The following is a 52,835-nucleotide window of genomic DNA, read 5'->3' as shown; positions in this document are numbered from 1 at the left end:
TCCATTAAATGTTCCTCGGAAAAATTTGACATGAGGCTATTATTGAAAGTTTGTATTATATTTTTTATGAGACCAATATTTTACATTTGTTTAAAATTTGTGTGTACTTTATATAGTTGAAAGTCTCTCATGCATGATACAATAGTTTCTGCTATCTCAACACATTATACCACTCAACGTATGAGTATTAAAATCCGCTCCATAAAGCTGCCTGAAACGATATTCACGCAATTCTGAGACCAATGAAGTTATTCGCAAATTCATGTTTTCAACTTGAAAAGTGGTCAGATTTGAACGACACAAAAATAGGTAAACTTAAAAGTTTCTAGATAAAATTGTACTTATATTGAAGCGTTAAATGTTAATTGTTGATACACTGAAAAAAAATTAATATAATGACAACTTCATCCCGAAGTTGGCCGTTTCATATTGAAATAAAGTAAAATTGCAGCTAAATATTTGTATATACAATAGAATGGGATTGAATTTAAAATATGAATTCATTGATACAAAATCACTGAAGTTAAATAAACAAAATCATTACTTCTATGAAAGAGATTGATTTTAGTTTAATGTCAAGCATTTTATTGATAGAAAATAAAATTGTACTTAGTTGGAAAATACAATCGTGTAAATAAAGCGAACCGATGAATTAAAAGAAAATTTCTTCGCGTTTGCTTTTAATAGAAGATTTGGTTATGATGCTCGCATATCTATCATCTCTAGTCCATATGTGATTGAGCCAACTACATGAAGATTGTTGTTACTAACTTAGAGAAAGTTTGAAATAAACTTATTGATCATTTTTATAATATAAACCATGTTTTGGTGTATATACATCAAGAATTGATAGCGCAGTTGGCTAAGCTGTAGATTAAGGACACTAAAATCAATAGAAATCCATATGTCGCTGTTTTAAATCTGACTCTGATTTTAATTTTTTTTAAATAAACCTATAAGCAGGTATAAACGATTTATTTTTTTTAGCTGCTCAAGTAGTTGTGACAATCACATAAGTATTATGTTATAATATTTAGTGGTAGAGCCAATCAAAAAAAGACCTTTGTAGCCACATTTAATTCGAAAGATTAAACTGCTTAAAATTACCAAGCAAAAGTATTTTTCCAAGTTTTCTTTTAACTACAGTAACAGAAATGACATACATAATTTTCTAGATCGTTCAAGAAATCTTGCAGAGAAATTTGGGTGCATAACTTTCCACACTTGTTTGCTGCTTTATACTACATTCATATATGCAGCTTGTTAATCAATCATCAAGTTCTTTAAAATTTAAATACTTTCTTCAAGAAACCTTAACTCTTTAAATTTCGTAGAAATATTATACGAGATATAATTTTGTTTAAAGAAGAGATCATTATTTCAATTAAAATACAATTAAAAATTTGAATACGTTTAAAAAAAAAAAAAGGTTGAATGAACTGATTCTTCATCTTAAGTGTGTGAGTCCCCAAAGCATTTTTTTTAAACAAAATGGTAATTTCCGGTTCAATTTGTATTATGCTACGAGAAAAAAAATTCTCTGTAATATAAATTAGAGTAAAAATTTAGTAGTTAATATTTATTATTTATGAAATTGATCCTCTTTCTAAGGATTCCAAAATTAAGGCTTTTATCAACACAATTACAGTTGTTAAGTAGTCAAGTTTCTATTACCTTCCTACTTGAAAATATTTGAAATCCAGAAATTTTTCAGTCATACTTTTAAATAAATATTTGAAATACAAAATTCCAGTTAAAACACCTTTTAAAGGCAATCTTTTGGAGCTAAATAGAAAATTGATGTTTGACAATGTCATCTACATGTGAATATTTCACGATATGTAAAATCTCAAAAGATTTCACAAATTGTAGGCACTGCTCCTCCTCCAGTTAATGTATCGATACTATCGACACTTTTTTCGAATTTCTATATCTTATGACTTAAAAATTGGAGGGGTGCATAATTTTCTGCGCCATGTTGATTTTAACAAAAAAGTTATAATAAATAGTTGGATAAATCTAACGAATTTTAATGATAAATTCGAAAAATTTTTGCAAATGGCAAATTTTTTTTAATAGGCTGCTTTAGTAAAAATACAGAAAAGTAGTTTTCCGGTTCCGCAACGTTTTTCTCGAAAATTGAGGTTATGAATCAGACTCAAATTTACCACCTTTTTTTATATTCATTAATTACATCTTTTTCTAGAATTGCAACTAAATTCCTTCTTTTTTTGGAAAAGTTATCAGAGAACTTGTAAATATGATGTTACAGCGGTTTTCTTGAGATTTTGAGGTTGTTTTGCTGTGTTCATGATTCGATAGCATTTCGATATTGAAATTCCTAACAGACAAGCAGAGATATTGAAGAAAACGTCACCAAAGAAAACAATGTAGAGATAAAAAAGCGTGCAGAAGGTCGCGAAAAACTCCTTTTTACAACAAAAGAATCCCATAAAAATAAAATAAGTCATTTGCAAAATTTTTTCGAATTCATGATCAAAATACGCTAGATTTATACCTACAACTAAAAAATTTTATTCTTTTTTGAACGAGCATTTCGACGATATGATATTTATGAAAATTAAACCACAAATGGCAAAGTTACAAGTGTTTTCAAAGTTACAGAAGTTTGTCACAGACATGCATGACGAAACTATAAGCATTATTTTTTCATCATCGATAACGGATCCCTTTAAAAAACAAGTATAACTACAAAATACCATCATATAAAGCTTTGTAACATATTTTCGTGTGAACTTATTCGTCTTTTTTTAGCAAATATTGTTAATTACACAAGAATATCTAGCATTTTTAGAAATTTAAAATCAATATATAAAAATATATAATTTATTGATCGTCTAAATGTCTAGAGCAGCAGATTCTAAAATAAATAAATATTTTTTATATTATATATGTTTTGATTTTAATCAATTTATTTATAAATTTTTTATTTATTTATTTTATATGCATATTATTATACACAGTTGTAAAATATTACTGTATAGCGGTCTTTAGACATAAACAGACAAGCGAACAAACATATTATAGCTAAGCTGGCTGTATAGCCAAAGTCAGCCACAACATACATAAAAGTATGGCCTAAACCCCCAAGGCTGATATATATTATTTATTATATGATTATAATAATAATAAGAATATTTTTATATAAAACACATGTATAAATTAATGTTATACATATCAGTCATATCATATTCGTATTATTAGTCTAAAAGCTGTCAGGCCAAAAACCCTAGAGGGTCTTTATTTACGAACAACTATGAGTTTTTCAGCGTGAAGCAAAGATAGGATGCTCATAAATCATCCGTCATATCTAAGATGAACCATTAAAAGAAATTAACCTATATAGTTCTGAAAGAACTATTAAACCATTTTGTAATTATGCAAAAATTTGTCTTAAAATATGCTTCTATGCCTCAAAAAACTTAATTATAGTTGAACCGATATTTTGTCGTATCTGCAATATCACCGTTGTATTTCCCTCTTCTGTATGTTAAAAGTTTAATTTCATTTAAGTAAAGGGTGTTCTTTTGTTTTTCGAGATTTACAACTTTAAATTAGAATAAAAAAATAAAAAATATATAAAAATTTTAATAAATACTTGTAATATCAGGGAAACTGGATTTATCGGAAAAATTATTTCAGTCATGTGAGCACATAGATGGAGCAATCTGGATGTCCAATTTTCCCACATTTTTCGCAGCAATTGCGGCCGTATTTCGTCAATATAACTTGCCGAATGTTGTATTCCAAGTGTTCAACGGCCTCTGGTTTATCAGCGTAGATAAGCCACTTTACATATTCCCAAACAAGATAATCTAATCATGTTAGATGTCATAAATTTTCATAGAAAAAATCCTTAAAAATAAAAAACTTCAACTATTTGCCTTCGTTTCTTTGGTGTGAGTCTATTCATTATGAAATAGCAAACGAAACTAAACACAAAGCAAATGCCTCACCCATTGTAATTATTTAATTTATTGAGACATATTTTTCAATTCTATTAATCAAAAGGTTTTTAATATAAATTAAGTTTTTTTTCCAAGTTGTGTATTCGAAGTGTTCAAAAGCAGGTACAACAAAATATGTTGTTTTTGAAAAAAATTGTAAGAACCGTTTTTGAGATATGTAGCAAAGTATCTATTTTTTTATTTTGCAGCTACACCTACCTATATTAATTTAGAATTTCCGTAGCTATATTAAAATAGAATTCGATACCTCCCACGTCTCTGTATTGGTGAATTATTTTTTTGTTTTCTTTATAAATAACGACAGCAAAATATTTTTTTGGTATTCTCTACCCAATTAAATCAATTATTGTTTTACGATATTCTCCTCTATATTATAAAATGACACCTACTAATTTGATGAATTTGATAGTTCTGTGAATTCATAAATTTTTCTATTCCACATCTCCCGAATCAGGCCTCAGATTGAAATTTGGTAAAGAGCTTTTCTATTTGTCTTGTTAAGTTTTATTTACTGGAATCATTTTCTGTTATCAATAAGAGAACACCCTGTATACTTGGTTTCAAATAAAAAATTAATATTATTTTCCTTTCGTTCAGTGAGTGTTGTCCAATCGCAAAATCCATTGAATGTAAGGTATTTCTTTAATTTTTATTTGTCGTATAATTTTAGCCTGTTGCTTCTAGACTATACACACAAAATTTGTATCACAAAACAAACATTACCAAAAAAAAAAAAAAAAAAAAACATATGTAAAACAAATTTGTTAATTTCATGTTTCATTTTTAATTCCATTCAGTCAATAAAAATGAAGGAACGCGAATTATATATACATACATCAAGTTTGATCAATTTATCAATACATTTCATCTTGCACTCAAAGAATTTGATGTTTTTTTAATTTGTAAGTTTTTAATTAAAGACAGTGCGTTTATTCTGTAGATATTTCAAATTGGTCTCATTTCACTTCTTTGAAACACGTGGATCACAATTATATGTGTTATTATTCTTAGGTTGTGTTTTGTAACTTTTAATGAAAATTGGTACATGATGTCAAAATGCAAGATTTTTGTGCTAAATGAGATTTGATTAGTCACAAAAGAAAAACTTGCATTCAAAATATTCATTGAAACTTTTCCCTATTTTATCGTTTGATTAAGTTGATGAAAATTCAAAACTTTAATATTCTATCTAACGGTTTAATGTTATTAAGATGGGAAATGAAGAATTTGATTCAGGAAAAAACACGGGGTGAGTAGATTTTTATGGGAAACGTTGGAAAATGTTTGTCTGAGTGTACTCAACAACATCATATTTATGCGGACTTGTGCATTTTCGAATTACGTCCATACGATAGGGCAGAAGTTCTTTACTTCCGGAAACCATATTCTCTTTATTAAACATTTAAATAAACAATTGAATTTTACATTTTGGATGATTCTAAGCATTTTTTAAATAAACTCACCGTTTTCGAGATATAATCATTACCTGGACATTTTTTTAACGCTTGTATATCGAAAACGGTGAAGTTTGGTGAAAATTGTCAAAAGTCAAAAAATAATTATCCAAAATATAATATCTAATGGTTTTCAAATTAAATTTTTGATCGAAACCACAAAATAATCTTTAGTTTCGTTAATAATAAGTTTTAGAAAAAGTTTCTGCAATATTTTTTTCAAATGCTTATATCTCCAAAACGGTGTGTTTAAGTAAAAAATGTTGGCTATCAAAAGAATTGTAGAATCGTCCAAAATATAAAATCGAATTGTTTCTTTTAAATGTTAAATAAAAGAATGTGATGTACGGAAATAGGAAACTTCTGCCCTAACGCATGGGCGTAATTCAAAAATGCACAAGCCTGCATGAATATGATTATATTGAGGACTCTCAGGCACAAATTTTTTCTCTGGGCTAGACTTTTTTTTGGTTTCGTTTCCTATATTAAAACCACAATTTGTTGTGGAAACGCTGTGAAGATGATTTTTCAGTGCGTTTAAAAAATTAGTTCATTTTTTTTAGAAGTATCTCTTTGAAAACATATTATATTCAGAAGTACTACCAGCGAGACTTGACTAAATTAATTAATACAATTGATGAACATAATCGTTAGGGATTCGAAAAATTCTCAAATATTCTTGAAATAGCTTCCATTAATTACATGAATCATAAATCAGTTTTTATTTGCTGGAGGTACAATGAACTATTCAGTCGATCCATATTTGTATTTTCCAAGGATACATGAATAAAAATTCTATTTAAATGATTAAGTAAGACTCATTGTGGATAAAAGAGCTATCATATATTTGCTAAAACACTTACCAAACAATTTATTAATATTCCAGTTACATTTCATATAAAAAATTAATAATCAGAAACCACATTGATTGAACTTCAATCATAATTTACATATTTAAAGTGCAATTAAAAAGTTTATTTGAATGACAATATCAACAACAACAAAAATGGAATTTGTTTAATAATTTAATTGTGGATATTCTTTTGTCTGTTTTTGTAGTTTTAAATTCTATTGTTTTTCATATTTTTATTATGTACAAAAAATAAAAAATAAATAATTAAAAACTTTCATTTTCTATTAAATAGTTTTAAGTAATTGCAAAAATTGCTATTATTTTAAATAAGTATTTAATTTTGTTTGTATTTAATAAAAATACTATTTTATTGGTGAAAAATATTTATACAAATAAATAATTTATACATTTGTTTGATATACTTTTATCACCAAATTTTACTCCACCAAATACTCAAAACTAAGAAAGGAAAATTGATTGCTTGGCGACAATGTGTGTTCTCATTAAAAACGGTAGAGTATATCTTAGCTGGAAACCCCAATACTAATATCAAATTAGTAGTAAAATATTATCACAGGGCATTTAAAGTAACTTCTACAGTTTTTTTTAGCATCGTAATTACTTTTTATGTGGTTTATAAGGAGAAGCGTAAACTACTTCAGATAACATGAGATTCGGATTACTAGTTGTTTTAAAAATGCATTTTTTAACATTTATGCAAGTGCAACTAATCGAGGTATGAAAGAATCATCGTTTATTAACTATAAACTTAAATATTTTTCAATACTTACATAATACTTTTTTTTTTTTTAAATCGATCAATTACCAACGGATATTTGTGGTGCACCTTCGTGGAAGAGGTAATTATTCTGTGATAGGAAACACTAGATTCCTAAAAAAATGGACTAAGATTGGTTAATAAAAGGTGTTCCCGCATAAGAAAATTTATTATTAACCATGAAACATATAAATATTTGTTTGTAAATAAATGGTATTGTCCATTTGTCGATAACATTTTTATACCATGCGTATATCAAATATTTCAAGATATACTAAGTTTTGTCTCAAGTTTGTACGAACAAACTTTTGCTATAGGCGTTCATAAAATCATTTAATTAGTCCATTTCCGGTTGTCTGTCCATCCGCCTGTCTATCGGCCAGTCCTCATGAAAACTAAAAATCGAAAAGAGATATCAAGCTGAAATTTTTATCCGTAAAAGTGAGTCGTAAAAAGTGATAGACCAGTAGGATCCATCATATAAACCGTTAGTGATAGAATAAAAGTAAATATTTGAAAAATGTTCCTTCTAAAAGAAATATAATACAACTTTTGTTTGAAACATTTTTTCGTAAATATCTCTGTTCAAACGTGAGAGTGCAAATAAGGTTTGAACATTATATAGTTTGTAGGTATACAGTTATTGTTTATATTTTAAATTTATACGTTACATATATTATGTATGTTTTTGTTTTTTTATAGCACAAATTCCACTGCCAGAAAGTGACAAGAAAGATACTCTTATTACTTTGTGGCAAAGACGTAAAAAAACAACGTAATCAACACTGTCTATACATTGTATTTCAACAATTAACCCAGTCAATTGTTTGTTTTTATTTGTTTGAATATAAAGTTTTTGAGAGAAATATTTACATAATTTATTTTCTTAAATTTTAATCAAAAAAATTGTCACCAAGTTTTTATGTTTCCCCGGAAATTAATGGATTATCGTTTCGATTTTCCTGTTAACCAATTTGAGTCTTTCGTAAAAGGTGAAGAGAGGAGTTACGTGAACGAGAAACACCTTTCTTTATTCTCGAAAGCAGATCTTCATTCTTGTTTTTTATTTAGAAAAATTTTACCTGCAGTGGATATTGTAAATATTTTCTAAATACTTGCATAACACTTTCTACACTAAATATTTATCACTTTAAATCATGCTATAAAAGTTCGGTAAAAAGTTTTACAGCCAATACAACCAATATATCTTACATCTTATGATTCTAAAAAGACAGGTTTTTATTTTATAATCATTTTTTATCAGATCCAAAATAAAATCAATTAATATTTGACATTGATTAAATCACATATTTTTGTTAATTAGTAATTATCTACGAAAAAAATCAACACAACATTAAAAAAAAACCACTAAACCATATTTTATTTTTTGTTAAAAAAGAATTTCTTTCTAAAAATTATATGGACAATTAAATTCTGTAGCTATTCTATGGCCAAAAAAACATACCTAAGTAACGTATTTAAATATAAAACACATAAGTTTACTTTTAAGTGTGAAATGTTTACTAATTTACTCAACATATACGGAATGGCCCACAAAATATGTCAAAAATAATAATATCATTTAAAAAATTTGATATGAACGTCACACAATTTCTATATAAGGACGTACCTATTCTCGCCTCCAAGAAACTGTGGGTGGCATTTTGGCATGACGGCTGAAGAGGTTAAACATTTTCATAATATAAATAAACAAAAAACCACAGCATATATAATCTAATATCTTTTCTTCTAGTGAGAAAATTAGCAGAAATTCCCTTTTGTATGTCATTTTATACAATTTTTGAAAATAAGGATTACACCCTCCTTTCCACTTCATATTTAAATCAGGTCTTCATCGTATTTACAGTCAATTTCTTGGATAATGTAGTTAAAATTGGTACATTGTGTAAAGTTAATCAAACATTTTAAAAATATGAACCGAATTTCGTAGCCTTATATACGTATAGGCTTTTAGAAACTTGATTAATTTGGGACAGAAAAGTCGATGTTTTAGAAATCAGAACCTTAAAAAAAATCAAAATTAGCATAATTCAAAACAATGTCCCCTGGTAGTTCAGTTGGTTCAGGCGTAACCAATTCCGTCCGCGGTATGCCCAGAGTAGCGGGTTCGATTCCCACCGTCACAACAAAAATTAATTTAATTAATAGTTGTAATGGGCTGGTGTAGTGAATGTATATGCATGATAGAGCACTCAGCCTCTGAAAATGAGGAGCTGATAAATGAAATTATCAGCGGAAAAGGTAGTTAAACCCATATATGGTATCACAATGGGCTATAGCCTAAGTGTGTCCTTCGTGGGCAGCCAATATAATCTAACCTAATGTAACTTAATTTGATCCATTTGAAAAAATAATAGTAAAATTATTACAAACCTGTTTTGCTATAAATTAAAAAATCGAGGCTTTAATTGATCCGCTGCACTGTGGAAGTCGCTATGTAAGCTACTAAAATTGTTTCTTTCCTTTTAGATTTTATTTTACGCCGTCATTTTGATTTTTTAACTATTTTATATTTTGTTAGTACCCCCTTTAGTATATAATATATACCCTTCTATATATATTTGTAATCCCCGTTAAATTTCCTATATTTTGATCCCCCACTCGAAAGGCTTAGATAATTGTTTTTAATACCTATTTTTCCACAAAAATCCATCATTTTGTTTTTTCTTTCAAATACTCAAGCTTAGATCACTTGGGTTTGTTAGACAAATATAACGAAATTTACGTGTCAAAAACCATTACCCCGTTTGAAAGAAAAAAGGTAATAAAGAAATTTACAAACACACAAACATATATACATACATACCTACAAGATATAGCCACTTCTTGGCAGTCGTGTAAATATTCACTAAAGTTTAAGTGTGTTAAAAAAAAATATTGGATTTTATTACACAAAATTAATTGTTTTGATAATATCATATGAACCAAATTAAGCAGAACTACGTAATCTGATTTTATAATACTGACTAAATCATGGGATAGAGAAATTTAGATCTTAATGACGTCATAATGGCATAAATGAATTTTTTCAATAAATTGAATATGTTAAACTTATACAAAAATTTAAAAATTTGCCTATAGTTTAGTAGAAACACAAACCTAATCGAACTGTTAATTAGTTAGAGTTTCAATGGAGTACACATGTTGTTTTTTTTTTAGGATATGTAAAAGTACTGAAAATACTTCAAAACTTGTCATTTTTTTGTTAAGGACGTTTTTCATATTAAACCCCACGCAATGGAGCGAAAATTTCTTCCCTTGAAGGAAATGAAAATCGAGAAATAAAAATTTCTACGTATTTAAATGATTTCTTGGATTTTTCTATTGAATTTTAATTTAGTGGAACACATTAGGAGCTCACATGATAATTGCCTTTCTTTCTGATGGACCACCCTGTTTTGGTAATATGTAAAAAAAACTAATATTAAAAATAAAATATTTCTTAAAAAACAGAAATGAACAGTTATATTTAATGTGTTTGCTTTTTTAGTTATTATTAATAATAATTAACAATATAACCTATCAAATAATAATCTTAATGTTTAAATAATGTTAAAATACTCACCAAAATTTATATTTAATTATAAATAAATAAATAAATACTGAAAAAATACAAAATAAAAAAATCATTTTGTTTATTTTATATACATTTTTTATATTTAATTTAAATAATTTGATGTAAAATAGAAAAAAAAAAACATTTTGTTAAATAATTAATTAATAAAAAATTATAAAATCATTAGATCAATATAAAAAAATAATTAGGTGTTAAAATAATGAGCATCTTCGCGTGGGTTGCACATTACATTTTACTGTATTTAAGATAAGAGTTATTGTCCAATGTTAATTTTTAATATCGAAATATGTAAATTTTGAATTAGTAATGGGTTTTTACGAATGATTCAACTGTCATTATATTCAAATATTAAGATTGAGAATTATTGACAAACAGATAAGGATTAAATTATTTGTTTTAAATTAATATACTCGGAGTATAACTTTTATATAAAACTTTTTTAACAAATTATACTCAAAGAAATATATAATTTTGAATTTGCTTTTGAGGAAGTTGTAAGAAACTTAAACTTAAAAATTGTTAACAAATTGTCTATTTCATTTTGACAATCTAAAGCATGTCAAATCGGATAACAATTTGAACCTATTTGTACTTTTTACCCGATTGAGCAACACAAAGGAGTGGTAATGTGTTTATCAGTCTATGTCTGTTTTTATGTGGCGCACTAGAGGCCAAACACGTAGGTCGATTTTAATGATTCTTGCGGCAATCGATTTGACTTAACCTTACAAAATCTACTGAAGATATGGCAGTAATGAAAATTCAATATGGCGACTACCAGACGCCATATTGTGAAAAAAGGATGTATGTGTGTCTCTCTATGTTTTGATTTGATTTTGTTGATTTTGACATCAAGCGATTTGTCTTAACTTAACAAATGCTACTGAAGATATGGCAAAAATGAAAATTTAATATGGCTGCCACCAGACGCCATATTCTGAAAATGTAATTCTGTTCCTATGTGGTACACTAGAGGTCAAACGCGTCGGCCGATTTCGATGATTATGATGTCAATCGATTTGCCTTATGAGGTATCATTGAATTGGTATTTGAAAATCTAAAATAATGTTTCTTTCTTTTCAGTTTATATTTAACTTTTCGGATTTTTTGAGCTATTAAATAATTTTTTTTTAATTTGTTTTTTGACGAGTAGGGCTAAAAACAATTTACAATGTAATTTTCCCTAATTTCTCAAGAAAATTTACTCATACATTTACATAAAATATTCAATTCATAATAATTATCATTCATAAAAATTAAATACATTAAGCAAAGAAAACAAGTTTTTTTATAGTAAAATCTATTCAAAGAAAAAAAAACCAAAGATTATTATTTAAAAACTGTTATAATTTTACAAAAATATCAAAACCAATAAAGAAGCATGTTTAGAAGACAGAACAGTTAACAAAATATTATATAAATAAAAAAAAAAAAAGTATAATAAAAATAATTGTTTTATAAATATTTTTATATAATATATGGAAAAATAAATTATTTTATAAATAATATATAATATTTGGTTATGTGTTTTACAGTTCAGTGGATATCTAACACTAAAACATTATTTGTATTTATGTAAATACCTATTTATTATAAAAAAATATTTTATTGTTATATCATTCTTACATGTCTAGAACCAGGAATAGAATTTGGCAATTATTTCAGAATATCATTAAGCAAAATCAATTATTTTCATGGGCGAGAAATTTTTTTTCCTGGGAACCTGAGAAATTTTCAATTGGGTGGCAAGATTAAAAATATTGTGTCGGGAAACAAACAGATCGTTCCTTCGAGTGTTTGATAAAATGATTCTGCATTTTTTATTAAATTATCACTGGGCAGAAAATTTGATGCTTTTTTTGTTTCCCACGTTATTTCTTTAACCTCGAATCTTAGCTCAGAATTCATTCAACGGTTCATGCTTCAAAAAAATCCACCCTAAATTTAGAAAATGTCCTGTGTTTGGCTTCGCTGTTTTATTGAGAAGTACATTATTCATATTCATATTATGGGATTTCTTGAAGACTTAAAAAGATACAGGAAAAATTCAAAATTGCTGAAAAAAAAGGGGGATGAATAGAACTTTTTGATGTAAACTGTTTTCTGGGAAATTATTAATACCAGATGTAACATGCCTTAAAATAGGTATTTTTTGGATATTTAGGGTGGAATTTCAAGATAACTCGAACTGTATAAAAATTTTGAGCTCAGATTCGGATTCTGCACATCGAAAACTTTTGAAAAAGTAAACAAATTTCTAAAGAAAAAAATTAATGTTATTCTCTGACATAAATATCGAATTAAATGTGTATTAATTAATTTAGGCTTAAAAACGTTATTACAAACTTTTCAGGCCTCCTGAAAGAAAAGTTTCCGACCACGAAAATTGTGGATATTTGGCACGACTTTGACAACAATTCCTCTTGTCAAGACTTTGAAATTACTGTCAAATGCTACGCCCGGCGCTAGACTTATACATTGTTCATAATTGTTATGACTTTGCTGATTTGTGTAGCTTCATTTACTGTGTCATGTTTTATAAAAGTGATAGTAAAAACATGAAATGTCAGTAATTACGTACAATTATTATCTGCTTTAAATTTAACTAAGATTGTTTGGAAAAGTTAAGAGTCATGAAGTTTAACAAACTTAAAAGCCTCTCAATATTTATTATTTTTGAAATGAAGTAGAGGTGGATGAACCATATTTCCATTCGAACACCTCTCAAAAACCGATGCCAAAAGGTATTGGCTACAAAATTTATCTACCATACAATGAAATCCCAAACAAATTTTAAAAATATTTTCATATTTAATGTTCCAGTAAAGGTACTCAATTAGTATTCACTAGAAAAGCTACCGGGAATACGTCCCACGCAAAAACTGTAAATATAATACTTCAAATATATTGTCTATAAATTTTAAATTTTACACTAGTGAGAAGACTAATATCTTGCGAACAATTGGAAACGAATTTAGGCTGGTGGACATGATATACACCAGGTTCAAAATAGCCAAAAACGAAATTAATAAAGTTCTATTCCCAAAACGAAGTAGATGTAGATAGATACTAATTTTTAGCTTTAATAATAAATGAAATATGATCTGATTAACTCCATGATAACCAGCTACTTAGTTCATTTTTACATCACTTGTTAACTTTTGTCCCAAATATGGGACATTCATTTATAATTTCAAATCACGAAAAATCACAAACTATGATATTTTATATGCCATGTACGGAAAATTTTGAAAACTATTTATAAGTTAACTTTATTTTTAAACTTTCAAATTATCGGTTAGTTATAATATTCAACTGAAAGTTTAAGAAAAACAAAATTTTTTCCATCTGTCAATTGTGATCAACGATTGTAAAATATTTTGTCCCATTTATGGGACAAAAGTTATCATGAGGTTAAGATCAGTAGTAAACAATAAGAATCGTTATCTACAAGTTTTAATTTAAGGTGCGTAGGAGAATAAATCACTTATTGTATTTCGTAAATCATTACAGTTAGGAATTTATAGAAAGCATAAATTTAATCGAACGATAGACCTGATAAAATTTATGTAAAGATTAATATTATTTAAACAAACAATTTTCTTATCAGCTAGTTTGACCTATTTTAATTTTTATTATTTTGATCTAGTTTTTGAAAATAAAAAAAACTAAACAATTTCAAGGTAATTTAAACGAAATTTTATTACGTCTATAATTTAGGTAATTTATATATACCTAAGTTTGATTACTAAATGCATACTGATAATAAAAACACAATTGCATCATACCCCTATGATTTATTAGTTTAAAACAATTTCAAAAGTAGGTAAACGACAATTTGGGTCAAGGTAAAACGGTTTCAAATATTTAATTATTAGTAATTTTGATAATGAACATGTGACTTCTGAAAAAGAGGATAATTGCCGATTTGGCTACAAACCGACTAGTGGAAAATTTGCAATTAGTATTTTAAACAATAAGCTTGGAAGTCAATAAAACTGTCTTCGTATAGACAGAATTTGGCTGATCTCTGAGCCAGTAAGCTCCTAAAAAACATTAAGCAAGCGTTCTAACTCACCACAGTAAAATTTCTTTGTTCCTTCCAGTGCCTTACTACAACAGGCCATTTGAATTAGGAAAGCATTGTTACAATTACTTACTTTAAGTAGTAATCTAACGTCAAACAAATAGTGGTTTATTTATTTTTTTAAAATAATGTTAATTTTTTTAGCTATATTATCATCGAAAACGGCTTGGATTGGTTGAATTTTTTGATGAAGTAATAAATTAGTAAATATTGCAGTTTTTTATTTGGTTGAAAATAGCTGTTTTTTCTTAGCTCTTCTTTTCGATAACTTTCTTTAGCTCTTCTTAGCTCCTTTTTTTGTCAAATTGATGCGATAGAACATTTCTTATAGTTTTTGGGGTGGTGAATTCCAATTGCGGCTTCAGAATTTCTCTAATACATAAGACTTTCAAAATATTTTTTACCTAAAAATTAGTAATTCTTTTCTCATGTGGAAAATAGGAACCTTCTTTTTCTTTCCCTCTTCCTTAAAAATACTTTTGGAAACCTTCCGGTATCCTTCCGGTATCTTCAAGAAATCATGTGATATTATCTATAGTTAAAATTTCACCTAATGTAAATATTTAGGTATAATTAATTAATTCTACAATGTTTATTTAATTATTACCTATTTATTCAATTTCCAGTAAAAAAATTTTGGAAAAATTCAAAATGGCTTTTGAAGGGGATTGAATGGTATTTTCTGATGGCGTAAATTTTTTATGAGAAAAAAATATTCATCTGTGTAACATGACTCCTGAATTTAAGGGGAAAAGCAAATTTTTTCAATTTGAGGGGCAAATTTCTCGAAAATGTGCCTTGCTGAAATAATTTTGAGTTACGATTCGTATTCAGCACGTAAAAAACCTTTCGAAAAGCAAACTCTTGCTTCTGGGACAAAATTTGTGTTGCCCAGTGTAATTTTAAATAGTTACCAGAAATCAGTCATATACCCTCTTATGTCACTGCAATCATATCGGGTTGCTGGAAATTCATAGCCTTGTCTAATACTAAACCAGCAAAATGAATCTTGCTAGTACGATGTAATACTGACTTATTGTGCTTGTTTTAAACACTGGCTTGGTCTAAAGCTAACCGGGGTCTATTACCACTCGAACGTAATAATACTGATATTTACATATAATTGATAATATAAGAACCCATTTCTTGTCACTCATATTTATTTTATAGGACAGATCGTGTGATTAATACAACACACATAAATAATATTTTAACTCGAACAATTCGATTGTTTGATATTCTCATAAATAATAATAAATAATATTTTATAATTGTAATTATTGTCAATAATGATCTCTCTTTCACAATTCAAAATCATTTAAATCATATTATAAGAAATGATAATCACTCCAATTCAATTGTTCACAAAAATTCAATTATTGATTTGAGTTTATAAAAAAAAAAAACTTTCTAAAAATTATCTTCAAAAATTATCGTTAAATCATTTCTTGTCTTAATGTTTATTTCACAATTGAAGTAAGTTATTTTTACATTTAGTAGGTACTTCTGACATGTTGTATAAAGGATGATTTCTTCAGTGAGAAATAATTATAGTTTGTATGAAGTCGGAAGTAGACTACAGTTACAGCATCCATAAAATCTTAGCATTTAATAATCTTTTGTACTATAGCAGCATCATATTTTAATTCGATGGATCAAATTTTCATGGAAATGAACTCAAAACTTTATCTGAACACAAAACTTCGATAACCGGCTTATATATTAAAAAACCATAATAATTTAGAACAATACTGTTCCAAAGTATGAATGAACTGACTAACCAAATTTTTAAAATTAAGGCCTATTCTAACCGTCATATTGACTGCATGATTAGTGACCTTCCCAATACTCAAAATATTAAATAGGTTTCACTATAAGATTTTCAAAAAATATTTGATCGTAGAAATTCGTAACGACTTGTGTTATTGTAGTTGTAGATATATTTTTTAATTTTCGGATGAAATATTTATTTTCGAAGAAAAACAATATTACAATTCTTCGTTGAGGATTATTCTTAGATAGTATCCGAAAGATTTATCCCTGTCGATTTCAAGACATATTCCATAGTTTCATATTTTCACAACGTATTACGTTCAGTTATATTCCGTGTTTTGGTAGCTGGCATTAAAAATGTTATTTGATGGCCAGAGAATGAGGGAAAGGCAAATGAATGAATTATTGGCCCTTAAACATCGTCCTTCAACTAAGTTACACGCATTGAAGTCTCCAAAAATAAAAATTCAATTGACTTAAAATAACTATAAATATCATATTTCTCGCCAAAAATTCACACTCAGCTTAGGTTAGGTTATATTGGCTGATCACGAAGGACACACTTAGGCTATACAGCCCATTGTGATACCATATATGTTTTACCACCTTTCCGCTGATAATTTCATTTATCAGCTCCTCAATTTCAGAGGCTGAGTGCACCTACTTCATGCATATACCATGCACTACACCAGCCCATCACAACTATTAATTAAATGAATTTTGTTGCGACGGCGCGAATCGAACCCGCTACCTTATGCATACCGCGGACGGAATTGGTTACGTCTTAAACAACTTTTCTATATTCTTAAACATGCTTTGTGCAAGCATTGAAAAATTGCAGGTGTGAATGCGAGTTATAGGTTAAAAAATCATAATTCATTAGTCGATTAGGCCTCTTGCTTCTACTGTGTACTCTAGACAAGTGTCACGGGCTCTCCAATACACCCTCAAAAAACAATATGTGCAGTCTTTGTTCTATTCTACGCATTAGGTACACGATTCAGTAATGGTTCGAAATTTCTACTCCCAAACTTATGAAGTATTAGTATGTGTTTTTTTAGTTAATTTTATAAATTAGTTCGGTTCAATAGAAAATTGAAAGAAATTAAGTCGAAAAACTTATCTGGGATATACTAAATGATAATATTTTGTATTTCTTGTCAGCATAATGACACATTTTTGAACACAACAATTTGTTTAGATACTCTGACCCACAGAGTGAGCGTGTCTCTTTCCAGGTCTGATTTCTCGATCTCGAAAATAAGCCCAGAACCTCTAGATGGTTAAATACAGCCCTTAGCCTACTGAAATAAAACCGACGAATAAAAATAAATTCTTTATAAGCAAAAATATTCCCAACTTCTCTTAATTTCCGATCTAGATAAAATCAAAAACATTTCAAAGAAATCCAAATTCCAAAAACTCATCTGATATAGACCATGCATGTGCAAGTACTTATATAAAGCGGAGATTACACTCTTATTATATTTAGTCCATATAATAATCGTTAAAACATTTGATAATTGATTAAGAGGAATTCGTAATTAAGAGAGTACTCTACTCTTAATAATCATAAAAAGTAGTTTATTATATTATCAATCACTTGAGTACCTTATGAGAGTGTACAAGATTTATTCTTTTTAACTATCAGTGTAGTACACTGCGTTGTTAGTAGAAAAGGATGATGCCATTAAAGTGTAATAAGATTATCACTGTCAACTTACACTAAATGTATATAGTGTATACACTATTGTATAAAAAGAATATGAATTCAGTAGGTAATATGTTAGCGAAATAAAAATACAAACCCATATTCATTTCATGGTAAAACCACTGATGTAATTCAAGCATCGTTGAACAACGCACAAGTATGATATGGTACACATTTTTTTATATTTAAAAAATGTGTGTGTATATTACCTAAACCAGAAATACCATTTTTGTACCATACGATTTATAAACTGAATGGAATCTATATTAGAACATTAAAAGACTCTAATAGTTAGGAGGATGAAGAAAATATGGAAAATCTTTTTCATTCCTTTTGGCATATTCTCCCATAATGGCAAACATAATGATGTCTTTAGAAGTTGTCGAATGTCATTAATTTTCTCCGTGATTTTATCACAAATAATTTTCATTAGTTACATACAGCAAAAGATACGCCTGAATATCTTATAAAAGGTAAACTGCAGCATTTATAATGTCCTAGAAAGGTTTAGATTCAAGTTCAAAAACAACGACAACTCATGCAAAAAAGAGTAACATTTTCCTCTTGTAAAAGACTGACATTTTCCTTCTGTAACATTGTATTGCCTTACCCTGAAAAACGAATGTTAGTAGGCACATCCGTAATTGGACATTTTGTTTTCAAATTTAACTTTGGCTAAAGTCTTGTTCATTCATATTATTCACGGTTGCTTTGCGACCCTCGTTATCTTGTAGTAAACCTGCTACCGTTTACTACTCGGTACCTTGGAGTAAACAACAGTCTTTTGGTATTAAAACCAGGTAAGTCTGACTAAAACCATAAATTTGTTTGAATATTCTTTATATCACTCTGTTTACTTTATATATTTCTAAAACATTGTCTTTCGACTAAGCCCCAAGTTCATTCTTTTCAAGAGGCATCAAAGTTTTATTAGCTCCTGTTCAACGCCACATTAAGTTCTACGTTTAACCATTTTGTTTTGTAGAAACGCGTTTTAAAACAAAACTAACCTTAACCTTAGAAAATGCTATGAAGCTTTGTTTAATGGTATGAAAAAAGAGAGTAAAGACTGCAAGCGGTTTTGTTTTTGACAAGTTGTTCCCTGAAAATCTGATAAGATGTTTAAAAATAATCACACCTTACCTGTCATATAGAAGAGAGAACCTGATGATAACGCAAGATCCTTAAAAAAAGTGTAACAAAAACTCAATAAACCCTCTATTTTCAAAGTAATAACATACATATATAATTTTTACCCGACTGTCAAGGAACTTTATAACCTCATATCTTCCAAACGGCTCAATGGATTTCAACATTTCATGTACCAATATATTTGTCTTAAATACTAACGTGTTCTTAGATTCAACAAATCAAAATGGCGTATTTTTGGAGCGAAATAGTAATAAAATAAGAAAAACCTATCGAGTATATCCAAATAAAGGATATTTAATGGGTTTTACAAAAATATATATAACTTATATGTTTAAATATAATAAGAAATAATAAATTGGCCGTTAAGTTTTAATTTAGCGTAAAATAAAATCTGAAAAGAAAATATCAAGTCCAGTAGTTTACATAGCGACTTTAGCCGTGGAGTCCATTAAAATCCAAACCGACTCAAATCCTTTCAATAATGAGAGCAGACGGTTAAGGTCGCTGTGTAAACTACTTGACTTGTCTCTTTTTTATAAGATTTTAAAAAGAAAAATTTCTAAAACATAAAAATTTCCCTTGAGACTTGTAACTTTCGCGAATTAAATGAAATTCAACAAATTAGAGTGTTAAATGAAGAGTCTTGTTCTTCAATCAATTGTTATATTAATCATTATTTAAGTTGCACATCCAATCAGTGTACGTATTTAGTATGACGTACAAAACATACATGAATTCAAAAACAAATTATAAGAACACACGTAATAAATAAAATAATATTATAAAAAAATAAAAAATAATCCCGTTTTTTGATTTTGTTGAAGTTTAATAAAATAATTAAGGTGTATTATTATAATGTTTTTTGATATCATCATTTAAGGTGGAAAGACTTTTTTTTTTAACAAAAATTCAACCCGTTAAAAAACAGTACAATACATATAACACTAAATATGTGTATAATAATAATATTCTAATATTGTTTGTTTTTATTACACATTTCAAATAGTTTGAATTCAAATTAGTAACAACAACTGTGATTTCCGGAAGCTCAGCAGGTACGCGTATTTCAAAATCGTATATTATATGATCTTCTCGGAACTTTGGAGTTACCTATACAGGGGGGAAATTTTAATCAGTGGCTGGGTTCTTCGGGTTTCTTTAATTGCTAATTTAGATCCAAAGAGATAGCATAACACTTGAAACTAATAAGTTGATCCTCATAAAAAAACTAACATTATCATCCCAACCATTTTTTCGAAAATCGTCAGCTTTCGGAGGAAATGCGACTTAAAAATATGCCATTATGACATTTAATTGAAATTTTACACGCTATCAACGGAAAAATGCTTTAGCCAAAAGTTGTCAAGGGCATAGAAGACAATTGCCTGTGTTCATGTCTTTGATCTTCAATTTTCGATAAGCGTATTTTATTTCGATTAAAAGCTATAACGCACATATTTTTAATTCAGAGAGGCAGAGAGCGAACCATTTAATCAGTGCCGTAGCAATTATGTTTTGGTAGGGGCGTAAATAAATTTGTTAGGGGTTAGCGTAACTGTAACGGCTAGTTTTAAATTCTGATTTGACCATGCTTCTTAAAAAGATTCCGCAGGGAAGTTATATGTGTAAAAGCTGACCTCAGAATCTTGTTTAAACATTGCAATGTTAAAACAAGATTCCCTCTTATAGATAAAATCCACCAGCAACAGATTATGTGTCCAAAAAATCAAGACTGTGATACTGACAGAGATATATAAGGCGCGCCAATGAATAGGAAACTTGTACAACCTTTTCGCAGCAATCAAAACTTTTCGATCCGGAACAACAGTGTGCGAATCATCCTTTTCGGCCTTGACACGACTCTTGCGGCCTCAGCGTATTAGTGTGTCGACTGACAGATTAAATAATTTATCGTTTCCAGCATTTTCGCAAAATAGATTTGATTCTTTACACCTCTAGACACGGATGTTTCACGATTAAATGCACTAACAAAGTGTAATCATGGTAAGAAAAATATTGCGTGCCATGCAAACACGAGGGGGTGCAAAGCTCCTCCTAGCTCCTGGGTTGGTATGGTCCTGCATTCAAGCTACGTGTCACTCACTTGACGGGAACATGTTTCTTTAGATCTACCTTCGTAAGCAACTGATGATGACTTGTAACATTTTTACTATTTCGATGTTCAAACTATTTGAACTAAACAATTATATGTAAAAATTGTTAAGATGCATAATATAAATATTTTAACAGTATAAATCTAACAACTAAGTGAAATAGAAAGATCATCTAAACTAAAGCACTCGACTTGATTCGACACTGTTTAGAAAGAAACTAATCGGTATTGAATATACATAAGCTGAGATAAATGTATTAGGCTTTTGGACTCTTTTATTATAAGTCCTAGATTATAATCAAACTATAATTTCGTTGTTAGATTTTCGAATCTCATGGTTATCAATTTTCATTCTTCGACTTAATTTGTATCAACTAACAAAAGATGTTTTTAAATTAACTGTGATTTCTCAGACGAAACAAAGAACCAAAGAGACTTGATTTTCTTTAGGGCAATGGAACATTTTTCTTAGGGCAATTTAGACTCGCAACATGAGAAATTAAGAGAGTTATCGGTAGAGAGTTATTTCCGCCCACAATAACGAAAACAAAACCTTAGAATTTTATGTTTTCTTTATATATTCTGAAAAGGGACTGTGTGCCCTAATGAACAAATATAGCTTTAGAAAAAAAACTACAATTAATATTACTTGTAGAATGCCAGGCTATAGTCGAACTGTAATTTATGCTCAAAAAGGTACATTTTCAGTAACATTTCAACTATTTTTCTATTTAGCGCAAGTCAAAAACAATGCAATTTTTAAATAAATTTTGTAGTAACATTCGAAAACTCAAATAAATTAAAAAAGAAAGTGCTTTTTGTATGGGATCTATAGAAAAAAGTTGAAATATAACTGAAAATGTAATATTTTGAGCAAAAATTAGAGTTGAGGTAAAGTTTGGTGTAATGTTAATTTTTTTTTTTTTTTAAATATATTCTTTCATTAGAAAAACAGTTTTTTTTCAGAATATTTAAAGAAAACATCAAATCGGCATTTTTTTTGTTATACTGGGCCTTTTCGATACCCTCCTCTTTTTTGGTGTCACCTAATTATATGTGAGATAGTAGCTTAAAGCTCAAGCTTAGAGAAAATATTTAGTAAATCATTTTGAATTCATTAAAATTTATTTTCAAGTTCGTTGCTTTAAATACAATTATGCCTTCTAAAATGTTTCTTTAAATTTTTCACAGCGTTCCACCATATTTTATTTTGTGGCATATTTTTGAACGCTTGAAAAATGTTGTATTGTCATCAATCTCTATAAATAGACCATCGTTCGGAATTTTAACATACTCAATCCCAATTAGAATCTGTTCTAGTAGTAAGTATCTACAATGAATAATGATCTTAAGTATGAAGCAGTTGTCTATTTTAAAATATAAAGTCATTTTTACTATAGTAACTTCCTGTTTCCTGATTATATTATGTACATATATTTAAACACAACAATATCACTTATAAGAGTTGAAAGTGACTGATTATTGTTTTATAATATGATTATTATCTAACAACAATAGAGATACCTTGGCTAGTTGTTGCTAGACACTTTAGTTTTTTTGCATGTAAATATATTTAATTTTTTGTAAAACAATGTTATAAAATATTACTTAAGTCGTTCATTCGCCCGTACTATGCTGTTTTAAGCGCTTTATTTAAGTACATATCGCTGTGTAGAAGTCTTATGTATATCAACTTTTCTCAAATTTATTATATTTTTAACGTTCTATATTAACGTACTCCCGCCCTCTCCTCCGCAGGTTCGTTACAATAAAATATCATCAGGTGAATTCTCTGAAAACTTTGCCAAGGTACTTTAATTGTTCCACATACAATCAATTAACCATCTTAATATCCAAATATATTTATAACGGCTATATTTAACAATGAATGAATAGCTGTTCTCAGCACCCAGCGTTCAATTTGACTGTCCGTAGGGAACTGTTCATATAGACTGTTCTTCCTGAACTCTCCATATCGACTACCTTGTTATTTTTCTCGTAACTGCACTTTAACATATAAACCATTTCATGGGAAACTACGAACTATTCTTGTTATTCGCACACCTGAGACGTCAGACTTAATTCATTTGTTCTAGAAAAGATATTTGCAGCCACTCACGATACCAGACTCGTAACATACGATGTTATGGTGTTTATCATGAACCGATTATCGATAATTGTCTGATATTTAAATGATAAAAAAGCATACTGTTGAAGAATAGCAGTGCTGTAAACAGAGGCTTTTCCAACGTGATAGTTTAATGACACTTAAAACATATCCAAGAAGACTCTCCATTAAATTATAGTTTTCCTTAGAGTCTTCTCCAAACTGAACCGATTTTGAGTGTGACCCGTGACCCGAAAATGACGAGTGACCCGAACTTGTAAGTCGAAAAAGGGTTTAACCTTGAAATCTAACGGAATAAGAAGAATTTTTGTAAAACGTTTATTTTGATAGTGCGAATCTATCTAATATGACGTGTGCGTATCCTTATATATTCAAGGGTAAAGGTCGTGAAAATCAGTTTTTTGAGAATATATCGTTTCCTTTCGCTTAAATCGTGTTAACAATTATTGCAGAAAATATAATTATCTACAAATTTTACCTGAAACTTTTTCTTATACGTGGGACCGTTTTTGAAATAGAGGGCACAGAAGTCCTCAGCAATACGCACCCTCGTGCAGAGTCATCATAAATATAAGGTATTTCATAATTATTTAAGTAGTATTTACTGAAAAATTAAGTAAGAAAAACCGCATAATAGGCTAGAATTCACGATTGACACTGTCTGCCATGCGGTCTTTTACTTAATTATTCATTAAATACTACTTAAATAACTATTTACTACATTATATTTATAAATATTGACTCTGCATTATAGTACGTTAAGCTGAACGCTCCATCTTCTGCGCCCTCTACTTCAAAGACGGTTCAAAGTACAAAAAACAGTTTCAGAGGATAAAAAACTTTTATAATAAATGTAAATACTATTCAAGGCAAGTGAAACGAGATATTATCGGAAAAATGATTTTTGGTTTCTGTGACCTTGAATATCTAAGAACGCCCACGCGTGAGGATATCTGACTTTTGAGACAACATTTGTACTATTAAAATAATGGTTTGTACAAAAATTCAGCTTATTCCGTTAGATTCCGAGGTGAAACCCTAAGATGATTGGAGTATAGAAATTTGAGAGAATGCTATCAAGGTCATGTATAACAACTTTTTCCTTAGTGAAAATTTTTATTAGAGAAGAGAAAATTGATGAATACTCTTTCTGCTGTCATAAGATTAAAAGCCCTACTTCGAAAAACCAAACTTGAACGATTTAAAAGAAGTTTCTTTATCTACATTAAGTTTTTGATGTTGAAAAGCTTTTTAATGCCCAAAATTTTGTGTCAGTATTATTATAAATTATTTTTATGTTTTTTAAATGGTACCAACCTAAATTTTACCCCAACTCATCACTGTATCGTCTTTCTAGTATTCTAGTATCATAGAAAGATGTATTTTATTAGATAAATTTGGAAAAGCTAAAAAAAGTATTTGGAAAATAATAAGAGCTAAATTGTAAGGACAGCATTGTGGGACGTATTCAGATAGAAGATAACTGAATCAAAAATTACCAAAATCATTTTGCCTGAATCGACCATTTCATGTTCTGTATCCACACTTGAATATCAATCTCAATGAATATTCATCAATGTTTAGATCACACGTAAATAAAATTTCCACTCCTAATAAAATTACTGTCAAATATAACGCTTGACCCTAGACCCATTTTTACTGTTGTGATGTAGGCTGATGGATGCAGAGCTAATAATATGTTTGTGACAATTTCTTCTTCTATATACTAATCATCATCTTCACAAGCGTGTAGCACCAAGCATCATCACAATCAGAATAACGCGCACATTATTCATAGTTGATTTGTTAATTAAATAATTATATTTGATATCAAAAGGTTATTTACACTTGCGAACTTACGGAGATGAACACAAACGTAATTTAATAATCATTTCTATTTTTATATGATATTATATGACTAACTTCCATGTTATAATAGCTGAAGTGAGGTTTATGTTCACTAAAATATGATATTTAAAGTGTGAATCACCAATTTAATATTTATTAAGCATGAAAATACTAAAATCTTTTCTCGAAAGTGGACATCACGACATATTCCATACAAGGGCCATGCTGAAATTTTCTCGGTGAAATGACCCACCAGGAAATATGTTGATGTTGAAAAAGATGCTCCTGTATTTAGAAGTAAGTTTAATCACCATGGCGTTAGTTTTGCGAGATACGGGTGAGTACAGGTGAATGTGGATGTCACGTCTTTGGTATCTCACCCCTGCACCGATACTAACTCTGCAAAAGTATTCAAAATAAATTACATATATGCTGTACAGAAATAAATCCGATAACTTTGGTACCGGCAGTTAGAAAATAGTTTTGATCTCCCGTCAAATTCCAAAGCCCTGCGTGTTTCTTTTTGTACGGCATTTATGTTATTCGCTTTGAATATATATGCAGAGCTAGTATCCAGGAACGCCTTACATTTTTGCTGGTGCAGAGGTGTGACACCCATATTTTCGCCTGTACTCGACTGTACTGCGTAAATCTGACACCACGGTGCTTAAACTTACTATCACATATACGATAATTTTTTTCAACATGTTTCCTGATGGGTCATTTCCCCGAAAAATTTCAGTATGGGCTTGTGTTAGAACAATTACATGTTTTGACATGATCATGCACTATTTATGACAACAGTCATGTTATAGTAATAATACTAGTAGACGTAGAATGAATACAGCGTGAGCCTTTTTAATCTTTGGATCTGAATATCTCCCAAGTAGCGCCTCGTAAAAATGACCTCTACAAAAATTAAGGAGTTTGATGAAAAAATGTCTAAGCCAAAAGTTGTTAAGGGCGATTGAGGACATTCGCCTGTGTCCATGACTATGACCTACAATTATCGATAAACTTTAAGCGTATTTTCTTTCGATTAAATGCAATATTGTTATATTTTTAAGTCGCCTTTCCTCCGAAAGCTAACGTTTTTCGAAAAAATGTTTTAAGCAAAAATTAAAGCAACCCGAAGAACTAGGTCCAATCTTATGCCAGAACATGATGTCCCCCATCAAGCTCCTCCTTTTGTTCAGGTCATTTTTTTATAGAGATATTCCGATGCTAAGACCAAAATTATACAACTGAATATTTATCATTTTTACTTTGTTTTTTGGTATCTTTTCAACAAAATAAAAAATGGATTCTCATTTCTACTTAAGTATTGAGATTTCTTACTCAAAAAATATTTACTTGCTAATCGCCTCATGCATGAGTATTAGTTCAGGAATTTCCTTGTAAATGACGCACTTTATTAATATAATTTTTTGTATCTATGGTTTGTGTTGAAATACGTTATTAAGTTAAACCACATTTAAAAAATTTTTATGCAATTTCATAATTTCTAATGCAATAACTTCAATTAATTTTTATTATTCAATAAGTTGGTACTTAACATTTAATATACCAATTACTTGTAAACAATTGAAAAATAATCATATTTTAAATAAAAAGTGTGATTTATTACAAATTAGTCGCTATCTAATATCCAAAGTCACCGAATCGTTATGGATTCGGAAATAAATTTAACTCCGTAAAAAATGTGTCGTAAATTAATGTAAATATTTTACGAGGTAATAAATTATTTAGCTGAACAGTGGTTATATTTTTCGAATCGAATTCAATATACAAGCAGTCCAATCATATACTCAAATACTTCCTTATTGTGGAATTTAATAGCCCAACTTTAAATTAACTGACAGTAGCAGGATAATATTCTTTAAAAATTTTAATCTGATATGTTGTTAAATTCTTTACAGAAGATTTCTGTCGTTTATATTCTGACATGCTTAAAAAGCCAAAAAAATAAAAAAAAAAAATTAATTAAAATCCTTTAAAAAATGTTAGTAATAACGCTTAATTTCACAAACTCATAAATAAATATTGCAATGAAAAATGTTCAATTCGTTTGTAGAATGTTTAAAAAGATGGTTTTTATTACTTTTATTGATAAAACTAATTGATAATAAAGTTGATAAAAAAAAATTTAATTTAAATAAATTATTTTAAATATAAAATTATAATCGGATTATTTAACTTTCTGCTTTCAATTACAATTTTTTTAATTTTTTTATTTATAAGAATATTTTTTTTATTCTATAAATCTTGTATGTCGCGTATAGATTTCAATTTACCTACATGTAAAATTTATTTTTTTGGAACATAAAATTAATCAATTTCAACAAACTAAGAATGTAATTTCTAAATCTGCATTGTATATATGACATTGTTTGTTGAAAATACAATATAATTAATATATTATAAATAAAAATAATGTAATTTTACCAAATATTCATATTCACACATAATTATTTATTAAATTTTGTTGATGATTAATATTTATTAAATATTTATTATTGATAAATTTTATCTATTAATCAAATTTAGCTAAATTGTCCAAAATTAGATTTTTATACTTCGTAGCGAGTAGAAAATCCGAAACATTTTTTAGTAGTTCTAATTTTACATAATGTTTAAAACAAAAGAGTTTGCTAGAGCTTCACACGATGCGAGATGAAATTTATAGGAGTCTCGTTCGTGTAAAAAAAACGTAGTCACTCATGGTGACTTGCGACATAGGTTTAAGTGAAAACTTAAAAATATGGAATTACTGGCTTTTGACTTGGCTAAAGCCTTCAGCAATGAAGCTCGCTGTGCTCGCATATGGCTCTAATAAAAACCTATTAACAATACCTGAATAATAATGAATAATACTTGAATACTATTCAAATAGCTGTTCACAATTCTAGATATATATGTTGGGAGCGTATTTAAATACATTTGAATAGTAAGATGTAATGTATAATATTATTTCAATTGCTTTTCGACCATTTATTTCATGGACTTTAATTTTTTGGTGCGGAGTCCTCAAATACATTTTGTAGTGGACCGAATTGTGAATCTAAACCATCCTCATATCTACTTGAACACACTCACACAAAATTTTTTCAAAATCGGTCCATTTGATTAAGAGGAGCTCAATTACAAGCACCGAAGACGCGAATTCCATAATTTTTGTTCACTCAAAATGTGCCCAACGTGATAAGAGAAGTTTGCACAGCAATTAGTCTTGTATTAGTCTATCTGTTGTCGCCCTATTAGCTCAGTTGGTTAAGACGTAACCAATTCCGTCCACGGTATGCTTAGGTAGTTTAATTAATATTTGTGATAGGCTGGTGTATTGCATGATATAAGCATGAAGGAGGTGCACTCACTCTGTGAAATTGAGGAGCTGATGATGAAATTATCAGCGGAAAGGTGGTAAAACACATATATGGTATCACAATGGGCTCTATAGCCTAATTGTGTCCTTCGTGGACAATCAATATAACCTAACCTAACCGGTTTGGTCCTCAGTAGTCTGATGGAAAAAACTATTTATTTTTAATGTAAGAATCTCGATTATTAGTAATCTCTCCTCGAACGATATATTTTCAATCTAAGCTCAATGCTTTTCTTAACGGTTTTCTAATTTTTCGAACACGTGAAGAGACCATTAAAAATATCAGTCTAGTGTGAAGCTCCAAAGGTCATCAATAATATGAAAGAAAGTCATTTATTAAAGTATTTTGATCCAAAAATTATCAAAATCGTAATTTGAACGTATTGTCTGTATATTTCAAGATACCAGGATTTTTAATTTGATTTCTGTGAAATATCCATCTCAAGAGCTATAAGTTTGTTATTTCCATCGTTGTTATTTCCAATCATACGTTGGGCTTACTTAAACTTGTCTCAATCGAACAGCATTTGTTTATAAATAAAACTGTCTATATTTGTATTTGATACTCTATAGATATACAAATTAATAAAATATAATATGTGCTCCACCTTAGTTGAGTTATTAATTTATACCTACAATACATGTTTATAAAAATCAGATACACGAATTGGTTTGCTTGGAATTCAATACAACGACGCGATTCAGGTAATCACTTCAGGTAATCACTTTAGTATTATGTGTAGTTGGTAAAGATTGATCAAAATATCTCTCACAAAAAAAAAAAAAAAAAAAAAAAACTTTAGAGAGATATAAATGCAATAATAATAATCACCACTCATCCAGAGAGAAATTCGATTTATAAAACTTCGTTCGGTTGAATGTTGAATCCAAGTAAACTAGTCAACTTACACATAATATGCATAAAATGGTTTTTTAATCTTTTTTTTCTTATACTTATAAAACTAAAACCATATTTCTTATGTCGCGATTATTTTTATTTAATAGCCTGTTTTATTCCAGATAATTGATCAGAGTTTGTGTGTGCAAAAATTTTATCGATATCTATTCGTAAATTCGTCATTATTTAATTGTATGTGTAACTAAAAAATTAAGTTTATTTAAGTGTGTAGTATTAAAAATTTGAAGCAACAGCTAACATAAAATTAGGTCTGATCGATTCGTTTGTGGCATCGTCACTCCTAAACGAATGAACGGATTTTGATTTGTTATTTTTTTGTTTCAATGCTAATTTGAACAAGTGAAAACAAATAATCGACTGAATTAATTGTTGAAATACCATGTACAGACAGTGTTGATTACTATGTCACATTACACATACATACATGTCACACACATACAACTGATACCCATATAATACTTACTATAAAATTTGCACATAATTTGCGCTCTCACGGGTAAACAGTGATGTTTACGAAAAAATGTTTCAAACAAAAGTTGTTTGATTTTTTATAAGGAACATTTTTTACATTTAAACTTTTGTTCTATCTCTTACGACTTACAAAATGGGTTCTACGGACCCCAAGACGCAACTGTCCTATGTTGCATATTTACGAACTCCACCACACTTTTTACGTCCTCGGTACGCTATAAAAAAAATTTCAGCTTGATATCTCTTTTCGTTTTTGAGTAATTGTGATGACAGACGGACAGACAGACAGACAGACAATCAGAAATGGACTAATTAGTTGATTTTATGGACACCTATACCAAAATTTTGTTCATAGCATGAATATTTTTAACCGTAACAAACTTAGTATACCTTGATATATTTCACATACATGGTATAAAAAGAGTGTTCTTAGCTATTTTTCAAGAAAATTTACCAATTTCTAGTTGCTATCGGGTATGGAAGGCAAAACTACATCTTGAAACATAGTTAAGAATACTTTCGATCTAATTACCTTTCAAAATCAAATCCGGGTTACCGGATCAGGTACGTTAAAACTTTGGACTTTGATACCACAAAAAACGTAAGCAGGTTTGGTCAACTGATTATATTTTCTCATAGACGACAATTGATTTCAGTTATCAACTACCTCAAGGTGTTTTTCTCGAGGTTCCTTAGGCACGTAAAAAAAAATTGAGTATTCTGAGACAAATTCCTCCAACTTTTTATTTTAATATGAAATTACTAAAGGGTAAAGGGACCTTTTTTTGAGTAAAATGATTAAAAAATTAAGCACTGATTCATTTCGATTAAAAGCAAAAACTAGGTTGTTACAAAAAAAATTTAGAAAAATTGGTGCTGAAGTTTAATACGTGAACGCGGAAAAAATTTTGTTGGAAAATTAACCCTGACGATTGCGAACTTACCTTTATATCTATAAATATAAATTTTTTTTAATCGAATATCAATCAATATATGATGAAGTCATGATCGTTCTTCAATCGTCTTGTCTCTATTAACCTCAATTTAATCAATAAATCGCAAAAAATAAAATAAATAAAACTCATAAATTGCACCGTTGCAAATTTTTTAATCTTCTTTCAATTTTTTTTTCTTATTTGTGCGGTTTTATGCGTACAGAAATATTATTATATATTGGAAATTGGTTATTAAAGTTCGGTTTATTGATGTAGAATCTATAGCTGTAACTAAATGCCAATTTATAATGATTGTTCACGTAAGATTAAAATCGGAGATTAATTTAGTTAAACGATTAAAGAACGTTAAGATATTGTAAAAAAGCTACCAACACGTAGCAACGTCACGAAATTTGACTTTAAAGTGGCTGAAGTACGTCTGGCAACGTAAGAAAAATTAAGGATGAAGTATGCCTGGCAACTGAAAGCAGTTCAGTTTACTGCGTCTACTAGTACAGATTCACGAGAAAAGGTGCGAAAATTGCTCACTTTTAAGCCATTTTAGTTTGGCTGAAGTTTTAATATGATATATTTTATCATTAAACAATGAAATTTTAGTTTTTCATTTAGACATTTGTTTGCAATCGTCCTCAGGGGCAAGATACATTTCATTCTTTCCTAAGTTGAATATCCGAGTTCACCAGGCTTAAATTCTCAAACAAATTTGCTAGTTCTCAAGTACCGTTATTAGACTTTCTGGAACACGTGTGAAGCAAAGTTTTTATTCAAACTTAAAAATTCACTTTCCTACTTTCCCCCATCTTCAACTAAAACTGTGTATCAAAAAAGTGGGTGTTATAATTTTGACCTCTATGCGTTTCTGTCTGTCTGTGACATCGTAGTGCCTAAACAGATGAATTGAATTGGATTTTTTTTTGTTTTGCCTGAAAGTTAATTTAACGGGAAGTATTTTTAGCTATGTTTCAAGTGCAAGTTTAGAGTTACGTACCCGGAATAACTTAAAAATATGCTATTCTTCTCAAAATCAGTTCTGTTTGGAGAAGGCTCTAAGTAAAAACGTAATTTAATGGAGAGTGTCCTTGGATACGTTTCAAATGCGAGTTTAGGGTTCCGTTCGTGAAAATTTCTCGGAAGTTGTTTAAATTTTGTAAACATTTGTTGAATTTGTATACTCGTAACAAAAAAAGTTGAAAAGAACCGTTTTATACGTATTTAGACCATCAAATACTTTCTGTTTCTTATTGCTCGTTGAATGGGGATGTGTTACAAAATATGAATAATAAAATAACATAAGATTAAGTAGCTTATTTACGTCAGAGCTTAATAGTTTCACAATTTTTCTGTGTAAACTCTTTTTTCTCTTTTTCACAGCATAAATTATTATCAAAGGTAAATTCGATATATCGTTCCATACTATATGGCACATTGTAAACATACCATTAGAATATCTCCCATACATATCTCTCTCGTGTAGTGCTTACAGCTACACTAGACTTTGCTAGTGGCTACTACAATATAACTACTTACTATCCATAAGCACTATTATATAATAGTGCTAATATTGAACTTGCATGGTTCATACTGCAATAGTACGCTAAGAAGTTAACTATCTTACGTCAAATAGAATTTTAATAACGGTGTTTATATAATACATAACCAACACTCTTATATTACTTAAAAGAACTTACTTAAGACACTACTAAAAATAGGGGAGAGTTTATTACCAGGGATTAAAATTTACGTCAAATATTTTTTAAATCCATGCAGTAAAATAAAACAGTAAAAATAGAAAGAACGAACAAAATAACCTAGACGCCGGGACTCGAACCCGAGACTCTATATTCGGTTTAGCACGTATTTAGCTCCGTCATTCCTGCTCTATGAAAGTAACTAACCTCTCCGTATCTCTATTCTATTTGTAGTTATACAGAACACACAAACATTTCACTACATAAGGGATACAATTTACATATTTTTATTGTGAAATCAAATTTTTACATTTTCTTCGAATTTTTGTATACTTTCAAGTCAAGGTCCTTCCTTCATGGTAATTTTAATAGCTTTTCTATCTAAACACATTATACCACTTGTATAATGAGGGTAAGACTGTAAACTTAAATGGATTAACAAGCATTTAAAACGAAAAAATTACCAAGAAACTGGGACTCGAACTCGGGTTCTCTAGATAACCGGTCTAGGGCGTAGCCAACTCAGCAATTGCTGTCCAATGTATGTGCCGCTTTTGTGTAATTTATTTCGTTTCATTCTATTTGTGGAAATGAAAATACGTAATGTGCGTTAATTCATGGAAGTGTACAGTCTCACACTGATATATAAGGTAGTAAAATGTGTTGAGATAGCAAAATTTATTTAAAGTATCATGTATGAGGAATTTTGACTTAAAAATTTCTCAAACATTTGAAGAAAATGTACAAATTTTGCTTCGTAATAAAAATAAATAGAAACACTGAATGTAAAAAGATAGCTTTAATTTGTGATTATTTGTCATATCTTTAAAAATTTATAGCTCACGGTTTAGTTGCGGACACTGGGCTCTTCATACGTCCTCGGAAAACCAATTCATGACTTGACAGACAACTACCTAATGGTAAGGATATCGCTTCTTAAACTAATCTCTTTAACAGCTTAACTTGGATAGGTATATTCAAGAAGATCTTGGAGAACAAGTTCACCACTTGGCAAAACGGCACCTTAGGTGTCCAATTTTTTATTAATACATCCCTCAATTTAACTAAAACAAAGTTTATTTGTATTTTACTTAAAAACTGATACACGGGAGACACTCATTGTCTCAGTTGATTGCTTTCTAATAAGTACCTAATGTCTTCATATATATGCTATTTCATCTATTTCATAGCGATATCTTTCTGGAACTATCGAGTGATTCAAGATAAGTCTGTATCTCGGGTACTACAAATTACCCAACTATGTTAGTTTACTTAACTTATAATCTAATCATACATATGAAACCTTAAAACATTTTTTATTTAAAACAATTATTCATATTATAATATTTATTTATTGTTAATTAAGTACTTAGCTAAAGATGGATGGACTGATTTAGAAGACAACGAAGAAAGACTGACTTAAAATACTTTTTAAATAAATAAATAAAAAAATGATATTAACACTTAATAAATTTGAACTTTATAATACTGACATTGAACCTTCTCTAAAATAGTTTTATAATTACACTTTTTATTTTAATAATGGTTAAACTTTTTTTGGTTAAGTTAATTAAACTAATATTTGGAGTTATAGTAGAGTACTGAATATTTTTTTTGCTTTTTTTTTGTTTCAATTTCAATATTATATTTGTTGTGCGTTCATCGAATTACCAAAAGCTGATTTATTTTAACGTATTGTATGTCTATAAAAAACATGAATTTTTAAGAAAGCTATTTATTCTTACGTAGAGTTCCTTGAAAGATGTGTAAAATATTTAACTATTCATATTTACGCTATTTTGACCCAAAACACTGCGAGAATTGGATTTGTTTGAGCAAATTGTATGTCTTCTTATATAACCTATTCACTGGATTTCACATTTCTTTTAATTGGATTTATAATCTTGAAAACCTTAATTAACAACAGATTTTAATCGATGACACCCTTCTTTTGAGAAGTTCATAAGCCTAAAACGACGTTTGCGTAATAAAATTAGATAACACATACATTTACAACTTTCAAATCTTATATTTTCCCAATAGTACAAGATCCGAATTAGGGTCGACCTTCACCCATCTGTTTACCGAATGAAAGTTATTTTTTATGAAATGTAAAATATTAACAAATATTCCTGTAACGGGTTGCCTTAAAAAATATGGTCCAGACCATTTTTAATATAAATATCAAAACTTGGAAAGCTTGTAAACATTATTTTTGACCAATATTTTGTGGCCAATCATATGCCACCGTAATTGTAACAAAATTATCTTTATTTAGATATGCGAGTCAATGAATTAACAGATGCACGTAATTACTATTTTCAACTTGTATAAATGCGATAATAGTGAACGAAAAAAGGCAAACAACATAGCTGCTGCATATTCTTTATGGCTTTTACTTTCGAGTAGATCAAAATTCGTAAGATATGCAAGTCAGTGAAAAATTTCTAAAAATTTTACTCTTGTTATTTTCACTAAAAGTAGTCTGGACCACATTTTTATAGGCAACCCATTGCAGGGATATTTTATATTTCATAAAAAATAACTTTCATCCGGTAAACAGATGGGTGAAGGTCGATCCTAATTGGGATCTTAGACTACAAAATAAATAATCTTTTAGCCGATGAATGTTGAAAAAAGAAAAAAAAATTCGTTTTGACACTTTTGGCTCAAAATGACGAAAATGTATTTGTTCGTATAACTTTTCTGATACAACTTTTTTTTTCAGGTAAATACAACTTCTTTTTTATTTGAAAAATGTGAAAATTGTCAATTAGCAGCGACGGTAATGTATAAAACTTTCTTTGTAAAAATAGATTTTTCAAAGATTTCTTTTCAATCCATTCTGCCTTTCCTGATGTAAGACTATTAAATCAATTGCAAAGTAATATTTTCTAGGGCCCATAGAGTCTATCTTCAAGTCTTGTTATTGTTTAATCTGATGTGGATATTCTGTAATTAATTCTCGGCAAAATTTCCGAACCCAGTAAGCTAGATTATGTATCGCGCTCATTCTCCTAATAACAATTAATATCTTACTATTATTTTTTTTTTTTTAATTTATTCAAAGGATGATGGTTTCCAAAGTTATGAGACAAAAATTAGATTTTTTTAACGTACCGTTTAAGAAATAAAATTGGCCGTTGTATTTGTTTTTCCGCCAAAGTCCATATTTCGGGAGATATATATGGGGGAAACAAAAAGGAATATACAACGTTCATTGAAAATAATTAAAATTTTGCACGTGTGTTTGTTTACTTAAAATAATTTGAAATATAGCGGTATTACACATTTGACATTAAGTTATATTTATCAGTAATAACAACTTAAAAATTTTACGAAAGTTGTTACTGCTTCGTATTTACAAGTCAAGTTAATTCGTGTAAATTAATTTTTTTCTTTAGGTTCAACTTAAAAATTATTATTATTAATGACAATCATCACATTATGGAAAAAATTATATGATAGATAGTTTTTGTGGATTTGACTAGATTGGTATGACTTCGATACTGTTATACTACCTTAAAAACTGGAATCGGGTATTCAAAGTAATAACCTAATTTGATTTCCTTTTACTAATTAATCGGCATTCCACAATTCGATTTTTATGTAAATTAGATGTCACACTTTTATTCTTATTATAAGTTTTAATCAGAACTCTACTACACAAAAATAAATGAAATATTTAAAAAAGTATATAATTATTGTAATTGAAGGGATTCCTAATTTAAAATCAACATTTATTTATCTTTCATTTTTATAGCTATAATCATTTTTAATTCTTTAAGTTATTAACATTTTACTTTTTTTTTATTCAAATTTTTTTTAATCGAAAAAAATAAAAACTTTCACTTGCCTTAATTTTTTATTGCCCGCTTGTGCTTATTATTAACAAAAATATTTAAATTAATTGGAATTCGAAATAAATATTCTGTTTTATTGCTTTTAATTTAAGTTAGTAAAATTTTTGTTTCTAAAATACCTACTTTTATAACATTAAAATTAGTTTCATATATTTAAGAACACTTCAGGTAAAAAAACTAGGCTAATGTTTTGATCTAATTTATCACCCTTTTTAGATAATACAGGTTGTATTACCCATATGTACTGACCGGTACACTTTTCGCTTTTCAGATGGTAAATTTATTATAAAATATTTGGAAATATTTTCAGGTTTTGCAAAAGAAACCAATATGTTAGGAAGAAATATTTCTTGAAAACCTTAGATATCTCATTTCGAAAAACTAAATTCTGTAACGATAAATAATGCTCAAAGTATTTTAGTTTACAGTGTCCCCGGATAGAGGTAACTATACTTATAATTTTCTTATTTTGCATTTTAAGCAAAAAAAGTCATTCTCTATAAAAAAATTTGCTTATTCTGAAAAGTATGAAAAGTATTATATTTAAAACTTCTAAATAATGTACAAGGTATAGCCGAAAATTTGGTATCACCATTTGTTTTGGTCCACCATCCTTTTTATATAGTTGACAAAATGTTACTAAGAACAGTTGCTCGAAATTAACAATTATGACTCAAGATTCAAATTCATGACTGATTCAAGATGATTTTTCCAACATTGACCATTACATTCTTAGTGAATGTTTACCTGATAAAATAAATTTTCTTTTTAATTTTCTAGCCTAACCTATTTTTTTGAAATTACAACTTTTGTTCAAATAAAAACTAATGCTATAATTAAAGTACACAAATCTTCATGATATTTTGTATAGAGTCATAATTGTTAATTTCGAGCAACTTTTCTGAATAACATTTTGTCAATTTATAAAAAGGAAGGTAGTTTACCAAAAAGAAAAATAGTTAATTTAATTTTTTGGCTACCCTGTACTTTATTTAGAAGTTTTAAATATGCCTACTTACTTTTCAGAATAAACAAAATTTTTTATAAATAATGACTTTTTTTCTTAAAATGTAAAATAAGCAAATTTACAAGTATACTTACCTCTATTCGGGGACACACTATATATTCTATCTTTATGAGATCAAGTGTATAGTACTGAAGATCAGGTTTTTCGAAACAAAAATTGGTGGAAAAATAAAATTGAAACTTACATTTGTGGATATGATTTTTGGAATTTATGGGCTCTGAATTCTAATTGATTTCATCCTAATATTTGAAAAATTTGTGTAATTGTGTAGCTAAAAATCATTAATTTTGTTTGGGTTTTTTTGAATTTGTCCATTATTTTTTGTCCGATTACAGAAAATTGATTTTAAAACCCATATCATGCATATGTTACTAATTATGGCAATACTTTTCATACTGTCAAATAGTCTATTCAGATATTAAATATGCAAACCCTATACCCATTAATTGAATTTTTTGATCACTTTGTCAACCATTCCTTACAATTTAAAAAGTATTTTTAACGTTTTGACATTATATTTGTTCATAAATCACAAACACAAAAAAAAAAAACACTTTTTTAACGGAAATCACACGATAACGGTATAAAATTAAGATATAAAAAAAAAACATCACACTTTATTGAAAATGAAATTAATTATTATTTTCAGTGAAAAGAAAGACTACACAGATTTTTGATTGATTTTTTCTAATATATATTTTTTTTATGCAATAAATAATAATTATTATTAAATAAATAATAGTGATATTATATTAATAAATATAATATACAAGGTAAACAACCCGTTGAAAAGTCAATGACATAAGTAAAATTACCTGAACATTGAAAAGAATTTCTAAGGAATGATTTCGATAAAAATCATTTTCCTGAGTAATTCTGATTGAAAAATGTAGTCCATTGACTATTGGTGTCTTTGAATTATTCTGACGGTAATAAGGACCCTAAAACATAAACATCTTAAATTTTATTAGACTGTCAGATGATTATATACCAATATATCTTTAGAATTTCTCCGAAAAAAAACCTCGTAGTACATGAATTCTTGAAAAAAATTGACTTAATCGTTAAATGAACCGAATTTTACTGATATATTGGTCAAAACTTCAAAACTAATCTATGCCAAAAGATTTATCAAATACCGGAACCAAAAGATGTTTCTGATTTTCACGATTTTTTAAAAGGGCAGTAAAAAGGAAAATCGGAAAAATATGTGTGTCTCAGATTGAAACAAAAGGAATTTCCTACGCTTCTTTGACAATTGGACGAATCGTTTTTGAGGTATCGATTAAAATCGTATACCTATATTTAGTAACTTTCCAGAGACTTGTCATAACTTGTCGTTCAATTAAAAAATGAAACCAAAACAATCCCAAAATGGTTTCGATTATTTTGGAGGAAGGGCGTCAAAATATCTGAATTAGATTATTATACTTGGAAATATATCTACAATTTCTCCGAAATTAAAGCTTTTTGTACAGGATTTTGGGCGATATCTCAAAATCCACTGACACAATCTTTAAATGTAGCCGATTTTTGTATTTATTTGAAACAACTTCTATATACCAATATAAGTTTCATCAAATAACGGGAAAAAATTTTTGTATGTTGCGAAAAAAATTAATAAAAAAATTACGAAAAATCGGAATATCTTAATTTTTATCAATATTGACAAAAATCATTTTCTAAACCTAGAAAGTACAAAAATCATGTATCTTTGACGATTGAATAGGTTGTTTCTGGGTAATCGATTTAAGTATTATAGAAATGATCAATTCGAAGTTATATCTCTTTGAAACATCGAACGAACATTCAAGATAATTTCAGATATGATAATAGATATTATTATTAGAATATAATATATTTTATTAATATAATATAATAATATACAGTTATTAAAGAGTTAGATTTATATTATTATATTGAAGGCCTGGCTTGTTGCTGGCTCGCTTGCTGACTTACTCGCTTGCTTATTAGCCTCAAGTATTTTTCTAATACTTCTAAAAACAGATTGAGAGAAGAAACTGTTTTGTGTATTTTATCGGAATAATAATATACATTGATGTATTGTTACCAGAGACTTCATACGAGTTATTATTGTAAGTTATTGTTATTATAAAATTGTATCTGTGAAAAAAATAGGTGTATTCGAGCAAATAATGGTAGATAAAATATTAAAATTAGATAACAAGATTAATATTGTTAGATTATTTTTACCTCACTTATCCTTTCTATATACTACTCGCAATATTGGCAATACCAACTATGAAAACCTACATGCCATCCTTCAACCCGCTTGTCTCGGCTAAACCAGCCGCACCCTCGTTATGCTCCCTTAAAGATTGAGAATAAAAAGTGATACAGTAAACTTGTGTATCAAACCAAGAGCACATATATCAATTTGTAAATTTCAACTTCAAAAAGTGGCAAAGTTTGGTATATTATTTCACCTCCTATTTAACCCCCTTGAAGAAAGAGTTTTACAAAATTGTAATACAGTAAACTTTTGTTTTGAACCATAATTTTTTGCATTTCTAACTTCAAAATTGACCTATTTTCATGCAAACTTTCAACTCTCATTTTACCTCCTTAGGGGGGAATTTTAAAATTTATCCTTTTTGGTGCACGCACACGACGTTTCAAGATCATTTGAGTAAAATTTCATGATTCTAGACACAGCGGTTTCAGCTTTGCGTTCATTGAGACAGTTTTTTCTTTAATGTATACATAGTTTAGTTTGCATCTTCGCATAGGTATCTCCCACGAGTATGACAGAGTACATGCGTTAGGTAATGCATTTAAGAAAGAGGTATTATAATATAATAATTATATCACTTTTTTAATTATAGTAATTAACTATAATTATAGTATAGTATAGTATTATAGTATAGTAATATAACTTATTTGTCAGAAAATTGTATTAAATTTTCAATGTAAACTATGTATACAAACCACATAAATATAAAATCAGGCTTTAAAAATCCTGTTCATAGATCCATTATCTCGTCGAACAAACTGTAGGTTATGTCGAAACATTTACATTAAAAGGTACTTCAGATCATCTATTCAAATCATTGTTAAGTTCGATACACTATATTTTGTATTTTGATCCATTCACCTGATTCCATAGTATATATTTCCTACCACTTTTCGACAATTTTGAGGCTCCTTTAAGGTTATTTTCTTCAATTGACGGGCCTCGAAAATAACCGAGCATTTATTATTATATGAGTTTTCAGTTTTTTTTGCCAGACTTTGGCTTTCTTGCCTTGGAAATACAAAACGGTGATTTGAATATAATCTACTCGTTTTTCTATATGTTGCTGTAAAACTATTGATGTTTTCCTTTTGCTCGAATATTTTTCATCAATCTTCATCCGACATTAAGTAGAAAGATATCATGACTACCGACAATATTAATATTTACTTAATATTATATTCATAATCATATGATACCAACGTAAAATTAGTTATAATAAAATAGCTAATCAAATAATACGCTTATTACAGCAGTGCAGTAAGAAGTGTTTTATGATTAAATTAGCTAAGGTCATATTTTGAATTAAATTTTGTGAAATAAAAATGGTGTAATTCATTGGTTGGAGAGAAAATGGGAGATATAAAATTATTTCGGTATTTCCAGTTCTTAAGGAAACTTTTCAGTTTTATAAAAAACAAAACCACATCTTTTGCATTGTTTTTTTTTTTTTTTTTTCTTTTTTTGGAGAAATGTATTTTTTAATGTGTATAATCTGTAGACTTACCTATTATCATTATTCAGCGATTCTTGGACCGTATAATAGGTCAAATAATTCCTCATTAGGATTTGTCCTTTCCGTTGACGATTTTTTGCAAATTCAGTGCTCTTCCAAAGGAAAAAACTTATCGATCATTAAACTTTTATACAAGTTTTTCAATTCAACCACAAGTCGGATTTATTTTGTACATTTATCGGTTTTTTTAAAATTTCACTCCTTAAGCAAACTTTTTAAAGGAAGTGAAAATAAACGAAAACTTATAATATTTTTAACTCTAACTTTAAATTCATAATCAGATATTTTTTTAAGTAACAATAAAACAATGTTTCATTTAATAAGGTGTTGTGAATATGGTTTTTCCAAAATCTCTCAAAAATGGCACATAGAATTAGTTTGTAGTCATATTAGTTAATATATCATTTCTATTTTTTCGGATTTCTTAAAAATTTCTCGGAACAGAGATGAATCATTAGTTTTTTATATATTATTTCATTCTCATTTTTAATCTTATGGTGCTACCTAAGGACGATAAATAGTTTCACGGTCTAAAAATGTACCGCTTAGCAAAAACCACGCTAGGGAAATAATATTAAGATTGAATTTTGTTTATTATGGAATTTATAAATCGTATCTTATCTGTAATAAAATTGCCTATGCATAAAAATAAAGTAAATTACTTATACACGACGTTCGATTTACATCTAGGTATATAACTATCACGAGTATGACAGAATACATGCGTTAAGCAATGCAACTAAGTGAGAGGTATTATATACATGTGTTGACCCCCACTCTCTGCAGGCACACGACAGAAGAACTGTCGTATAGCTTAAAGGACATCGAAGCAACAATACAAGTCACTTTTGCAATTTCATATAACACCTATAATACCTCTTACTTGAATGCATTGCTTAACGCATGTACTCTATCATACTCGTGATAGTTATATGCCTAGATGAAAATCGAACATCGTGTATATTATTTCTCTAGTCTGGTTTTAGCCACGGATACCGCATTGCGAAGTTCCGTACGATGCGAGGTAGTTTTTCTATATTATCCCTTTGCAAACTTCTTGTAGGGTATAAAAATATACAATAACTTGTATTATTTTCACAACTACGGTTCTTTTTCTTCATATATCTGTCCACGTACGAAATCACAGGTACAAGGTGATACTAAATATTTTTTCCAATATTAATTAAAGAGAATTGAAAAAAAATACACTCGAACCAGGACTCGAACCCGGACTTCTTGGATTCATGTCAAGCGCCCTAAAAATTAGGCTATTCGAGTTCTAGACACGAATGCAATTTTTTCAACTCAATGATTTTTTTACTTTGTTTATCCACTTTATTTATTATTATTACTTATTATTGTTGTTCACATTTAATTATGCACACAATATTTACATCATGGTCTGTTTGACTAATTTTGATATATAATATGTTACATTCACTCGTAAACTAATTATTGACAAATGCTTGTCTAGTAATCTTAATTAAAGAGAATTTTTTCCAATCTCTGTTTTACATATTACAAATTCATTGTAAAATCTTTTTTTAAGTAATAATAAGACTTATTGAGTACCTACAAATAAGTCAATTTGTACTTTAAGTAACTTGTGTGTTGATTATAATAATGTTTTTAATACCGTGTTGTGATAATACTTTGCATGCATGTTTTATAATAATTATATTATACATACATATTTTTGTTTACAAACAAACAACAACAACAACAACAATTGAAAACGATTTGTTGTTGGCTGTTTTGTATTGTTAATAACAATAATATTAAATATGTTGTTATTACGGTTTTTATTTAATATGTTAACTGTTAACAATAACAAAAAAAAATTATATGTAATTTTAACTACATGTACGAAAAATAAGAATAGAGCCAGATGTAGAATTTGGAAAAAACGATTGATCATAATTTAAATGGCTGTAGCTAATATCGTAATTTTTCTCTTCATGTTAGAACTTTTCTAAATAAATGTTATCATATCCGGGGATTTTCCTTTCAGATCACCTGAAACAGGGAAAATCGATAATTTTTTTTGCTCTAATAATACTCATTCATGTTTAGCAGCAGAGAATATTTATTTTTGGAATTATTATAAAAACCACCAAGATAAAAGCCATCAAAGATTTGTGTGTATCTCTTTCTAGTAAAACAGAATTTAACATGGAGTTCTTGTGCCAATCAAAGTATATGACGTCAAATACTATGTCCGATGTATCTGTCTAATATCTACCACTTAAAAAAAAATCTATAATATCTGTTTAAAAAACTTATAACATCGGTACTTCTTGGCCGATTATTTTAATTTTATTTCATTTTTTGCGATCTCTATAATGGTATTTCCATATTTTGTTAAGAAATGAGAAAAAAAATCATCGATATTCTCTATTCCACTGCAAACTATTAAAATAAAAACATCATTCAATAAAAATTGCTAGAGTAATTTTTCCGACTCTCAAAGGGACGAATTAACGTCCATGAAAAGTGTCACATTGAAGGTGTCAGACGATGGACATCTTGATTTGACGAGTCCCGAATAAATTGGATTCATGCTTGAATATTATTCTCAATGCTGGTAAAGAGCAATCAGAAAAGTATTATACAATTGGAAAACCAACAAAGCGGTGTAAGATATCAATATGATTTTTTTGAATATTTGACATCGCTTCATGGAATTTTATTGAATAATGATTACCTGTTAATAACCTTACAACAAGATTAGACGTGCAAACAAGATGTACAAGATTATTTTCAAATATACAATCCAATAACCCTTATCTACCAAAAATTTTGGATCTCAACATAATTTTGAACATGTAAGTCTGTCATAAACAGCTAGAAAGTTGGGTTTTTTTAATTCAAGTGTGGCAATTCCTGTGCTCAAGCAGATTCTTGATTTCATAAAAAAACTGATCAATATCATAATTGATTAAATGGTATCGGGCATAAGCAACATTTTCACTTTTGAGTACAGAAAAATATTCATTAATCATGTTTACATGAACAATAACTTACAGTTTGTGGTAGTTTTGTGATATGGAAGTATAAATGGACTTTACAAAAGAAAAATGCCTTTTGTTATCTCTAAGAGGCGATATCTCGTACCTTTTTGCTTGTATTTTAAATTCAAAATGTTTAAGTCCAATATTTGATCACTCTATATATAAATTGGAAGCTTTCCGCGCAATTAAAACTTTCCCACGCCCACTGAAAAAGTAGTTCCCAGCCTTTAAAATTTTCCAGAAGAAAATATTTATTAATTACGATTTTGGAAAATAACTCAAAAATTTCTATCCGTTCTGATATGAGTGATAAATTTTACATCTAGCCCTAGACCAATAAAGTATAAGAAATTTTAAGTATATGTACAAAAACGAAAAATGCAAAAGTTCTGTATGTTTTTTGACATTTTATTGCGGAAGCATTCAGTTCTCTTTTCATTTTGAATACAATTTAAATATAATTTAAATAAATTTAATTTTTTTTTTGGAATTGTCTTTTAATTTTAAGATAATTCTAAAAATGTAATGCCTTGACCACATCTTATCGTAATTAATTGCTCACCCAGCCCTGTGGCCGGAGTACATTTTGCCAACCCATTTTATTAAAGACAGAAATTTGTTAGGCTTAACTCGTATAGGAATTTAACACATTTAGATGAAAATTTCTCTTTTTTTCTCTATATGTTTGGCAGCATTATTTTGGATGTTGGATTATGTAGCCAAATATAAAACGGATTTGGTTTATGAAAAATTAAAAAAAAAAAAATTGGCTCAAATTTAGTAGAGTTACACATTTGACTTGCTACAACCGAGTAAAGTTTGGGAGTGGTATAGATAAGTAATTTTGTTTATTAATACATCACTAAGTACAAAAATTTTTAGTACGTACAATTTGTAAAATTAGAATTTCTTGCTGGGTTTGTTAACGTGATGACGTCTCCAAATTTAAAAAAAGATTTCTTTTGATAAAGTAGATGCAAAAGCCAAAAGAAAGTCATATCATCACCTTCCGATATTTAAGCTTTTAGAACTCATCACCTATTTTCGATACAAAATCGAGCACTTCTGAGTAGCAATCAGTATTCATTGATAAACATTGATGTGGTTTGTCCGCTCCAAGTCATCCTAAATATTTTAAATTGAAGCTCTCAAGCTTTACAAACAGTCATGTATGTGTTATTGTTCTGTCATGTATGAGATGACAGAACTAATTTAAGTACATTAACAGCTTGTCCATTAAAAAGTATTACTTATTTTTTTTATTAAAATTTTTATTAAAGAATATAATCTGATATGAGTAGAAGACACATAATTTTTGAAGATTGCGAAACAGTATTTACAAGATAAAAAATATTCAACACAGGTGGTCCTTGCAAATAACACACCAAATAAATATTGTTTTAAAATGTTTTCAATGATTTAAAACTATTTAAATCTATTTTATATGAAACTATCATTAAAATTGGTTAAAAAATAAAATCGGTCAAGTGCGATTCGAACTTGTATACGAAGGGCTTCACACCATCGTACAAAATGTAACACATGTACTTTTTAAATACTTCGGTAAAAAACAAGAGAGGCGCTATCACAATATATATATTAATCTAAAGTAATGTATATTTATATTTGTTTATGCAACACACAGAACAAGTATGCATTGTAAGTAAGCTACCATATATAATTATTGTAATCAACCTAATATGATATTCTTTTTTTTAAATTTGCTTTGCGGCTTATTTAGAACCCGCCATTTTTATTTTTTGTCATAGCGACAATATTAACACATACTCAAAATTTCAGGTGTCTGACTATTGTGGTTTTTGAAATACAACCTGCTGACACATGGACTGTCAGTATAGTTTTAGTAATAGGATATCGTTGATAACTTTTCGGGTACGGAACCTGAATTTTTTTTTTTTTAAATATATATATACACAGTACCAAAACGTTATGGATTCGGACATAAAAGCCTACGCCTTAAGAACATACTGAATTCATCAACGTGTACTCACTATCTGTTTGTCCTCTTGGACATTTTCTTATATAAGAAAATTATCGGTAGCTGGGTGCACTCGCCAACTTAAAATTGATTGGTATCCACTTTTTTTTTAGAACGAAGTTCCTTAACTTGCAATGGTGAGCAAATTGGTTTGCCATGGTGAGTAAACTAGCTTGCTCGCATCATCATGTAATCATGTGAGACATGCTGTGGGCGTGTGACAGTGTGTGTGTGTGTGTCATGTCCATTTAAACCACTGTATGTTCAACTACTTAACACTTACCTAATTACTATTCTGTTAGCTACGAAACGTACAATTTTTTATATAAATTATTTTAAATAATTAGTTTATATCTTTATTTAGGTTAGAAAAATAAGTCAATAAAATTGTATAGACGTATTTAATTTTAATGTTTACATTTATTTTTGTACAAGTTTCAAAAGGAACTTTGTTCCTGACGGGAGTCCCACATCTGCACTCTTTTTTGATATTCTAAGAAAAGATCATTGGATACAAAAAATAATAATGATAACAACAATTTTAAGGTTGGCGGTATGATCAAAAATTTTCCAGGCCTAGTAGTGAACCCCCCTCTGTCGAGAATTACTTTAGAAGTTATGAAACGGACATAACGGAAATTTTCTTAGAGTTGCTAGAGTATTGTAATGAGTAAGTTTTTTAGCGCGTCTGTGAACTAGTATGTTTAGTTAATAATGAAATAACGATATTTTATTAGTTAAGGTATACCACATATCTAACATCATCTCAAATTACCCAAAAAAAATAATAAATGGTCTTTAGGTTAATATTATGTTATAAATTAACTATCACTGCGTGAACGGTATAGTATGATAAATGTAGTTAAACTGCGGGAATCTAAAAAGTTTGATTTATTCGATTCTGTAATTTTTATGACTAATTTGGGTGTGATTTCATAGAGAAGTATATAGTTATTATATATGCACAATATGCAATTTTGGTAAAAAGCCTATACTGAGGCCTGCTTTTAAAAAACCCTCCTTTGGTTAAACCGTCTCTCGCAATACTTTGTGTTTGTAAAAAAACAAAAATATTGTCGATGGAATCAATGTCCTCAAGTTTATGAGATAGCAAGCACATAATCCATGTGTTCCAAAATCCATATTTGTATTCAAAATGTTATTGACTCATTATTTTCAATAGCAGCCGAGATACCCTGTTATGGAGATTTACAAAAATATATATTAAATTTATTTTACTCTATAGGGTGTCTCAGGATTAACGAACGCCCTTGTTAGATCAGGTAGAAAACAAAATTCTAATGCGAAAAGCCTTCTTCTATTTTTATCTAGCAGCCAATCAAAAGCACGTTGCAGCGACAAGACAGTTTGGGAGGGGAAATAATCAGAAACTGCAATAATGAGCCGCGAGAGCATCAACCTTACACTGGCGTGTACGTATGAATACGTGTACAAGTGTGGAAATGTACAGGAAAGGGCTTATTAAAGTGCATCGGATAAAAAAATGGAATATGACTTTTCTCTTTAAGTTTTCGAGACGCTGAGATTCCTTAGAACGAAAAAACAATTTGTTCGCAAAACCCATCTCTTATGATGTGTAATTTCGAGTAGAATTAGACGCAATCTGTCAAAAAATTTTTGTTTCCATATTTTTCCCTTAAATTTTTCAACGAATGAATATCCGAGGTACTAATGAAACTCGTCATGATGTTTGATGAGTAGTTTCTGATGCCATCCTGACGTTTATTGAATAGCGTGTTTACGCTCAATTTCAAACTTATCATTGGGAAGGAAATACTTGACACATGTAAGTGTATAAAAAGATACATAGGTATTATGTTAGATTGGGTGTCTTTAGTATTCAATAAAGATTAATTCAGTGGATATCTTCTTCTTCTGGAGTTGTTTGCCTTATAAATTAACCCCTGAATCAAAAATATATTTTATCTAGTGTCTATTGATGGCTTTTTACTGGTAGAGCTAACTCTTTTTCTTTTTTTTCTATGGTTTTGCATTCACACCACTTCTTAAATGAGATTTTATGGATTTTGGACAGATTTTTGATAATATTCTGGTATTCGCAGTTCATTAAATATTTCCTTGTCGACTAAGCTGTAAAATTTAATTAACTATCGATTAAAAAAACGTTATAAATTTATAACGACACCGACAATGACAAAATTAAATTAATAATAAAATTAAAACTTAAAAAAACATAGTTTAGCTTCAAACCCAACTAATAAATTAATTATTAATAGCATATTGAAAAAGAATTAAATAAAATTAATAATATATTACTAAAAATATATAATTAACATGTTAATTTGAATAGATAAGACATCAAAAAGATTCTATAATTAAATATTATAGAGTTACACCGACCGCTACAGATTATAAAACTAATACAAAATTAACTAACACTATCAAGTGATATCACACGTGTTCTTTTTTTTTTTTATTTAGCACCTTTTTTTGAATATTTTTATCGTTAGATTTATAGACTTCGATATACAAGTTTCAAGAGTGTGGGCTGGCATTTACGCTCCTTGAACTGAAATGTATTACCTTAACAGCTCAAAAAATAAAAGACCAGTTAAATGTACAGTTACTTTTAGTTACTTTTAATGACTATTAGTTACTTTAATTGACTTTTAGTTACTTTCAGTTACATTTACCTAGTAACTTTTAGTTACTTTTTGTGACTGTTGATGACTTTTAGTTACTTTTAGTAACTTTTAGTGACCTTTAGTTGCTTTAAGTGAACGTTGGCAGTGCCGGATTAGTAAAGCGTGATGCCCGTGGCAAATTCATGGAAGGGTCTATGAAATTCTATTAAAGACCTGTTTTTCAATAGCCATGAATCTGCCATCGCCCCTTTTAGTCAATAACTATTTTACCACTATTTTTTAACTTTCACTACTTTACTTTTTATCGGCACCCTTATCCAAAACCTTTTTTACGAGTGGGGCTCTTGCTATGATTTTCTTGACTTTTAGACGAATTTTGTTGTTGTTGGAGCCATTAAAAAGAACACTGTGCTAGTTGAGCCCAGAGAGTCCATATCGCTACAAATTAATTGGACGTTTAAGTATTTGGATAATTATGGTTTTGGTCTTTTTGGTGTATGAGCAATGAAGATTTCATACGTTTTTTACAAAATTTTTGATAAAAAATGATTTAACGTTTTGTTTTGGAATTTTCCAAATCTTAAAATCTAGCTATTCACAAATATAAATAATAAATGAATTTTAGTCTTGTTTTAAAAATGAATTATGACTATGTAGCATTTAAAAAAAATTGATAACTGTACACACATTTTACCTGTGTAAGACAATCCCTGCCCCTATTTTGAGTGTTATGGAAGGGGGATAAGTGAGAGCATGGGAAGTGAAGGCTATAACGAGTTGGTCTTTACCAGTTTACTTTTAAACCCAGCGAAGCGGGCGAGTATCAACCTAGTACAATATGTTCGCTTAAATATATTCGTAAGCGATGTTTCCGTTTTTTGAAAGCTTTTGACACCTTTGGCAAGTGTTCTAGATATCCTCAATGAATGTCTGTGCTAAAGATATTTGTTATTTATGTCTCTTGAAAAACGGCTTATTTTATAAATTTTTAAAATATGTGACTAGAACAAATGACATTTTTACGGCACACGAGATGAAATTCTGTCCGCTTTTGGAGCAACATTATTCTAGGAATGAGAATTTAATAACTATGAAAAACTTGAGGGAAAAAATGTGTTCTCAAAGTTTCTTTACACATGGTTTAATTTGTACATGGAGGACATGTGAAGTTGACTTCAAATATTTTTATTATTTCTAAAAATAAAATAAACAAAATTTTTATATTTATTTGATGATTATTTAAAAGTATATTAAATGTAAGACTATCGAATTCCTTCGATTATTAAATAAAAAAATAAAAAACTTTCTTTATATTGAAAGATGATTTGGTCATAAATTTGGGTTAAATTTATTTATCGTCATGGGGGTTCTTTAGAGTGATTTTTTATTATAAATAATAACTAAATAAATATTTTACGACAAAAAATTAATTAAAGTTATACTAGTTATTGAAATAAATACCACGATACTCGAAATAAAATTGTATATTAAGAAATTCTATTTAAGTTACATATAGCTAAATATCACAAATTAAAGGAAAAAAATTTCTCAAGACCACCAACCTTTTTGTAAACATTTCACAAAAAATTATTTAGTGTGTTTGAAAAAATATTTTATCAACCTCAATTTATATCTAAAATTTGGTATCGTTTGTGAAATGGATGTGTCCATGTTCGCTATAACTGACGAAAATTGTTTTATGGATTGACCTTTAACAGTTTTCCATTTTATCAATTCAGAGTCAGGTATAGGACCTTTATCCCAGTTCAGAGTCTTATTGCCTGTCTTGTGGCTAAAAATGCTTTCGTAAGCATTTAAACTATTGTGATGTCTAACAGATTTAATTAACTTGGCAGGTAGAGTTTTGTATTCTGTATTTAGAACATGGTCCGCAATGCAAGATTTCTCGATTCAATGATTTTTGACATCGCTTACATGTTCATTTTCGCGGATTGACGTATGTCGCTTTGTTTGCCCCAAATAAATTTTAGGACAATTCGAGCAAAAACTTTGGTAGGTACCCGGAATTTGTGTGCGTCCGGAATTGAATACTTGCTTTGACCCAAGGCGTGTTGTAATTTCTGAGATGTAAAACCAACTATAATCCCAGACTTGCTCAAAATTCTATCTATCTTGTTATTACAATGATGGTTAAATATATCTCTAGCCCACATATTCTTTTCGGAAACTTTCTCAAAAGAAGTTGCATCCCTAATTCGTTTACGTCATTGGCATTTTTGGTGAATAGAACCTACAACATACAGGTTGAGTAACCATTAGAAACGGCAATGTTTTTAATGTCTACATTCTTTGAAACGCCATCATAATCCGAGTTGAACTACAACTTCTAAAAGAAAATTTATCCAAGAGAGTGATAACTTTCTATGTAGGTACAATTAAGTAATATAAAGAAATATATATTTCATTTTGGCCCACGTACGCGCTTGGGGAGGTCCATTCCTGGAAGCCATTTTAACCCTTCTTCTGCACATTACAAAAGATATATCGCTCTGTTTAAAGGCCTTTGACGTTTGACGTAATTTGACGTAGCGTCTGTTTACAACGAAAAATTCTCCGATTTAGAAAATTGGTACGTTAAGAAAACTTACCAATTTTCGAAATCGGAGCCTGCAAAAAAATGTACCTGCATTGAAATTTTGTAAAGTTAAATGCATTAATGTGTAGTTCTGAAATTTGCTTTATTAATATAGGTAAAATTATCGAAGTGTTAGTGATTTATGTTGATTTTGCAAATAAATGAAAATCAATACTAATATTGATTGATAGATTTTAAGGTAGGTATCTTTCATTGAAAAATTGTTGAATAAATAAATATAAGTTAAGGTTTCTTTAATAGCTGCTTATATTATTTTGAACTAAATTTAATGCAAATTTTAATTTATTTATTGTTCAATAATTCAAATCACACATAAATACGATTAAAAGAGCATACCTTATCACATTTTATCACATATTACCGTTTTGTAGTTAAGGAGTTGACATGCATGTGTATGCAAAAATCCTAACCGTTTTATGGTTGGTGGGTTCATAGTTGAGAGTAAGGCAAGGCTTTTGTTTCCTCTGAACTTAGCTGATAAATTTGACGGGTATTGTCAAGACATTTGAGTTTTAGGCTAATGGCCTTTAGATCGTTTCTGAAGTTAGTTCTATTTTTAATGATGGTTTTTAACGTCAAAAAAGGGCTCATAAAAAAACTTTTGTTTCGCCGCGCCATGTTCATTTGGTACTCGATAACACTCAGCAACTAAAAACAACTTTTAACAAAAAGAAAACCGACTTCAAAAGAAAAACTTTTCCAAAACAAATTAATATGCACTAATAAGTAAAAAACAAACGATAACATAATGCTTTCAGTCAACTCTGACAGAACAGTTTGCTACATTAGCTTGGCTGACACCGACTCCAAAAATAACAATAATTTTAACTACATTATATTATCATTATTTTTTTACTTTTTAGTGCATATTAATTTGTTTTGGAAAAGTTTTTCTTTTGAAGTCGGTTTTCTTTTTGTTAAAAGTTTGTTTTTATTTTGTGATTTTTAGTGAAACTGAAGTACCCTAATTTGTCACTAAAAAAGAATCATCGAAATCGGTTAGCGTGATATTCGTCCTCTC

The 52,835-nt window shown here is 28.8% G+C and overlaps 1 long non-coding RNA gene across 1 annotated transcript; it reads right to left on the bottom strand.

Moving 5' to 3' along the window:
- Positions 1-4,459: 4,459 nt before the first annotated feature.
- On the bottom strand, positions 4,460-26,814 carry LOC123301787. The gene is made up of 3 exons (XR_006535448.1): positions 26,802-26,814; positions 10,270-10,277; positions 4,460-4,542 (listed from the first exon to the last, which is right to left on the bottom strand). It is a non-coding gene; the product is annotated as an uncharacterized LOC123301787 (long non-coding RNA).
- Between the last annotated feature and the right edge of the window lie 26,021 nt (positions 26,815-52,835).

The sequence above is a fragment of the Chrysoperla carnea genome, chromosome 5 (assembly GCF_905475395.1).
Source record: "Chrysoperla carnea chromosome 5, inChrCarn1.1, whole genome shotgun sequence".
Taxonomy (NCBI): Eukaryota; Metazoa; Arthropoda; class Insecta; order Neuroptera; family Chrysopidae; genus Chrysoperla; species Chrysoperla carnea.
The sequence above is the reverse complement of the archived record's forward strand: the minus strand, read 5'-3'. Positions and strand labels throughout refer to the sequence as shown.